The 56,264-nt window shown below is 44.2% G+C and overlaps 1 protein-coding gene across 1 annotated transcript; it reads right to left on the reverse strand.

Moving 5' to 3' along the window:
* Nucleotides 1-1,193: 1,193 nt before the first annotated feature.
* On the reverse strand, nucleotides 1,194-56,056 carry LOC106582109 (protein DOP1B). Its single transcript, XM_014164857.3, has 36 exons — nucleotides 55,828-56,056; nucleotides 49,689-49,863; nucleotides 48,392-48,573; nucleotides 47,969-48,139; nucleotides 47,627-47,816; nucleotides 47,170-47,268; nucleotides 46,844-46,967; nucleotides 45,334-45,437; nucleotides 45,010-45,121; nucleotides 34,828-34,948; nucleotides 32,201-32,320; nucleotides 31,968-32,079; nucleotides 31,632-31,859; nucleotides 30,744-31,087; nucleotides 29,647-30,062; nucleotides 27,596-27,867; nucleotides 27,140-27,292; nucleotides 22,437-22,537; nucleotides 22,027-22,217; nucleotides 20,223-21,910; nucleotides 19,900-20,091; nucleotides 19,630-19,755; nucleotides 18,131-18,265; nucleotides 17,959-18,014; nucleotides 17,393-17,497; nucleotides 15,026-15,092; nucleotides 14,655-14,811; nucleotides 13,714-13,796; nucleotides 13,375-13,634; nucleotides 13,185-13,246; nucleotides 12,962-13,090; nucleotides 4,749-4,885; nucleotides 4,520-4,575; nucleotides 4,226-4,366; nucleotides 3,971-4,103; nucleotides 1,194-2,644 (listed from the first exon to the last, which is right to left on the reverse strand). The coding sequence occupies exons 2-36, from the start codon at nucleotides 49,824-49,826 to the stop codon at nucleotides 2,393-2,395; spliced, it is 6,957 nt and encodes a 2,318-aa protein (XP_014020332.2). The 5' UTR covers nucleotides 49,827-49,863; nucleotides 55,828-56,056; the 3' UTR covers nucleotides 1,194-2,392.
* Nucleotides 56,057-56,264: the final 208 nt, after the last annotated feature.

Consider the following 56,264-nt stretch of genomic DNA (forward strand, 5'->3'; position numbering starts at 1 on the left):
TAGTGTTAAAAAAACATTAATATTGCTTTTTATAAATAATGTTTTGTTGTATTTAACTGACTAAAATGCTATTATCTAGGTCATTTCTTTAGTAGATGTCAGCTTGTGGGACAAGTCAGGGGTGCTTTCAGTTCGATGGAACAATTGCTACGTTGCAGAACAGTTTGTACTGAACTACACGTTTCCCCAAAATGTTCTGGAACAGACTTTGCGGTACGTTTGCTCCATTTGGTGGGTGTAACGGGTGAATCAAACTGAACACTCCTTGGAGTGTTGAAGAATAACTTTATCTGTTTATTCAATTGATTTTAATTTAAAAGAGACGCTGGTATTGACCCAGAACACAAATGCCTGCCTCCCTAGATTCTTTTTTTTTCTCTCCCACCTTTATTTAACCAGGTAGGCTAGTTGAGAACAAGTTCTCATTTGCAACTGCAACCTGGCCAAGATAAAGCAAAGCAGTTCGACACATACAACACAGTTACACATGGAATAAACAAACATACACTCAATAATACAGTAGAAAAAGTCTATATACAGTATGTGTAAATGAGGTAGGGCAATACATAGGCCATGGTGGCGAAGTAATTACAATATAGCAATTAAACACTGGAACGGTAGATGTGCAGAAGATGAATGTGCAAGTAGAGATAGTGGGGTGCAAAGGAGCAAGACAAATTAATAAATACAGTATGGGGATGAAGTAGTTGGATGGGCTATGTACAGGTGCAGTGATCTGTGAGCTGCTCTGACAGCTGGTGTTTAAAGCTAGTGAGGGAGATATGAGTCTCCAGCAGTGTTTTTTTGCAGTTCGTTCCAGTCATTGGCAGCAGAGAACTGGAAGGAAAGGTGGCCAAAGGAAGAATTGGCTTTGATAAACAGTTATAAAACCTGCATACATTATGCTATTGGGATCCTGAGTGGCGCAGCGGTCTAAGGCATTGCATCGTAGTGCTAGAGGCGTCACTACAGACCCGGGTTCGATTCTGGGCTGTATCACAACCGGCCGTGATCGGGAATCCCATAGGTCGGCGCACAATTGGCCCAGAGTCATCCGAGTTAGGGGATACAGGTTAGTTGAGGTAGTTTGTACATGTAAGTAGGGGTAAAGTGACTATACATAGATAATAAACAGCGAGTAGCAGCAGTGTAAAATCAAAGGGGGGGGGTGTCAATGTAAATAGTCTGGGTGGTCAGTTTTAAATGTTTTTATTTGCAGACCATGATATATTAATTTGGATATTAACAAGTAATCATTTTCAGGAGGTCAAACATTTACATAGTTTAGTTAAGCATTCACATTTGAAGAATAAAATTGTGTTGTGGTAATGGTGTATTCATGACAAGTGGTAAACTGAACCTCTGAGTTAATTTACATTTGTTTGCATAGAGCTTCCTATTAGTTGATTCTAGAAACTTGGGCCTCATCATTCTACAACTAGTTTCCAAGTCAAATTTCAGAGATTCTGAGTTGCTTTGAAAGCACCGTATGTCCAAACATTCCACAAAACACCTAAAAATAGACAGACTCCCCATGAACAAATACCACACATGTTATTTTAACTTATATTAGATATCTAGAGGTATTACTGTGTACACAAATCACAAAGAATTTACCCACAAATAAAACTGTGACATGATTGATGACAAGCAGAGCTTTTTAAACATAAAAAAAAAAATCAACCATCCTCTATTAAAAGCCTTCGAGGTCCCATAGTCACTGACCAGCAGATATACTCATCTACTCCTGTCTCATTGGAATATATTACAACATATGCTAATAGGAGGGAGCAGGTTTATGGAGAGCTTTGTAGAGCAATTAGTAGTCAGTACTGCTATCCCTCTCTTTGTTACAGTGGTCCTTCTTTTATGACCAGTTAAAGCTAGCTAGTATCAGTACTACTCTTATTTTAAGTCAGCACATTCAGACTTGTACTCAGAGAGCCTATTTTTTAAAATGTATTTCACCTTTATTTAACTAGGCAAGTCAGTTAAGAACACATTCTTATTTTCAATAACAGCCTTGTTCAGGGGCAGAGCGACAGATTTTTACCTTGTCAGCTCGGTGATTCAATCTTGCAACCTTTCGGTTACAAGTCCAACGCTCTAACCACTAGGCTACCTGCCTCCCCAACTGCCATTCCAGTTTGTGTCAGTTAATTCTAGATTATTTTAGAGTATCTCAAATGTAGAATATCCTATATAGATGTGTTAAATCTCAACCAGGTAAGGTAAACAATTCAAAAGAACATCCCAAAAGATGACCATTTAGCTGGCATATGCCTACAATACAACATCGCTTTCAGTGGTTGTGCCCATTCTACACATTACATTTCTATGGTTCCAGTTCTCATTTCCTCTACGTTCTAAGATCTAGATCATTGGTGGAGTTCTAACTCTCCATGGAGTCTAGGAATTCTTCCTCAGTGATGTGCTCCAGTCTCTTCAGGACTTGGTCGGCACTGACTGCAGGGTAGTCTGTCACAGGGTAATCTGGAGGGCTGCTGGGTGAAGTGCCCTGGAAGGAACAGCAGAGTGTATGGAGGAAGGGAGCAAGCTGGGTGATGGAGGTGAGAAAGCGACGTGAGAGGAGGGGGAACTCCAGACGCTCCGTAGATGACTCCTCGCTCAGCCCGTTCAGCATCTGGAATGAAAAGACGTGCTCATCAGAAAGGGACGATAGGACCGCATGATTGAGTCAGCTCGTTATCATGGTGAATATAAGGACGTGTTCTTTTGCTCGATAACGATGTGTGTTCAAATCAAATCAAATTGTATTTGTCACATGCGCCGAATACAATGGGTGTAGACTTATCCATGAAATGCTTGCTTACAAACCCTTCCCAACGATGCATAGTTAAGAAATAATAATAAAATAGTAACACATGAGGAATAAAATACACAAGAATGGAGGTATATCCAGTGAGTACCAGAACCAGATCAATGTGCAGAGGTGAGAGGTACACTACATGACCAAAAGTATGTTGACACCTGCTCGTTGCTTCCAGACACAGTTTGGAAGTCGGTAGTGAGTGCTGCAACTGAGGAAAAAACTATTTTTACGCGCTTTAGCACCCGGCAGTCCCATTCTGTAAGCTTGTGTGGCCTACCACTTTGCGGCTGAGCTGTTGTTGCTCCTAGACATTTCCACTTCACAATAACAGCACTTAAGAGTTGAGTGGGGCAGCTCTAGCAGGGCAGAAATTTGACAAACTGACTTGTTGGAAAGGTGGCATCCTATGACAGTGCTACGTTGAAAGTCACCTAGCTCTTCAGTAAGGCCATTCTACTGCTAATGTTTGTCTATGGAGATTGTATGGCTGTGTGCTTGACTTCATACACCTGCCAGCAACCGGTGTGGCTGAAATCGCCAAATCCACAAATTTGAAGGGGTGTCCACATAATTTTGTATATATAGTGTTTTTGAGGTAGATTCTGTATGTACATGAAGGCAGGGTAAAGTTACTAGGCATCAGGATAGATAATAAGAGTCAAATGAAGAATAGAGTTGCAGCAGCATATGATGAGTGTAAAAGTGTGTGTGTGTGTGTGTGTATGTGCGTTTGTGTTGTGTTGTGTTGGTATGCGTGTGTGTGTGTGTTTGCGTTGTTGATATGCATGTGTGTGTGAGTTTTGTGTGAGAGTGTCTGTGTGTGTGTGGACATGTTTAACTATACTTGTGGGGATCAGAAGTCCCCACAAGAATAGTAAATTAACAAACATTTCACCGACTGGGGACATTTTGTTGGTCCCCACAAGGTCAAATTCTATTTCTAGGGGGTTAAGTTTAGAATTAGGTTTAGGGTTGTGTTTTAAGGTTAAGGTTAAGGTTGGGGTTAAGGTAAGAGCAATGGTTAGGGGTTAGGAAAAATAGGATTTTGAATGGTACTGAATTGTGTGTCCCCACAAGGTTAGTCGTACAAGACTGTGTGTGGGACTGAGCATAGTGCAAGATAGGGTGTTCCCTTACTCCGTAGCGTTGGTGTAGTGCCTCTAGTACTTTGACAATATGGGGTTTGCACTCCTGCTCCCCCTCCAGGACACTATTCTCTGGGCCACTGTAGCAACTCATATCCACTTCTGGAACAAAGGCCCAGCGATACCTAGACACACACGCACACACCAGACACACACACAAGAGCAGAGAGAATGGAATGCAATTGTAATCATTCTAAGCACACCCTACATAGATGCTAAGCAGATACTAAGCCGGTGAGGCTCTTACATCTGAAAGAGTGGCATCTTCTCTGGGGGGAAGGCCAGGGCGGTGTCCAGGAACTTGCAGGCAGACAGGTACATGTCCAACTCTGGCTGGGGGAAAGCCAATGGCCCATTCCCCACGGCCCCACGTACAACTTTAGTCAACCTGACAGAGAAAGACAGAGTAGAAGGAGAACAGAGAAAAAGTAAGAGACAACACAATAAGTCTGAATGAAACATAGTCAAGATATTCACATGAGATACTGCATGAGATACATTATATATGTAGATAAAATAATGGATCGGTAGACTGACTCACTTTGACACCTCTTTTTCTTCCAACAAGGCTTTTTCCAGCCGAACAAATATTCGGATCTGACAAATGGAGAGAAGAGACACACCATTAGAAGACAGGACTGGAAAACACTAACAAACACTTTCTATTTACATGCCACCTCAACTCTGCTGAAAACAATGCATGTAGGTATACATGTCAGGAAATCAACAGTGACAGGAAGTGATGTCATCAGGGTGGGGCTGTTCCTCACCAGTTCTGTGACCATGATTGGCCAGAGGGAGGTGAGGTGCTGGGGGGAGATCCGCAGCACAAGAACACGGAACGTCAGAAACATCTGAGCAGAGACGGAGGGCGTCTGACCCATACGCAGAGCCTCTGTCAGCCGCTCTGAGTGAGGATGGGAGGAGAGATCATCATTACATTTAGGGATGGGTATGATTATTTGAATATCTGAACGTACATTAGTATTCGATTACTTAAGAGAGTATTCATTTTTTAAATAGGCTTTTTTTTTTTTAAAGGCCTTGTCTGAAATTTAAATAAAATCAGTGGAAGCTACTCAGAGGAGGAAGGGGAGAACCATAAAACATTTTTTTTTTTAAAGTTGAACATTTAAAAAGTTATCCTTTTTAGATAAAACTATTCACGCTACCAAATAATTGATTAAAATATACTGTTTTGCAATGAAGATCTACAGTAGCCTCAACATCACTCTGTAGAGTAGCACCATGGTGTAGCCGGAGGACAGCTAGCTTCCGTCCTCCTCTGGGTACATTGACTTCAATACAAAACCTAGGAGGCTCATGGTTCTCACCCCCTTCCATAGCCTTACACAGTAATTATGACAACTTCCAGAGAACGACCTCCAACCTATCAGAGCTCTTGCAGCATGAACTGACATGTTGTCCACCCAATCAAAGGATCAGAGAATGAATCTAGTACTGAAAGCATAAGGTACAGAGCTAGCACTGCAGAGCATACAATATGGTGAGTAGTTGACTCAGAGAGAAAGAACATAGTTGAACCGTGTTCCAAAATGAAGGAGAAGCCATAGAGAGGGCGAGAGAGATTTCATAAAATAAAAAAATAAAAATCAGTTTCACTCAGTTTCACCTGTCCGGGGGTATTATCGGATGGGGCCACAGTGTCTTCTGATCCCTCCTGTCTCAGCCTCCAGTATTTATGCTGCAGTAGTTTATGTGTCGGGGGGCTAGGGTCAGTCTGTTACATCTGGAGTATTTCTCTTGTCTTATCCGGTGTCCTGTGTGTATTTAAATATGCTCTCTCTAATTCTCTCTTTCTCTCTTTCTGTCTTTCTCTCGGAGGACCTGAGCCCTAGGACCATGCCTCAGGACTACCTGGTATGATGACTCCTTGCTGTCCCCAGTCCACCTGGCCGTGCTGCTGCTCCAGTTACAACTGTTCTGCCTGCGGCTATGGAACCCTGACCTGTTCACCGGACGTGCTTGTTGCACCCTCGACAACTACTATGATTATTATTATTTGACCATGCTGGTCATTTATGAACATTTTAACATTTTAACATTTTGACCATGTTCTGTTATAATATCCACCCTGCACAGCCAGAAGAGGACTGGCCACCCCTCATAGCCTGGTTCCTCTCTAGGTTTCTTCCTAGGTTTTTGGCCTTTCTAGGGAGTTTTTCCTAGGGAGTTTTTCCTAGCCACCGTGCTTCTTTCACATGCTTTGCTTGCTGTTTGGGGTTTTAGGCTGGGTTTCTGTACAGCACTTTGAGAATATCAGCTGATGTACGAAGGGCTATATAAAAATAAATTTGATTTGATTTGATTTGATTTAGCTAGCAAATGCAGCTAGCTAGTTTAGCCTACTCAAACACCCTGCTCAAACAGAGGGATGCTATGATGTCAGTGCTAAACTGGTGTCAGTGCTAAACTGCTTACTGACTGTACACTAACATTACTGCATGATTGTATCGGGTTTACTAAATAAAATAAAATTATATTTGTCACATGAGCCAAATACAACAGGTGTAGACCTTACAGTGAAATGCTTACTTACAAGCCCTTAACTAACAATGCAGTTAAGAAAAAAACCTTAATTTTTTTTTAGTAATAGATAAGAATAACAAATAATTAAAGAGCAGCAGTAAATAACAAGAGTTGGGCTATATAAAGGGGGTACCAGTAAAGAGTCAATGTATGGGTGCACCGGTGTCGAGGTAATATGTACATGTAGGTAATAACAGAGAGTAGCAGCAGCATTCCAGAGGGGGGGGGGGGCAATGCAAATAGTCTGGGTAGGCATTTGCTTAGCTATTCAGGAGTCTTATGGCTTGCGGGTAGAAGCTACTTAGGAGCCTCTTGGACCTAGACTTGGCGCTCCGGTACCACTTGCTGTGCGGTAGCAGAGAGAACAGTCTATGACTAGGGTGGCTGGAGTCTTTGAAATTTTTAGGGCCTTCCTCTGACACCGCCTGGTATAGAGGTCCTGGATGGCAGGAAGCTTGGCCCCGGTGATGTACTGGGCCGTACGCACTACCCTCTGTAGTGCCTTGTGGTTGAAGGCCAAGCAATTGCCATACCAGGCAGTGATGCAACCCGTCAGGATGCTCTCGATGGTGCAGCTGTAAAACCTTTTGAGGATCTGAGGACCCATGCCAAATCTTCTCAGTCTCCTGAGGGTGACTGTCTTGGTGTGCTTGGTCCATGTTAGTTTGTTGGTGATGTGGACGCCAAGGAACTTGAAGCTCTCAACCTGCTCCACTACAGCCCATCGATGAGAATGGGGGCGTGCTCGGTCCTCCTTTTCCTGTAGTCCACAATCATCTCCTTTGTCTTGATCACGTTGAGGGAGAGGTTGTTGTCCTTGCACCACACGGTCAGGTCTCTGACCTCCTCCCTCATCGTTGTTGGTGATCAGGCCTACCATTGTTGTGTCATCAGCAAACTTAATGATGGTGTTGGAGTTGTGCCTGGCCGTGCAGTCAAGAGTGAACAGGGAGTACAGGAGGGGGCTGAGCACGCACCCCTGGGGGGCCCCCGTGTTGAGGATCAGAGTGGCGGATGTGTTGTTATCTACCCTTACCACCTGGGGGCGGCCCGTCAGGAAGTCCAGGATCCAGTTGCAGAGGGAGGTGTTTAGTCCCAGGGTCCTTAGCATAGTGATGAGCTTTGAGGGCACTATGGTGTTGAATTTTGAGCTGTAGTCACTGAATAGCATTCTCACATACAGTTGAAGTCGGAAGTTTACATACACTTAGGTTGAAGTCATTAATATTCATTTTTCAACCACTCCACAAATTTCTTGTTAACAAACTATAGTTCTGTCAAGTCGGTTAGCACATCTACTTTGTACATGACACAAGTAATTTTTCCAACAATTGTTTACAGACAGATTATTTCACTGCATCACAATTCCAGTGGGTCAGAAGTTTACATACACTAAGTTGACTGTGCCTTTAAACAGCTTGGAAAATTACAGAACATGAAGTCATGGCTTTAGAAGCTTCTGATAGGCTAATTGACATCATTTGAGTCAATTGGAGGTGTACCTGAGGATGTATTTCAAGGCCAACCTTCAAACACAGTACCTCTTTGCTTGACATCATGGGAAAATCTAAAGAAATCAGCCTAGACCTCAGAAAAAAAATTGTAGACCTCCACAAGTATGGTTCATCCTTGAGAGCAATTTCCAAACGCCTGAAGGTACCACGTTCATCTGTACAAACAATAGTACGCAAGTATAAACACCATGGGACCATGCAGCTGTCATATCGCTCAGGAAGGAGACGCATTTTGTCTCCTAGAGATGAACGTACTTTGTGTTCGAAAAGAGCAAATCAATCCCAGAACAACAGCAAAGGACCTTGTGAAGATGCTGGAGGAAACAAGTACAAAAGTATCTATATCCACAGTAAAATGAGTCCTATATCGACATTACCTGAAAGGCCGCTCAGCAAGGAAGAAGCCACTGACCCAAAACCGCCATAAAAAAGCCAGACTATGGTTTGCAACTGCACATGGGGACAAAGATCGTACTTTTTGAGAAATATCCTTTGGTCTAATGAAACAATAATAGAACTGTTTGGCCATAATGACCATCCTTATGGTTGGAGGAAAAAGGGGAGGCTTGCAAGCCGAAGAACACCATCCCAACCGTGAAGCACGGGGGTGGCAGTATCATGTTGTGGGGGTGCTTTGCTGCAGGAGGGACTGGTGCACTAAACAAAATAGATGGCATCGTGACAAAGGAAAATTATGTGGATATATTGAAGCAACATCTCAAGATATCAGTCAGGAAGTTAAAGCTTGATCACAAATGGGTCTTCTAAATGGACAAAGTTGTGGCAAAATGGCTTAAGGACAACAAAGTCAAGGTATTGGAGTGGCCATCACAAAGCCCTGACCTCAATCCTTTCGAAGATTTGTGGGCAGAACTGAAAAAGCGTGTGCGAGCAAGGAGGCCTACAAACCTGACTCAGTTACACCAGCTCTGTCAGGAGGAATGGGCCAAAATTCACCCAACTTATTGTGGGAAGCTTGTGGAAGGCTACCCAAAACGTTTGACCCAAGTTAAACAATTTAAAGGCAATGCTACCAAATACTAATTGACTGTATGTAAACTTCTGACCCACTGGGAATGTGATGAAAGAACTAAAAGCTGAAATAAATCATTCTCTCTACTATTATTGACATTTCACATTCTAAAAATAAAGTGGTGATCCTAACTGACCTAAGACAGGGGATTTGTACCAGGGTTGAATGTCAAGATTTGTGAAAAACTGAGTTTAAATGTATTTGGCTAAGGTGTATGTAAACTTCTGACTTCAACTGTAGGTGTTCCTTTTGCCCAGGTGTGAAAGGGCAGTGTGGAGTGTAATAGAGATTGCATCATCTGTGGATCTGTTGGTGCTGTATGCAAATTGTAGTGGGTCTAGGGTTTCTGGGATAATGATGTTGATGTGAGCCATGACCAGCCTTTCAAAGTATTTCATGGCTACAGACGTGAGTGCTACAGGTCGGTAGTCATTTAGGCAGGTTATTTTAGTGTTCTTGGGCACAGGGACTATGGTGGTCTGCTTGAAAGATGTTGGTATTAGACTCAGACAGGGAGGGGTTGAAAATGTCAGTGAAGACACTTGCCAGTTGGTCAGCGCATGCTTGCAGTACACGTCCTGGTAATCCGTCTGGCCCTGCGGCCTTGGGATAATGATGTTGATGTGAGCCATGACCAGTGAATGTTGACCTGTTTGAAGGTCTTACTCACATCGGCGTGATCACACAGTTGTCCAGAACAGCTGATGCTCTTATGCATGTTTCAGTGTTACTTGCCTCGAAGTGAGCATAGAAGTTATTTAGCTCATCTGGTAGGCTCGTGTCACTGGGCAGCTCTCGACTGGGCTTCCCTTTGTAGTCTGTAATAGTTTTCAAGACCTGCCAGATCCGACGAGCGTTGGAGCCAGTGTAGTATCATTCGAACTTAGTTCTGTATTGACGCTTTGCCTGTTTGATGGTTCGTCGGAGGGCATAGCGGGATTTCTTATAAGCTTCCGGGTTAGAGTCCCGCTCCTTGAAAGCGGCAGCTCTACCCTTTAGCTCAGTGCAAATGTTGCCTGTAATCCATGGCTTCTGGTTGGGGTATGTACATACAGTCACTGTGGGGATGACAGCCTTGATGCACTTATTGATAAAGCCAGTGACTGATGTGGTGTGCTCCTCAATGCCATCGGAAGAATCACGGAACATATTCCAGTCTGTGCTAGCAAACGTGTTAGTTCTATTAGCTACAGTATGTTGACGATGACGTTACTTTAGCTAATATGGTGACAATGATGTAGACTGTGTGTAGAAGTTATGATATGGTTTGGCTTGGAAAGATTTTTTTGCCTGGTCACATACAGTGTTGTCCATTGAAGTCCACGAGTGAAGGGAAAAGGTGAGCGGAGGCGAGCGCTGGATGCGAGAAGGAATACAACATGGCTAATATGAAAGTAAACTGTGTTTACGCGTGATCAGGGGTGTATTCATTCCTGACGTTTCTGTTGAAAAACGTTTCTTAAACGGAAGCAAACGGAACGGGGATAAACATACCCTAATTTGTCCAATAGAAACTCTAGCTTGCAACTGTTGGACTAATGATTACATCCTAGATAAGCTCGATGCAGGCAAGAGTGTGCAAGGCGGTATTGAATGTGTCACTGTCTGTCCATGTGTCACTGTCTGCTTAAAATGTTTCTCTCGACCTGTGTGCACCTACATTGTAAACTATCACTCATAGGCTAGGTTGTGGCAACCTCATGATGGGTAGAGGGAAAATATGTATCGTGTTGTAGCCAAAACCTGTCTGTTACAGTACATTGAGCTAGGTGAATGGAATATACATGACAGTCATCCAATTTGCTGTGATAGAAATAAGGCCATGCTCATAAAAAAAACAAAAAAAACATCTTAAAACGGCACTAACCGCCACTGAAATATATTTATCTGTGACATTGCTACATAGCCTACAAGGATAGACCATTACATTCTACAGTTCTTTGAGTGTGTCCCATAAAAAGGAAACATTGGATGGAAAGCGCCGAAAAATAGCCTCAATTAGCCTTGCTACTTTAGCTAGCTAGATGACTTACACTACATGCTCGACGAACATCTCATTCCAAAATCATGGGCATTAATATGGAGTTGGTCCTCCCTTTGCTGCTATAACAGCCTCCACTCTTCTGGGAAGGCTTTTCACTAGCTGTTGGAACATTGCTGCGGGTACTTTCTGCCATTCAGCCACAAGAGTATTAGTGAGGACTGGCACTGATGTTGGGCGATTAGGCCAGGCTCGCAGTCGGAGTTCCAATTCATCCCAAAGGTGTTCGATGGGGTGGAGGTCAGGGCTCTGTGCAGGCCAGTCAAGTTCTTCCTCACCGATCTTGACAAACCATTTCTATATGGACCGCGCTTTGTGCATGAGGGCATTGTCAAGCTGAAACAGGAAAGGTCCTTCCCCAAACTGTTGCCACAAAGTTGGAAGCACAGAATTGTCTAGAATGTCATTGTATGCTGTATTGTTAAGCTTTCCCTTCACTGGAACTAATTGGCCTAGCCCGAACCATGAAAAACAGCCCCAGACCATTATTCCTCCTCCACCAAACTTTACAGTTGGCACTATGCATTGGGGCAGGTAGCGTTCTCCTGGCATCCTCCAAACACAGATTTGTCCGTCGGACTGCCATATGGTGAAGCGTGATTCATCACTCCAGAGAACACGTTTCCACTGCTCCAGAATCCAATGGCGGCGAGCTTTACACCACTCCAACCGATGCTTGGCATTGCGCATGGTGATCTTAGGCTTGTGTGCGGCTGCTGGGCCATGGAAACCCATTTAATGAAGCTCCCGATGAACAGTTCTTGTGCTAATGTTGCTTCCAGGGGCAGTTTGGAACTCTGTAGTGAATGTTAAAACCGAGGACAGACAATTTTTACGTGTGACGCGCTTCAGCGGTCCCGTTTTGTGAGCTTGTGTGGCCTACCACTTAGCGGCTCAGCCGTTGTTGCTCCTAGATGTTTCCACTTTACAATAACAGCACTTATTGTTGACCGGGGCAACTCTAGCAAGGCAGAAATTTAATAAACTGATTTTTTGGAAAGGTTGCATCCTATGACGGTGCCACGTTGAAAGTCACTGAGCTCTTCAGTAAGGCCATTCTACTGACAATGTTTGTCTATGGAGATTGCATGGCTGTGTGTTGATTTTATACACTTGTCAGCAAAGGGTGTGGCTGAAATAGCCGAATCCATTCATTTGAAGCGGTGTCCACATACTTTTGAGTGTATATATAGTGTAGCTGGCTACTGTAGCTAGCTTCGTTACAACGATTTGATGTAGTCAAGACAGGCACTACCAGCTGGTATGATAGATAACCTATGGCAGCAACAAGTTTGTCTAACTAGCGCAAGTTGGTTTGGGGGACACACCCACACTGAAATCTGTCCAAAATAAGCCCAATGTGTTTCTATGGGATTATTTTGGACCTAAGCTTGTCGCCCACCTTTGGGACAACGAGCATGAGCATCTCGTCATTATATACAGATCTCTGCTGTCACACACACTGGCCCCTGCTCCTCTCGCCCCACCCCCAACCTTCTGTTGAAACAAGCAGAGCACAGCGAACCGGCTCTATCGAGTTGCACGAGCAAGTCTGCATTGATTTATGTTTGTAAAGTTAACAAAATTGTACATGTATTTGGACTGTCTGGAAATCAGAAAAAATATAAATTATATTATTAGAATACTGAAATCATTTCAAATGCCCATCCCTAATTACATTATACTGTAAATGAAGGACTCATATTGACCTTATAACATTTCACACACACACATTCTCTATCGCATGTCATTGCCTACACACTCAGACACACAGCAGCAATGTTCATGCAAAGCATTCAGTCACACACACAAAGAAATGCCTAAACACACAAAAAGCGCACCCACCTTGGATGAGGGGCAGGTAGAGGTGGTACTGGTCTAACTCTCCACTGAACATGGCAAAGGCCTGACGCTTCAGTAACATGGGCTTCTGCTCTGCACTGGGAAACAGCTTCAGAGAACTGCTCTGCATGCCTGCAATACACACACAGAGTTAACACGCACGTGCGTACAAACACATGCATGAACACACACACACACACAAAAAGGGTTGGGTGGCTCTACTTACTCATGAGGTCTTTGAACATGGTCTTCTCATGGGTCAGAAGGTGGTCGATGATAGACCTCCAGCTATAGAAAACAGGTCAGGAGGTCAAACAGTCAATTTCTTTTGACATTTTATCTGATGATAATAATGTCAATATTTACATGTAATGAACATGTAATGTACACACGCACACACACAAATCCAATCTTACTGGGGGGTGCAGGAGACATCCATTGTGAAGAAGAGGGGGTCCATGTAGAGTTCGAAGGCCTCTTTCCTCCAGGCCCTCTTGGTGTAGGCGTACCCACTCAGATTGCTCAGAAGCTGGGCACCCGCACCGAAACTGGGCATGTTGTAGGTACTGTGGTTCTTCAGGTAGGGAAAGACGTAGTACATGAGGCGAGAGATGAGAGGGACGGCTTTCTCCTTCTCATCACTGCGATACACCATGTCCAGGAGAGGGGCTAGAACCTGCAGAGGACGAGGGTCTGTCATATACAGAAACACATACATAGGCGTGAAAACCATAGTTGCACACAAACACACTTACCTCTGCCAATAGCACTAGGGCTTGCACACTGTACACAGAAGGGGCTGAGGAAGAGACCATGGTGCTGGCCTGAGCCTCAGAGTCTGGAGAAGAGAAGAAAATTGAGGAGAAAGGGAAAGAAGGAGATGGGGACAGAAGTGAGTTGTTACTCATAAATATTTATGACTTTCTTATTTAGTGCGTGCCCTGAGGACAGACCCAAGGCTTAACCTTCTCAGGATATCAAGAAGGAACTCTATCTCATACTTCAGACCACATCCTGAGTCTACCCATAAAGTACTGATGCCAGTGAAGCTGCAGTGCTTTTACGTCACTGGAGGAACTAGTCTGGTTGCCATGGTAACAGCAGAGGAGAGAAGCACTTCTCCCAATGCACTTTTGGGAGAAGTGTCCTTCTTCCTCCCTCGATCAGTACACTGGGGGACTATGAGGGGAAGTGCTGTATTTCCATGGTTACAGTATGGGTCTGTGGACTCTCTCAGTCCACTCTAATGTAGACCTGAAGAGAGATGAGGAGAGACTAAAGGTTAAAAGGTTAAATAAAAATAAAAAAAATATGAGGAGAGAAGAGAGGAAAGGAGACTGTTGGTTGAGGTGGGCCCTTTCTCAGCTAATGTGGAACGTGCATAAGGGGTCAGGGTTTGGTTGCCATGGTTACAGAGGAGAGTCATGCCCTGAGGGTTTAGGATGTGAGCAGCTCTGAGCCAGTTTGAAGCCTAATTTACACCTTCTGCTTCAATCGAATGTCAATTGAACGTCTGCTCCAGTCCGCACCTTCTTGGAAAAGTGTGGACATATAGAGACAGGAGTGGACATTTGATATTGCATCATTTCTTTAGAGCGGACCTATCAGACCCCAAGGTGTAAACTAGGCTTGAGTCTGTACCTGATAGAAACCAGGGATGTCTACAGGTGAGTGTGTGTGTGGTATCCATGGTTACCATAGAGGTCCAGGTCCAGCTCGTCGGATGGCTCCTCTGTCTCAGGACACACCTGAGGCTGGTTCTTGACCTCCAGGTTACGGCTGAGCCAGCTGGTCTGCTCCAGAGACGACCCCGCCACCCCGCCCACAGCCTCCAGGATCTTCTGGGTCACCTCCTACATGGCATCACCATCATTACCACCATCATCATGCATCTCACACTAAAGCCTAATTTACACCTTTCACTTCAATCAAATGTCCGCTCCCTTTCGCACAGGTCTGCAGAGTGGGGTTTCTGAGTCCGTGAGGACAGACCTATCGGATGGTGCGGAAGAGAAAGGTGTAAATTAGGCTGAAGCCAGGATGGAGATACTGTGACCCATGTCTTACCTGCATATCCCTAGTGTCCTTCTTATTGTCCAGGTTGGGGAGCCGGTTTACAAAGTCATTGAGGATCCTGTGGTAGGATAGAATTAAAATAACAGTACAATTATGGATTGGTAGACCAGAGTGCAATAATATCTTATTGATTATGATACAGTATCAAACCAAAACATCTGAGAGATGTGTGACGTTCTACTTATGTTTGGTAAAAACATATAGGATAAACATTGTTTCAAACAGGGAGTGTTATGCTAGGAACAATATCTATAGTAATAAATCAGTATGACCAGAGATGAATGCCTGATAACCAGTGGTGTACTTCGGTAAAAATAATTTTAGGTACTACTTAAGTAGTTTGTATGGGTATCTGTACATTACTATTACTTCACTACATTCCTAAAGAAAATAATGTACTTTTACTCCATACATTTTCCCTGACACTCAAAAGTACTCGTTACATTTTGAATGCTTAGCAGGACAGGAAAATGGTCAAATTCACAATGTATGAAAAGAATATCACTGGTCATCCCTACTGCCTCTGATCTGGCGGACTCACTAAACACACATGCTTAGTTTGTAAATTATGTCTGAGTGTTTGAGTGTGCCCCTGGCTATCTGTAAAAAATAACAATAAAATAGTGCCGTCTGGTTTGCTTAATATAAGGAATTTGAAATTATTTATACTTTAACTTTTGATACTTAAGTATATTTTAGAAATTACTTTTCCATTTGATACTTAAGTATAAACTCAGCAAAAAAAGAAACGTCCTCTCACTGTCAACTGCGTTTATTTTCAGCAAACTTAACATATGCAAATATTTGTATGAACATAATAAGATTCAACAACTGAGACATACACTGAACAAGTTCCACAGACATGTGACTAACAGAAATGCAATAATATGTCCCTGAACAAAGGGGGGGGGTCAAAATCAAAAGTAACAGTCAGTATCTGGTGTGGCCACCAGCTGCATTAAGTACTGCAGTGCACCTCCTTCTCATGGACTGCACCAGATTTGCCAGTTCATGCTGTGAGATTTTACCCCACTCTTCCACCAAGGCACCTGCAAGTTCCCAGACATTTCTGGGGGGAATGGCCCTAGCCCTCACCCTCCGATCCAACAGCTCCCAGATGTGCTCAATGGGATTGAGATCTGGGCTCTTCGCTGGCCATGGCAGAACACTGGAGGAAATCACACACAGAATGAGCAGTATGGCTGGTGGCATTGTCATGCTGGAGGGTCATGTCAGGATGAGCCTGCAGGAAGGGTACCACGAGGGAGGACGATGTCTTCCCTGTAATGCACAGCGTTGAGATTGCCTGCAATGACAACATGCTCAGTCCGATGATGCCCAGACCATGACGGACCCCCCACCTCCAAATCGACCCCGCTCCAGAGTACAGGCCTCGGTGTAACGCTCATTCCTTCGACGATAAACGAGAATCCGACCATCCCCCCATGAGACAAAACCACAACTCGTCAGTGAAGAGCACTTTTTGCCAGTCCTGTCTGGTCCAGCGATGGTGGGTTTGTGCCCATAGGTGACGTTGTTGCCGGTGATGTCTGGTGAGGACCTGCCTCTCTCAGCCTATTGCGGACAGCCTGAGCACTGATGGAGGGATTGTGCGTTCCTGGTGTAACTCGGCAGTTGTTGTTGCCATCCTGTACCTGTCCCGCAGGTGTGATGTTCGGATGTACCGATCCTGTGCAGTTGTTATTACACGTGGTCTGCCACTGCGAGGACGATCAGCTGTCCGTCTTGTCTCCCTGTAGCGCTGTCTTATGCGTCTCACAGTATGGACATTGCAATTTATTGCCCTGGCTACATCTGCAGTCCTCATGCCTCCTTGCAGCATGCCTAAGGCACGTTCACGCAGATGAGCAGGGACCCTGGGCATTTTTCTTTTGGTGTTTTTCAGAGTCAGTAGAAAGGCCTCTTTAGTGTCCTATGTTTTCATAACTGTGACCTTAATTGCCTACTGTCTGTAAGCTGTTAGTGTCTTAACGACCGTTCCATAGGTACATGTTCATTAATTGTTTATGGGTCATTGAACAAGCATGGGAAACAGTGTTTAAACCCTTTACAATGAAGATCTGTTAAGTTATTTGGATTTTTACGAATTATCTTTGAAAGACAGGGTCCTGAAAAAGGAACATTTCTTTTTTTGCTGAGTTTATTTAACCAAATACTTTTAGACTTTTACTCAAGTAATATTTTACTGAGTGACTTTCACTTTTACTTGAAGGTATCTTTACTTTTACTAAAGTATGAGAGTTGGGTACTTTTTCCACCACTGCTGATAACGGTTTATGGACATTGGACAACAAATGACAGTACATGTGTCAGACAGACAGGAAATTGCTGACTCACCCCAGCAGCAGGAAGTGTCCGGGCGGGGCCAGGTTGAGCTGCACAGACTCTCTGAGAAGAGTGAGGAGGGGCGCCACGTTCTCCTGGAGCGCCTGTGCCGGAATACTACCACACACAGAGAGAGGAGGAAGGTGAAACACTTAAATGCTATCACATATAGGCAAGAACTGAAGTGTATTACTAACTACATGACACTGTGAATCTCGGTGTTGTTGTTGTAGTTTGTTACCTCTGAATGTAGTGTATTACTAACTACATGACACTGTGAATCTCGGTGTTGTTGTTGTAGTTTGTTACCTCTGAATGTAGTGTATTACTAACTACATGACACTGTGAATCTCGGTGTTGTTGTTGTAGTTTGTTACCTCTGAATGTAGTGTATTACTAACTACATGACACTGTGAATCTCGGTGTTGTTGTTGTAGTTTGTTACCTCTGAATGTAGTGTATTACTAACTACATGACACTGTGAATCTCGGTGTTGTTGTAGTTTGTTACCTCTGAATGTAGTGTATTACTAACTACATGACACTGTGAATCTCGGTGTTGTTGTTGTAGTTTGTTACCTCTGAATGTAGGCATAGCTGAACTGTAGCATGGGGATGTCTACCAGGGTGGACTTCTGCCACACAGAGGAAGGAAACAAAAGGGACTTGCATCAACTATGACCTTCAGATTACCACCGTGTCATTTATCTCTGGATTAAACAGTCAAATGTTTAGGTGTAGGTGTGTGTACCTGGTCTCGTTTGATCTGGTGGGGTTTTTTCACCACCTCTTTGACCATCTGCAGGATATTTTCTGTACTGAGCGTGCCCAGGGACTTCACCAGATCCACGATGGTCAGACGAGACTCACTGGCCACAGATAAGATCTAGATTGAGATGGGGGGGGGGGGGGGAGCGGGAGAGAGAGTGAGGGGGAGAGAGAGGGATTACTTTGTGTGTTACCTTCTTGTTGTCATGTAAACAGGGGTGTGTGATGGAAGGTACCCTATATATACAAAAATATGTGGACACCCCTTCAAATTAGTGGATTCTGACATTTCAAATCGAGCACACAGCCATGCAATCTCCTAATAGAAACATTGACAGTAGAATGGCCTTACTGAAAAGCTCAGTGACTTTTAATGTAACGCCGTCATAGGATGCAATCTTTCCAACAAGTCAGTTCGTTCAATTTTTGCCCTAGAGCTGACCTGGTCAACTGTAAGTATTGTTATTGTGAAGTGGAAATGTCTTTGAGCAACAACGGCTCTGCCTAGAAGTCGTAGTCCACACAAGCTCACAAAACGGGACCGCCGAGTGCTGAAGCGGGTAAAAATTGTCTGTCCTCAGTTGCAACACTCCAAGTTGCAACACACTACCAAGTTCCAAACTGCCACTGGAAGCAATGTCAGCACAAGAACTGTTCGGTGGGAGCTTAATTAAATGGGTTTCCATGGCCGAGCAGCCGCACACAAGCCTAAGATCAACATGTGCAATGCAAAGAGTCAGCTTGCTGCCATTGAACTCTGGAGCAGGGGAAATTCATTCTGAGTGATGAATTACGCGTCACCATGTGGCAGTCCAACGGACGAATGTGGGTTTGGCAGATCCAGGAGAACGCTACCTTCCTGAATGCATTGTGCCAACTGTAAAGTTTGGTGGAGGAATAATGGTCTAGGGTGTTTTTTCTTGGTTCTGGCTAGACCCCTTAGTTCCAGTGAAGGGAAATCTTAACGCTACAAAATCCAATTACATTCTAGACAATTCTGTGCTTCCAACTTTGTGGCAGCAGTTTGGGGAAGGCCCTTTTCTGTTTCAGCATGACAATGCCCCTGTGCACAAAGTGAAGTCCATACAGAAATGGTTTGTTGAGATCGGTGTGGAAGAACTTGACTGGCCTGCACAGAGCCCTGACCTCAGCCCCATCGAACACCTTTGGGATGAATTGGAACGCCGACTGCGAGCCAGGCCTAATCGCCCAACATCAGTGACCGACCTCACCAATGCTCTTGTGGCTGAATTGAAGCAAGTCCCCGCAGCAATGTTCCAACATCTAGTGGAAAGCCTTCCCAGAAGAGTGGAGGCTGTTATAGCGGCAAAGGGGGGACCAACTCCATATTAATGCCCATGATTTTGGAATGAGATGTTTGACGAGCAGGTGTCTACATACTTTTGGCCATGTAGTGTATGTGTAGCCTACATGTCCCACCCGCTTATTGCTAAAAAAATAATGATGTTTTAAAGCACTCACTTTGTTTTTGGTGTGTCTCCTCCTGCTCCTCCGGCTGCTCCACACAGCTCCCACTGAGGCCATTAGCTGCACCCCGTACTGCCCCGTCAGAGGAGTCAGGAACTCCAGCACACGCTGTCTCAGGGTCTCACACACACACACACACACACACACACACACACAATGAGTAGTACCATCAGAGAGTGACACACAAATGCACATGCAAAACATATCACAGCACTACTGTCCATAAGAATGCACACACACACACGAACACACACACATAAATACCTTGGAGCTCTTGAAGTAGACAGAAGTAGAGGTGTGTCTGGCGGTCTGGGAATAGTCTGAGCCCCTACTCTGGGACTCCTCCCTCTTGACCACACCCCACAGCAGAGCCATGCTACTGAGCATGTGCGGCAGCTCCTCAATCACAGCGTTGCGGGCGTTCCGGACGTCTGCAGGGTCACAAGCCACCAGGGACTGAGAGGGTGGGAGAGAAACATTTTAAAGTTTTCTGCATTCAACTCTGTGTGTCTAAGTGTGTGGCACAATGATCCACCTACATGTAGCCAAATCAGCACACTGCATGGACGTGTGTAAGTGTGCCTCACCTTCTTGTTATCCAGTAGACAGTGGTGAGTGAGTGTGGTCAGTCCCTCCAGTAGGGTGAGAGGATAATCAGGAGCGATGTTCTCCTTCCTGCCAATCAGACTCTGTGTAGCCTTCCCCCCATCGTGATCGTATTGTTTGACCAGCTCGTCCAGGTTCCTGCACATCTGAGTGATGAGAGGAGCCACGATGATGCCCAGCGAGCGCCCCAGGTAGGGCAGAGACGAGCAAAGCAGCGCCACCCAGTGGGGGTGCATGGCATAGCCGTACTGCGGCTGCAGAGCCCGGGCTGCAGCAGACACAAACATCCCCTGGGCTGTGATGGGCTGGGTTTGGACGTACTGAGCTGCCTTGATGGACTGTTGGAACAGAACCGCTGTCTGCCATTCCCGTGCTAGTGCTGAGGAGGCAGGGGAGTCACGGGGCTCATCGGCGTGCAGGGTCAAACCAGACTCCCCTGGCCACACGTGGTACTCCAGGACGATGAGGGCCTGTAGGAGCTTGAGCAGCTCCATCTGTAAGGGGTACTGCTCTTGTCCCCCTCCCCCTCCCAGATTCACCAGGCTCTCCTCAGACAGACCCACCTGATCATCTAACAGATCTACACCCCCCATGGCAGAACCCTTCTCCTTTCCTCTCTGGCTGATGTACATGGAGGCTGAGAGGGTGAGGAGGGCGTACTGCTGCACCTTACACCTGGCCAGCAGCTTACAGATGGGCTCTGGGCTGACCCCAGCCTCCCCCTGGGTGGAGGTGTCTCCCTGGCCCCGCGCCACGATCCCCAGCTGGGTCACCAGGCGGGTCAGCACCCCCACGCTCTTCACCTGGACCTCCCTGTTCCCCTGCAGCTCTTTGGGGTCCAGAGTGAGGTAGGACGGGTAGTGGGAGCGCAGGAACTTCAGGCACAGGGACACCATCAGCTCGATGAGCAGGGAGAGGGGACTGGAGGGCGAAGAGGTGGGCAAGAGCAGGCGTCCGTAGAAGCCTCTTCCGTCCTGGGCCTGCTGGTGGCGCTGGAGCAGGTTGGAGACCAGATTGAGGTGTGCAGCTGAGCTGGTGTCCAGGGAGGTGGAGGAGAGGGCATTCACTAGAGGCTGCTGGGCACTGCTCCTCAACAGGCTGTCCAGCAGGGCCAGGCCATGGAGCAGACGGGGCCAGCCGCCGGCCACAGAGTACAGCAGAACATGGCGGAACATAGAGTCGATGGCTTCCCGCTTCTCACGCTCCTGTTTGAGGAGACGTGACCGAGCGATGGCTTCAAGCTCCAAGTCCTCCTCCTCGCTCGACAGCGAATCGGACGCCTGCGTGTGTTCCGATTCCACTCTCCTCAGGCCGTTGACCATGCTTCCTTCTTCTACACTACTACTGTAAGGGGCGGAGCCAGAGCTAGAGTTCTCCGTGGAGACCTGGACGCCGCTCGACTCGGTGTGTACACTCTCCTCCTCCTCCTCCTCTTCCTCCGGTTCGTCTTCTTCCTCTGTCGCTTCGCTATCGCTGCTAGACACCCCCGTGAAGTCGGCCGGTGGTTTGGTTGTCTCCGGGTCATGCTCTAGCTCCTCCCACAGGGCCTCCCGGTCCACCAGGATCATGTGACCCAGTGTACCTTCATCTGTTTGGGTGCTGGTTGTCATAGCGTTCGTGTAACCGTTAGTAGTGCTTCGACTTCTGCTCTTTAAATCTTTCAGAATACCTACAGAGAGAGATATTTCTGAGCATATCAAAACACACACAAACAAACACACTAGGAGAGCAACATCCCTAAACACGCCAACAATCACCCCTTCACACACCAAAACCCACACATACCTGCGGTGAGGTTCTGTTTGACACTCTGGATGGTGCAGCGCTGGGTGGAGGGGTGGAGCAGCAGCAGCAGAACAGGCTCCAGGATGCGGACCACGTCCTGCAGGGAGAGAGCCCTGACCAGCCAGCACTGGGCTGCAGCACTCACAGAACCATCTGGGCTATTCAGACAGTCCACCACCACACACAGAGACCTGGGACAGAGATACACAGTCAGTCATAGAGAGCTGAGAGACACACACACATAATCTTAAATGGTGACCAGAGAGAGAGAAAGAGGAGCGAGAGAGAGAGATAAGGAGATAGATACACATCCCATCTCCGCAATCTGAAGAAAAGGAGAACAGGTTCACCATGGTAGGAAAGAGTGATGTTATAGTAAACCACTGACCGCACTCCAGCTCTGTACTCACCGGTCAAATGAGCGGTTCAGAGACATGGTCCGGTTTGACTGGATGTCCCTGGTCAAGTGCCACAGCACTGAGAACCTGTGTAGGGCCTCCAACCGTACAGCCTGAGACAGACAGACACACACACACACACACACACACACACACACACACACGTCATTTACATGTTAGTTAAACACACAGGATAACTTGCTCTTAGTCATATCACATGAGCATGGCTTCATGTATTTGTTCCTAGTCAATGTAAGGTGGATATGTGTAAAACTGGGTTTCTTAGTTACAGGGCCTTGTTTAAATGTGTTAGGGATGCTGTAGGGCAGGGGTAGGCAACTAGATTTCTGTCGGAGTGGATGGTTGGGGGGCCGGAACAAAATTATAAATGATACACTACAAATTGACCACAACAAAGCCCAAAATGAGATTTTATTTGAAAATCTATTCAACCCTAGTTCCCAAAATGAGATTGTATTTCATACCTTGATTACATTGATCACGTCTCTCTTTTTGGGGGAGGGGGGGATGCTTGGGAACTATGGTTGAATAGCGGGAACCGGGTTACCTTTTCAAAGAATAAATAACCGCGAGAAACCGGTAAATTATTAGAAATTACTTAAATGAACAGCATGACATGAAATATAACTTAAGTTATATGCAATATCTAAATCTGACTTATCTATGTCCTTCTCTCTGCTATTTTTAAAAATATTTTCAGTGGTATTGTTAACAAACATGCCCCCGTAAAGAAAATGAGAATTCAAAACAGGTTCAGCCCCTGGGTCGACCTCGATCTTGCAGAGTTACTCCACCTCAAGAATTGCATTTGGTGAGAGGCTCGGCACACGCATAATCAGGCTGACTGGCTCTCGTTCAGGCAAATGAGAAATAAGTGCACTCAGGCTATCCGGAAGGCCAAAGTTAGTTACTTTAAGGAGCAGTTCTCTCTCTGTGGGTCTAACCCCAAGATGTTCTGGAAAATGTTGATGATGTGGTTGTTACTGACAAGGAGCACATGGCTGAGCTCCTTATTCACCATTTCATTAAGTCAGGATTCCTATTTGACTCAGCCATGCCTCCTTGCCCGTCCAACATTTCCTCATCTCCCACCCCTTCTAATGCGACTACCCCCGTTGCTCTTCCCTCTTTTCCCCTGCCCCGCTACAAAGTTTCTCCCTGCAGGCAGTCACTGAGTCCGAGGTGCTAAAGGAGCTCCTTAAACTTGAGCCCCAAAAAACATATGGGTCAGATGGTTTAGACCCTTTCTTCTTTAAGGTTGCTGCCCCTATTATCGCCAAGTCTATCTCTGACCTTTTCAACCTGTCTCTCCTCTCTGGGGAGGTTCCCAATGCTTGGAAGGCAGCCACGGTCCGTCCTTTATTTAAAAGGGGGAGATCAAGCTGATCCTTGCCGTTATAGACTCATTTCTATTTTGCCCTGTTTATCAAAAGTGTTGGAAAAACTTGTCAATAATCAACTGACTGGCTTTCTTGATGTCTATAGTATTCTCTCTGGTATTCAATATGGTTTCTGCTCAGGTTATGGATGTGTCACTGCAACCTTAAAGGTCCTCAATGATGTCACCATTGCCCTTGATTCTAAGCAATGTTGTGCTGCTATTTTTATTGACTTGGCCAAAGTTTTTGATACGGTAGACCATTCTATTCTTGTGGGCCGGCTAAGGAGTATTGGTGTCTCTGAGGGGTCTTTGGCCTACCTCTCTCAAAGAGTGCAGTGTATAAAGTCAGAACATCTGCTGTCTCAGCCACTGCCTGTCACCAAGGGAGGCCCCCACACTCTTCTCAATTTATATCAACAACATAGCTCAGGCAGTAGGAACTGCTCTCATCAATGTATATGCAGATGATAGTCTTATACTCAGCTGGCCCCTCCCCGGATTTTGTGTTAAACGCGCTAAAACAAAGCTTTCTTAGTGTCCAACAAACTTTCTCTGCCCTTAACCTTGTTCTGAACACCTCCAAAACAAAGGTAATGTGGTTTGGTAAGAAAAATGCCCCTCTCCCCACAGTTGTGATTACTACCTCTGAGGGTTTAGAGCTTGAGGTAGTCACCTCATACAAGTACTTGGGAGTACATATTAAAGCTGCAGGCTAAGGTTAAATCTAGACTTGGTTTCCTCTATCGTATATCGCTCCTCTTTCACCCCAGCTGCCAAACTAACCCTGATTCAGATGACCATCCTACCCATGCTAGATTACGGAGAGATAATTTATAGATCGGCAGGTAAGGGTGCTCTCGAGCGACTAGATGTTCTTCACCATTCGGCCATCAGATTTGCCACCAATGCTCCTTAAAGGACACATCACTGCACTCTATACTCCTCTGTAAACTGATCATATCTGTATACTTGTTGCAAGACCCACTGGTTGATGCTTATTTATAAAACACTCTTAGGCCTCACTCCCCCAATCTGAGATACCTACTGCAGCCCTCATCCTCCACATACAACACCCGTTCTGCCAGTCACATTCTGTTAAAGGTCCCCAAAGCACACACATCCCTGGGTCGCTCCTCTTTTCAGTTTGCTGCAGCTAGTGACTGGAACGACCTGCAACAAACACTCAAACTGGACACTTTCACCATCTCTTCATTCAAAGACTCAATCATGTACACTCTTACTGACAGTTGTGGCTGCTTCACATGAAGTATTGTTGTCTCTACCTTCTTGCCCTTTGTGCTGTTGTCTGTGCCCAATAAGGTTTGTACCATCTTTCGTGCTGCTACGATGTTGTGCTGCTGCCATGTTGTGTTGCTACCATGTTGTTGTCATGTGTTGCTGCCTTGCTATGTTGTTGTCTTAGGTCTCTCGTTATGTAGTGTTGTGGTGTCTCTCGTCGTGATGTGTGTTTATGTTCTATATTTTTATTTTATTTTGTATTTTTAATCCCCCATCCCCGCAGGACGCCTTTTGGTAGGCTGTCATTGTAAATAAGAATTTGTTCTTAACTGACTTAAGTTAAATAAATAAAAATAATAATCTGCATTATCAATGATCAACGCTCAGGGTGGGGACAGGCAGTGCATCTCATTAAGCTATGGAGCGCAGTTCACAATACATGTATCATCTTATCATGGTAACTAATTCTCTTGTGACAAGCCTACATTTGCTACAGCAGAGCCTATGCTACAGTATATAATATAAGGACTAATTTACACATCACCAAGGGGTCACCTTTCTTTTTAATTGTAGCCTAAAGAGAATTTTGGGATATTTGCATCTGCAGAGTTTTAAAACAGCCTAACACTCGAATATAATTGCTTTAAATCAGTGCGCACTTGAGCACTCTGTCGTTTTCTCTCTCCATCAATTCCTATCAAAATACAAAATAGATATTCCTGTTCACGATAGATAGATAGATAGATAGATAGATAGATAGATAGATAGATAGATAGATAGATAGATAGATAGATAGATAGATAGATAGATAGATAGATAGATAGATAGATAGATAGATAGATAGATAGATAGATAGATAGATAGATAGATAGATAGATAGATAGATAGATAGATAGATAGATAGATAGATAGATAGATAGATAGATAGATAGATAGATAGATAGATAGATAGATAGATAGATAGATAGATAGATAGATAGATAGATAGATAGATAGATAGATAGATAGATAGATAGATAGATAGATAGATAGATAGATAGATAGATAGATAGATAGATAGATAGATAGATAGATAGATAGATAGATAGATAGATAGATAGATAGATAGATAGATAGATAGATAGATAGATAGATAGATAGATAGATAGGATAGCCTACCTCTTTCAGGTAATAAATTCAATGAAGTATAGCCTTATATTTAGCTCATGAATGAAAGGTTATGCATACAGTTCTAACTTATAGCCACTTGCTCAATATGCACCTGTGCTCTGCTGGCCTCTCTCCTTAAAAAACACTCCTTAGCTCTTGGAGTCCTGGGAAAAGCTAGACTAAGCAGGGAGTCACCATAGGCTATGTATTGGATGACGGCACAATAATTTGGGCTTCTTTGGGTTTGGGCTCATAAAATGTCTGTAGTGTATGACTCATCAGGCTCAGGTAGCATCAGGCTTTAATTTTCATGCTGATCAAAGCTTGAATGAAATCCAGACATATTTATATGCTTTAGAATGACACTTCCGGTTTTGGCGGGAAATACCGGATTACCTGGGAGAAAACTGATTTATTCTCGGGATGGAACATTTGTAAAACACCAGGAAAACTCTATTGGGAACAGATTTCCTAAATTAAAAACATTTTTAGATGAATTCCAGGAGATTTTATAGTATTTTATAGATCGGCCTTCCCTGTAGCTCAGTTGGTAGAGCATGGTGTTTGCAACGCCAGGGTTGTGGGTTCGATTCCCACGGGGGGCCAGCACAGAAAAAACAAAAATGTATAAAATTGTATGAAATGTATGCATTCGCTACTGTAAGTCGCTCTGGATAAGAGCGTCTGCTAAATGACTAAAATGTAAACATTTTACCAAAAACCAACATATATATTATCTGTTTAACAAAAAACTTTGGGGGGCCTAAACAATTCACTGGTGGGCAGGTTTTGGCCCGTGGGCTGCCTTTTGCCGACCCCTGCTATAGTGGTATAGGATGGATCTTTGCTGTAGGCATGTAGTGCACAGTTTGTTTGATAGTACAGTAAAATCTTGTTAGTGTGTATATATGTGTGTGTTCTGTACCTTGTCTCTGTGCAATAAAGCCTGGCAGATGATGTCCTCACAGATGGATGCGGAGGGGGCCAGGCAGTGGAGCCGATAGAAGAGCTCTACACAGGAGGTGTGCTGCTCTCGACGCTCCACGTCCAGCTGACCCCACAGCACCTGGGCCACCCGCTGCATGGGGTCACAGAGGTATAAGGTTAGAGGTGAGGATGATTGGTGTTCATTTGGATCAACTGAAGGCAGCAGCATCATATAACGAACATTCTTGATCTGGTGAGGTAATAGGCAGCGGACATAAAAGGTGATGATGCTGTTGTACAAGTGAGTTTTACAGACGACATCTTCAGTAAGGAAATGGACATATTTCATCATATTATACATTAACACGTCAGACCAGCTAGGCCCCCTTATATGTTCCCTCTTCATGTGCCAGTAACACAAGCCACCTGCCATGGCAGACAATTGTTTCCTGACCTGGTAGAAGTCTGTGCCCTGCTCGATGGTGCTTAGCAGGCCTGGGTAGATGGGGGGCATAGTAACCATCTGCAGCCGCCCACTGAGAGGGTTAGCATCGCTGGCCTGGTAGCACCTGGTCTTGTCCTGAATGACCAGGGCCAGGGACTGGGATTGGTTGATGAGCTCCAGCAGTGACGACATGGCCGTGTGCTGCACGTGGTAGTCCCTCGACAGGCAACACAGAGTCATCAACGACCTCAGCCACACAGGCAGGCTGTCTACGTTACTGCCTGAAAAAAAAAACACATCGAGTTGAAGTCGGAAGTTTACATATACTTAGGTTGGAGTCATTAAAACTCATTTTTCAACCACTCTTCAACCACTTAAACTATAGTTTTGGCAAGTCGGTAGGACATCTACTTTGTGCATGACACAAGTCATTTTTCCAACAATTGTTTACAGACAGATTATTTCACATAATTCACTGTATCACAATTCCAGTGGGTCAGAAGTTTACATACACCAAGTTGAATGTGCCTTTAAACAGCTTGGAAAATTCCAGAAAATGATGTCATGGCTTTAGAAGCTTCTGATAGGCTAAATAACATAATTTGAGTCAATTGGAGGTGTACCTGTGGATGTATTTCAAGGCCTACCTTCAAGCTCAGTGACTTTTTGCTTGATATCATGGTGAAATCAGCCACGACCTCCGAAAAAAAATTGTAGACCTCCACAAGTCTGGTTCATCCTTGGGAGCAATTTCCAAACGCCTGAAGGTACCATATTCATCTGTACAAACAATAGTACGCAAGTATAAACACCATCGGACCACGCAGCCGTCATACCGCTCAGGATTGAGACGCGTTCTGTCTCCTAGAGATGAACGTACTTTGGTGAGAAAAGTGCAAATCAATCCCAGAACAACAGCAAAGGACCTTGTGAAGATGCTGGAGGAAACCGGTACAAAAGTATCTATATCCACAGTAATTCGCGTCCTATATCGACATAACCTGAGAGGCCGCTCAGCAAGGAAGAAGCCACTGCTTCAAAACCGCCATAAAAAAGCCAGACTATGGTTTGCAACTGCACATGGGGACAAAGATCGTACTTTTTGGAGAAATGTCCTCTGGTCTGATGAAACAAAAATAGAACTGTTTGGCCATAATGACCATTGTTATGTTCGGAGGAAAAAGGGGGAGGCTTGCAAGCCGAAGAACACCATCCCAACCGTGAAGTACGGGGGTGGCAGCATCATGTTGTGGGGGTGCTTTGCTGCAGGAGGGACTGGTGCACTAAACAAAATAGATGGCATCATGAGAAAGTCAAATTATGTGGATATATTGAAGCAACATCTCAAGACATCAGTCAGGAAGTTAACAATGACCCCAAGCATACCTCCAAAGTCGTGGCAAAATGGCTTAAGAACAACAAAGTCAAGGTATTGGAGTGGCCATCACAGCCCTGACCTCAATCCTATAGGAAATGTGTGGGCAGAACTGAAAAAGCGTGTGTGAGCAAGGAGGCCTACAAACCTGACTCAGTTACACCAGCTCTGTCAGGAGGAATGGGCCAAAATTCACCCAACTTATTGTGGGAAAGTTATGGAAGGCTACCCGAAACGTTTGACCCAAGTTAAACAATTTAAAGGCAATGCTACCAAATACTAATTGAGTGTATGTAAACTTCTGACCCACTGGGAATGTGATGAAAGAAATAAAAGCTGAAATAAATCACTCTCTACTATTATTCTGACATTTCACATTCTTAAAATAAAGTGGTGATCCTAACTGACCTAAGACAGGGAATTTTTACTAGGATTAAATGTCAGGAATTGTGAAAAACAGAGTTTAAATGTATTTGGCTCAGGTGTATGTAAACTTCAGATTTCAACTGTAAGATAAAAAAAAACATGTTGGCGACTTCACATTCAATATGTTCAACGATTAGGAAAGTATATCAGGGTGCTGACTTTAAGCATCATAAAGTAGTCAAATCAACCCTGTTAGTAAGCCGTATTAGGGTATGGGTAAACAACTATTATTGGGTAAAAGTTCATACAGTGACCTCACCTGTATCGTTGAACATGTCATTATAGAGCCCATGGCTCTCCCCCTCACTCAGGTACAGGGGGAAGGTGGTAGACTCCAACAGAAGGTGGCACGCTGCTGTGAATGCCTGTCGACACTCCTCCGAAATCTCCGCCCTGCTCCGGGGCATGTACCCTGCCCCCCAGTCCACCCCTCCTCCCGCACACCTTCGCCCCTTCTTCCTCTCTGTAGGGGGGTCTGGGACAGGGGGGTCTGAGGTGGCACGTGGTTTGTGTTTGTTGGGGGTGAAGAGCTCGGCTAGCTTGTCTTTGATCTGGGTGGTGGTGATCTGAGGGCCCTCCCGGAACGAGGACTTCCGACCAGGGGAGAGGGCAGTTGGGTCGGGTTGTACAGCCTCCTCCTGCCCCCTGTCATCCTCCACCTGAACCAGCAGGTACCTGGGAGGGGAGAGAAGGAGGGAGAGGGGAGAGAGAAAGAGTTGGAGAGAGAGTGAGGTAGACAGAGAGATAGTGAGTGTTCTGGACCTGTTAGTTGTTTAGCACCCCCTAGTGGCAGTTTAAGTTCAGCATTCTAGAATTTACCTGTTTGTGTCATGTGACAGAAAGCAGTTTCAGAAGTGAAGCAATGTGTAAGATGTGCAAGTGTGAGTAGTTACAATCCTTATTTATAAGCTTTGTATGTTTGTAAGTACATTTGTTTATTAACACAAGGTAAATGTTTATCACATAATTTTCATGTTTCTGTAAAAGATGAATAATTGAGTTAGCTGTTAGTTACTTTGCATTAGCTTCAATGCTATTTCTCCCTAGGGATACCTAGCTGAGTAATATTAAGCATACAATTGCATTCTAGTAACTTTATTTTATATTTGGCTCTAGATTGAGTACTCTTATTCCTTATTTCATACATTTAGTGCAGTTATTGTGTTAGACATTCTGTGCTCTATACTACTGTAACTGAAAACATGCACTTTTGTGTTTGTTGCAGTTAGTGTTTAGCTAACTGGATAGCTGGATAAGGGCTACTGTACATTTAGCGAATCCAGTATAGCGAGAGAAAGAGACAGATAAAGTTTGTTAGAGTTGATTATGTTTCCCTGATGTGATACTGTTCTCTACCTGCTGGTGATGAAGGCCAGGATATCCTGCAGATACTGGGTTATGGTCTCCACACTGCCCCCCTTCCTCCACACGCCCTCGCCCTCTTTCACAATCCCTGCCTCCTCAGGGCCCAGGCCCGCCCCTGGTAGGAGGTGCAGCTCTGACGGCGAGGCGCTGATGCCCAATCCGCTGTCTTCAGACCGAAGGGGCAGGAAGGGGCTTTCTCCCTCTCCTGGACCAGTCTCGTGCTCCATGTCCCCATACAGTTTAGGTTCTTCCTCTGGTTCTGTGTTGTCATGGTTACCGTTGACCTTACCACTATCTTCATCATTATCCTCCTCATCCCTTTTCTTGTCCACGTCCTGTAGGGTAGAAAATGTATGATCCAACCAGATTATCACCATTGAGGGAGAGTGTAGTATGACCTAAAAGGACTGTTAAAGAACCATCTCCTTGTCCTTAAACTTCTCAAATATAATTTTCAAGGAAAAATCCCATCACGGTCCAGTCAGTGACTGAACAAAGCTAGAGATTAGTGGGAGCTGTGTCTATGTGACAGACAGACAGGTCAATGTTACAGCTGGACTCCAGACCTTGGCAAAAAAAAACTATTACATCTGAATGGACAGTGAAATGTGAAGCATGTGATTGGCCGGCCTGTGTAGTCAGGATCTAAGATCAAGACAAGAGTAGTACAGTACCCTACCAGAAGTGTTATCCCTCGGTCAGACAGATCACCTCCCAGACAGTATCCTGACCTAAGGGCACAGCATCCTGACCTAAAGGCATGTCCTTTCTGAAGTACTTCTGTAATGCTGCATCCTTAACTCCCATTTTTCTTCTACTCTCAATACGTCATCGCTTATCTGAACCACTGCACGCACGCACACACGCACACACACTGACCTGAACATATTCAAAGCTCTCCTCCTGTGCCTCCACTTCCTGTGTCTGTGACTCCTCCATGTCCATATAAGCCACGGGCATCTGGATCTTACTGAGCACCTTGAAGCAGGCGTGCAGGCCTTGCGTGAGCTCCAATAAGTCCAGGGAAGTCATGTGGGTGCAGAGCGCGTGCAACATGCGACACAACATCTGGGGCAGGAACTGAGACTGGATGTCAACATGGAGCTCCTATTGGACCAGACACAGAGAAACGGACCAATCAAAGAGAGACACAGAGAAACGGACCAATCAGAGAGAGAGACACAGAGAAACCAACCAATGAGAGAGAGAGTGTACCAGAGGGATAACATCCATTAGAAATATGATAAGGGTGGAGATCTCTGTGACAGAGGGAGCAGAAGAGGCACTCTGATACTGCAGAGTGGGTAGCGGCAGGTCAGCTAGATCACTATGGAGACAGGAAGAGAGAGAGAGAACAGTTAAACAATGTTTGAGAAATATGCTTTATAACATCAAAGCTACTATGACTATTCCAGAGGAGGTACAGTAAGGGTTAGTAGAGGTGTTACCTGAGGCAGGTGCAGAAGTGGCAGGTCATGTAATCCCACAGGAAATCACTGTTCATGGAGCTCACCAGCATGTTCACTGTCTTTATGATCTCTGACGCGTTCTTGTTTTCTTTTATTTTACTGCACAGACAACACAATACATCCTCGAAGTCACTATCATGTCACTCTCTTTTTAGAAAAATCTTAGGATATAATGACAACCATTCCCAATAAATAACATTCACTTATATATCAGTTTATTCTCCACTTACAGTGCCTTCATAAAGTATTCACACCCCTTGACTTTTTCCAACTGTTGTTGCGTTACAGCCTGAATTTAAAATGGATTACATTGAGATTGCGTCACTGGCCTACACAATACCCCATAATGTCAAAGTGGAATAATGTTTTTTGAATTTTTTACAAATTATACTGATCAAAAATGTAAACGGAACAATGTCTAATAGTTTACTGAGTTACAGTTCATATAAAGAAGTCAGTCAATTGAAATAAATTCATTAGGCCCTAATCTATGGATTTCACTTGTCTGGGCAGGGGTGCATTAATGGGTGGGCCTTGGAGGTCATAGGCCCACCCACTGGGGAGCCAGGCCCAGCCAATCAGAATGTCCATCAGTTGAAGAAGCCGGATGTGGAGGATCTGGGCTGGCATGGTTACACGTGATCTGCGGTTGTGAGGCCGTTTGGAAGTTCTGCCATATTCTCTTAAACGACGTTGGAGGCAGCTTATGGTAGAGAAATTAACATCCAATTCTCTGGCAACAGCTCTGGTGGACATTCCTGCAGTCAGCATGCCAATTGCACACTCCCTCAAAACTTAAGACATCTGTGGCATTGTGCTGTGTGACAAAACTGCACATTTTAAAGTGGCCGTTTATTGTCCCCAGCACAAGGTGCACCTGTGTAATGATCCTGCTGTTTAATCGGCTTCTGAATATTCCACCCCTGTCAGGTGGATGGATTATCTTGGCAAAGGAGAAATGCTTACTAATGGGGATGTAAACAAATTTGTGCACACAATTTGAGCAAAATACGCTTTTTGTGCATACTATATGGAAAAGTTATGTTATTTTTTATTTCAGCTCATGAAACATGGGACTAACATGTAAAATGTTGCGTTTATATTTTTGTTCAGTGTATTTCAAATCAAAGTTTATTCGTCACATGCGCCGAATACAGCAGGTGAAATGCTTACTTACAAGCCCTAACCAACAGTGCAATTTTTAAGTAAAAAATAGGTATTAGGTAAACAATAGATAAGTAAAGAAACAGTAAAATGACAGTGAAAATAACAGTAGTGAGGCTATATACAGGTGGTACCGGTACAGAGTCAACGTGCGGGGGCAACGGTTAGTCGGGATAATTAAATATGAAAAGCTGAAATGTCTTGAGTCAATAAGTTTTCAAACCCTTTATTATGACAAGCCTAAATAAGTTCACTTTGGATGGTGTATCAATACACCCAGTCACTACAAAGATGCAGGCGTCCCCTTACTAATTCAGTTGCCGGAGAGGAAGGAAAACGCTCAGATTTCACCATGAGGCCAATGGTGACTTTCAAACAGTTACAGAGTTTAATGGCTGTGATAGGAGAAAACTGAGGACAGATCAACAACATTGTAGTTACTCAACAATACTAACCTAAATGACAGAGTGAAAAGAAGGAAGCCTGTACAGAATAAAAAATATTCCAAAACATGCATCCTGTTTGCAACATGGCACTAAAGCAATACTGAAAAATGTGGCAAAGCAATTCATTTTTTGACCTGAATACAAAGTGTTGTATTATGTTTGGGGCAAATCCAATACATTACTGAGTACCACTTTCCATATTTCCAAGCATAGTGGTGGCAGCATCATGTTATAGGTATGCTTGTAATCGTTAATTAATCAAATGTATTTGTAAAGCCCTTTTTACATCAGCAGATGTCACAAAGTGCTTATACAGAAACCCATCCTAAAACCCCAAACAGCAAGCAATACAGATGTAGAAGCAAGGGGAGTTTTTCCAGGGTAAAAAATAAATGGAATGGAGCTAAGCACTGGCAAAATCCTAGAGGAAAATTTGGTTCAGTCTGCTTTCCACCAGATACTAGGAGATGAATTCACCTTTCAGCAGGACAATAACCTAAAACACAAGGTCAAATATACACTGGAGTTGCTTACCAAGAAAGTGAATGTTCCTGAGTGGCCGAGTTAGAGTTCTGACATAAATTTGCTTGACAATCTATGGTAAGACCGGAAAATGGTTGTCTAGCTATGATCAAGAACAAATTTGACAGAGCTTAAAGAATTCTGAAAAGAATAATGGGCAAATGTTGCACAATTCAAAAGCTCTTAGAGAGTTACCCATTAAAATTCAGATGTAATTGCTGCCAAAGGTATTGACTCAGGGGGTTGATACTTCTCTAATCAAGACATAGTGTTTTATTTTTCATAAATGTTTTACCAATGTTATCATTTTTCTTCCACTTTGACATTAGAGTATTGTGTAGATCGTTTACAAAAAAAAAAATCACAATTAAATCCATTTGAATCCCACTTTGTAACACAACAAAATGTGGAAAACGTCAAGGTGTGTGAATACTTTCTGAAGGCACTGTATCTCTTCCGCACCGGTCTTCTCACCTGGTTAGTTGGTTGCCCGTCAGGCCAGTGCTGGTGATAGACTCCTCTCCCAGCATCTCTCTGCAGTAACTGTAGAACGCTCTCACCGCCTCCAATAACACACTGTCCACCACCAGAGGACCTGTTAGAGACCACCATCATCACTACACACTGCCCACCACCAGAGGACCTGATAGCGACCACCATCACTACACACTGTCCACCACCAGAGGACCTGTTAGAGACCACCATCATCACTACACACTGCCCACCACCAGAGGACCTGATAGCGACCACCATCATCATCATCACTACACACTTTCCACCACCAGAGGACCTGTTAGAGACCACCATCCTCACTACACACTGTCCACCACCAGAGGACCTGTTAGAGACCACCATCATCACTACACACTGCCCACCACCAGAGGACCTGATAGAGACCACCATCATTATCATCACTACACACCAGAGGTCCTGAGTGGGACTACCATCATCATCACTACACACTACCAGAGGTCCTGAGAGGGAGCACCATCATCATCTTCATCACCACTACACTATCTACGAGTAGAGGGATTGAGACATTAGGGAGACAGATGAAGAGAGATAGAAGGGAAGGTAAGGCCTGAGGAAGGGGAGGTGTGTGTGTTTAGGCCTGAAGGTGTCTGCATGCTTCCAATCCGAAACAGTTTGTGCATACAGTGCATTCGGAAAGTATTCAGACCCCTTCCCTATTTCCACATATTCTTACATTGAAACCTCATTCTAAAACAGATAAAATATTTATTTTTCCCTCATCAATCTACACACAAAACCCCATATTGACAAAGCAAAAACAAGTTCAGACAATTTTGCAAATGTATTAAAAACTAAAAACATATACCTTATTTACATAAGTATTCAGACCCTTTGCTATGAGACTCGAAATTGAGCTCAGGTGCATCCTGTTTCCATTGATCATCCTTGAGATGTTTCTACAACTTGATTAGAGTCCATCTGTGGTAAATTCAATTGATTGGACATGATTTGGAAAGGCACACACCTGTCTATATAAGGTCCCACAGTTGACAGTGCATGTCAGAGCAAAAACCAAGCCATGAGGTCGAAGGAATTGTCCGTAGAGCTCCGAGAAAGGATTGTATCGAGGCACTGATGTGGGGAAGGGTAACAAAAAAATTATGCAGGATTGAAGGTCCCCAAGAACACAGTGGCCATCATTCTTAAATGGAAGTTTAGACCCACAAAGACTCTCCAAAGAGATGGCCGCCGGGCCAAACTGAGCAATCGGGGGAGTAGGGCCTTGGTCAAGGAGGTGACCAAGAACTCAATGGTCACTCTGACAGACCTCCACGTTCCTCTGTGGAGATGGGAGAACTTTCCAGAAGGACAACCATTTCTGCAGCACTCCACCAATAAGCCCTTTGTGGTAGAGTGGCCAGACGGAAGCCACTCCTCAGTAAAAGGCACATGACAGCCCGCTTGGAGTTTGCCAAAAGGCACCTAAATACTCTCATACCATGAGAAACAAGATTGAACTCCTTGGCCTGAATGCCAAGCGTCACGTCTGGAGGAAACCTGGCACCATCCCTACAGTGAAGTGTCGTGGCAGCATCATGCTGTGGGGAAGTTTTTCAGCGGCAGGGACTGGGAGACTAGTCAGGATTGAGGGGAAGATGAACGGAGCAAAGTACAGCGAGATCCTTGATGAAAACCTGCTCAGGACCTCAGACTGGGGCGAAGGTTCACCTTCCAACAGAACAACGCCCCTAAGCACACAGCCAAGACAGAGCCCGGACTTGAACCCGATCGAACATCTCTGGAGAGACCTAAGAGTGGCTGTGCAGCGACGCTCCCCATCCAACCTGACAGAGCTTGAGGATCTGCATATAAGAATGAGAGAAACTCCCCAAATACAGGTGTGCCAAGCTTATAGCATCATACCCAAGAAGACTCGTGGTGTAATGCCAAAGGTTCTTCAACAAAGTACTGAGTAAAGGGTCTGAGTACTTATGTAAATGCGACATTTACATTTTTTAAATAAATTTGCAAAAATGTATAAAAACTTGTTTTTGCTTAGTCATTATGGGGTATTGTGTGAGGATGATGAGGGGGGAAAAAACGATTTAATCCATTTTAGAATAAGGCTTTAACGTCAAGGGATCTGAATACATTAGGAATGCACTGTATATTATGACGACATTTTGTGACGTTTTTTATTCGTTTTGGTCTTCGGAAAGTGTTTTTTCCGCTGTTTGTGCACACAATTCTTTTTTTTAAGGCTACCTGAAGTCTACTCGCCTTCGTCGGTGGTTGGTCAACAGTAGGAATTCTTCAATTCTTCAATGTTGTCATTCAACGAGAGACAAATATTTTTCACTTGTACTGCAACAAACATCTTAGTTAGATGTAAGATCTCCTCAGAAAAAACTCAAGAAATGTCATTAAAGTTATCTATTTTTAGTAAATACTATTGCCACTTTTTTCTCGTTTTTCAAGCGGTCTTTTAAGGGAGGTGAGGTATGTGTGTTTGGACCTGTGGGATGGGAGGTGTGTGTGTTTGGGCCTGTGGGATGGGAGGTGTGTGTGTTTGGGCCTGTGGGATGGGAGGTGTGTGTGTTTGGGCCTGTGGGATGGGAGGTGTGTGTGTTTGGGCCTGTGGGATGGGAGGTGTGTGTGTTTGGGCCTGTGGGATGGGAGGTGTGTGTGTTTGGGCCTGTGGGTGGGGAGGTGTGTGTGTTTGGGCCTGTAGGATGGGAGGTGTGTGTGTTTGGGCCTGTGGGATGGGAGGTGTGTGTGTTTGGGCCTGTGGGAGGGGAGGTGTGTGTGTTTGGGCCTAAGGGTGTGCTTCATTCTATAGCTAGAGGACTCCTGATATCTCCAGGAGGGATGAGTATAATATTTTTCTTTATCTGTTGTTGTCTAGTACTGTGTTTTTGCTAGCTAGGGCCATCTACTTTAAGTGCTGCCTGTCTTCCGAGTAGCTTACTTGGTGTGTGAATTGCTGACTGCTCATAACTTGCAGATGATTGTTGACACATAAACCAGGATTAAGGGGCAGGGCAATATGTGACTCTTGTTGTTTTCATAATCAGTGGCTGTATTGGAGGGGGGGTGGTTTCTCCTCTCATAGGCAGTCAGAAATTAGTACCGGGATGTGTGCTCTTTACCTTTGCAAGCAATTAGTATTAGTACTTCAGACTCCCCTGATTTCTAAGCGGCGGTCTAGTCGCAAAATGAAGATTGTCACCGAAACAAAAACGGTTCTGCTGAGTTGTTCGAGGAAGGAAAGAGAGGAAGGCTCCATCCACACCACTATCTCACTTAAGTATCTTACCTAGTTATTTTCAGATCTCATTTAGCTCTTTTGTAGCTTTGACAACTACAATATGTGTGTTTTCTATACCTGTTCGCTCCTCTTCCTGTAGGCTTTACAGATGCTCCCCACCCCTTGGCTACAACCCATCTAATTTGGTGTACCCTGCACACACAACCCTGGTCTCTGGCAGCGTTTGGAACTACCAGAGCCTATGCTGCCCTTCAGTCCTTTTACTTTTTGGCCCTGACAGAGACATGGATCCCCCCAGAGAACACTGCTACTCCAGCTCCTCTCTCTTCATAGTTCGAGAGCATCTGGTTGTCACACAAGACTACTAATTTCTCCTAAGTGGAGACTCTATCATTTCAATTCCATGCGGTCACTGTCACTTGTCCACTCAAGCTTAACAATGATGTCACCCATTGCCCACCAGGTGTCCTTAACCTCTTTTGGGTAGGGGGCAGAATTTTCACAGCCGGATGAAAAACGTACCCAAATTAAACTGCCTACTACTCGGGCCCAGAAACTAGAATATGCATATTATTAGTAGATTTGGATAGAAAACACTGAAGTTTCTAAAACTGTTTGAATGATGTCTGTGAGTATAACAGAACTCATATGGCAGGCAAAAACCTGAGAAAAATCCAACCAGGAAGTTGAAAATCTGAGGCTGTAGTTTTTTTTAAAATTAATTCCCTTTCCAAACTACAGTGACTTAGGGATCATTTTGCACTTCCTAAGGCTTCCACTAGATGTCAACAGTCTTTAGAAAGTTGTTTGAGGCTTCTATGGTGGATTTTGAGGGAATAACAGCCGGTTCAAGCAGTGGACAGTCTGAGGTCATGTAGTTAGTTCATGCGCATTCACGCATGGCTAGCATTTTTTATTTTTCTTCTGTAATGAATACGCTATTGTCTGGTTGGAATATTATCGATTATTATGTTAAAAGCACCCTAAGGTTTGATTGTAAACATCGTTTGACATGTTTCTACAAACGGTAATGGAACTTTTGAGCTTTTCGTCTATTGATTTGCGCCCCCGCCTCGTGCCTCTGGAATAGTGTTCTGGACGCGCCAACAAAACGGAGGTATTTGGACATAAATGATGGACTTTATCGAACAAATGAACATTTCTTGTGGAAGTGGGAGTCCTGCGAATGCATTCCGCCGAGGATCAGCAAAGGTAAGGAAAGATTTATAACACTAATTTAATTTAGAGTTTTGTTGATGCCAGAACTTGGCGGGTAACTGTATAGCTTGCATTGATGGCTGAGTTCTGTACTCAGAATATTGAACAATGTGCTTTCTCCGTAAAGTTATTTTGAAATCTGACACAGCAGGTTGCATTAAAAGTAGTATATCTATAATTCTTTAAATAATTGTTATATATTTTGTCAACGTTTATGATGAGTATTTCTCTAAATTAATGTAAACATTCAAAAGTTTTGGGAGGCAAACATTTTCTGAACATCACGCGCCAATGTAAAATGCTGTTTTTGGATATAAATATGAACTTTATCGAACAAAACATACATGTATTGTGTAACATGATGTCCTATGAGTGTCATCTGATGAAGATCGTCAAAGGTTAGTGGTTAATTTTAGCTGTATTTCTGTTTTTTGTGAAGCCTCTCCATGCTAGGAAAATGGCTGTGAGGCTTTTCTTGTTTAGGTGGTGTCCTAACATAATCTAATGTTTTGCTTTCGCTGTAAAGCCTTTTTGAAATCGGACAATGTGGTTGCATTAAGGAGAAGTATATCTTTAAAATGGTGTAAAATAGTCGTATGTTTGAGAAATTTGAATTATGAGATTTTGGTCGTTTTGAATTTGCCGCCCTGCTATTTCACTGGCTGTTGGGAGTGTGTCCCGCAGGTGGGACGGTCACGTCCCACATACCCAAGAGAGGTTAGAGGTTAAAGAGCTCCTCAATGAGCTTGACACCTTGATTAAGCCAATTTCCTGACGATGGGTCACCGCTCTTCGTACTTGGCGACTTCAACCTAATTTCTTTCCAACTCTCTCTTTCCCCTCCTTGCCTCTTTTGACCTCACCCTTTCCCAGTCCCCTCCCACTCACAAGTCAGACAATATGCTTGACCTTGTCTTTACTAGAGGCCGTTTGCCTACTAATCTCACTGCAATCCCCCTCCAGGTCTCTGATCCCTACTTAGTTTCCTTTTCTGTCTCCCTTTCCTCCAACCCTAGCCAACCAGCCCCTACCCAGATGATCATGCGCCATCGCAATCTTTTCACTCTCTCATCTTTCCCTTCTGCTAAATCCTTCTCCCTCCTGTCTCCTGATTCTGCCTCTTCAACCCAACTCTCCTCCCTTTCCGCATCCTATGACTTGCACTAGAAGTCGACCGATTTATCGGCATGGCCGATTAATTAGGGCCGATTTCAAGTTTTCATAACAATCGGTAATCGGCCTTTTTGGATGCCAATTATGGCCGATTACATTGCAATCCACGAGGAGACTGCGTGGCAGGCTGACCACCTGTTACACGAGTGCAGCATCAAAAGGACCTGTGGCTGCAAGGAGCCAAGGTAAGTTGCTTGCTAGCATTAACTTATCTTATAAAAAACAATCAATCTTAACAATCACTAGTTAACTACACATGGTTAATGATATTACTAGGTTAACAAGCTTGTTCTGCGTTGCATATAATCAATGCGGTGCCTGTTAATTTATCATCGAATCACAGCCTACTTCAATTTCGCCAAACGGGTGGTGATTTAACAAAAGCGCATTCGCGAAAAAAGCACAATCGTTGCACAAATGTACCTAACCATAAACATCAATACACAGAAGTATATATTTTTTAAACCTGCATATTTAGTTAAACGAAATGCATGTTAGCAGGCAGTATTAACTAGAGAAATTGTCACTTTTCTTGCATTCAGTGCAAGCAGAGTCAGGGTATATGCAGCAGTTTGGGCCGCCTGGCTCGTTGTGAACTGTGTGAAGACCATTTCTTCCTAACAAAGACTGTAATTAATTTGCCAGAATTTGACATAATTATGATATAACATTGAAGGTTGTGCAATGTAACAGCAATATTTAGACTTAGGGTTGCCACACGTTCAACAAAATACGGAACGGTTCCGTATTTCACTGAAAAAAATAAGCATTTTGTTTTCGAAATGTTAATTTCCGGATTTAACCTGTTGGGTCTAGGGGGCAGCATTTGCACGTCTGGATAAAAAAAATGTACCCGATTTAATCTGGTTACTAATCCTACCCAGTAACTAGAATATGCATACACTTATTATATATGGATAGAAAACACTCTAAAGTTTCCAAAACTGTTTGAATGGTGTCTGTGAGTATAACAGAACTCATTTGGCAGGCAAAACCCTGAGACATTTTCTGACAGGAAGTGGATACCTGATGTGTTGTATTGACTTTAAACCTATCCCATTGAAAAACACAGGGGTTTAGGAATATTTTGGCACTTCCTATTGCTTCCACTAGATGTCACCAGCCTTTACAAAGTGTTTTGAGTCTTCTGGAGGGAGATCTGACCGAACAAGAGCCATGGAACGATGATGTCCCATTAGACACCTGGCACGCGAGTTCATGTTGGGTACCCTCGTTCCAATACGTTATAAAAGAGTATGCATTTGTCCACCTTGAATATTATTCATGTTCTGGTTAAAAAAGGCCCTAATGATTTATGCTATACAACGTTTGACATGTTTGAACGAACGGAAATATATTTTTTCCCCTCGTTCATGACGAGAAGTCCGGCTGGCTTACATCATGTGCTAACGAGACGGAGATTTTTGGACATAAATGATGAGCTTTTTTGAACAAAACTACATTCGTTATGGACCTGTGATACCTGGAAGTGACATCTGATGAAGAGAATCAAAGGTAATGGATTATTTACATAGTATTTTCGATTTTAGATCTCCCCAACATGACGTCTAGTCTGTATCGCAACGCGTATTTTTCTGGGCGCAGTGCTCAGATTATTGCAAAGTGTGATTTCCCAGTAAGGTTATTTTTAAATCTGGCAAGTTGATTGCGTTCAAGAGATGTAAATCTATAATTCTTTAAATGACAATATAATATTTTACCAATGTTTTCTAATTTTAATTATTTAATTTGTTACGCTGACTTGACTGCCGGTTATTGGAGGGAAACGATTTCCTCAACATCAATGCCATAGTAAAACGCTGTTTTTGGATATAAATATGAACTTGATAGAACTAAAAATGCATGCATTGTCTAACATAATGTCCTAGGAGTGTCATCTGATGGAGATTGTAAAAGGTTAGTGCATCATTTTAGCTGGTTTTATGGTTTTGGTGACCCTGTCTTTGACTTGACAAAACATTACACACAACTCTTGTAAATGTACTGTCCTAACATACTCTAAATTTATGCTTTCGCCGTAAAACCTTTTTGAAATCGTAAAACGTGGTTAGATTAAGGAGATGTTTATCTTTCAAATGGTGTAAAATAGTTGTATTTTTGAAAAATTTGAATTTTGACATTTATTTGGATTCAAATTTGCCGCTCTTGAAATGCACCTGCTGTTGATGGAGTGCACCACGGGTGGCACGCTAGCGTCCCACCTAGCCCCAAGAGGTTAACCATATTAATGACCAAAGGCTCGTATTTCTGTGTGTTTATTATATTATAGTTAAGTATATGATTTGATATTTGATAGAGCAGTCTGACTGAGCGGTGGTAGGCAGCAGCAGGCTCGTAAGAATTCATTCAAACAGCACTTTACTGCGTTTGCCAGCAGCTCTTAGCAATGCTTGAAGCACAGCGCTGTTTATGACTTCAAGCCTATCAACTCCCAAGATTAGGCTGGCAATATTAAAGTGCCTATAAGAACATCCAATGATTAAAGGTATATGAAATACAAATGGTATAGAGAGAAGTAGTCGACGCGTCATAATTCCTATAATAACGACAACCTAAAACTTCTTAACTGGGAATATTGAAGACTCATGTTAAAACAAACCATGTTAAAAGGAAGCTTTCATATGTTCTCATGTTCTGAGCAAGGAACTTAAACGTTAGCTTTTTTACATGGCACATATTGCACTTTTACTTTCTTCTCCAACACTGCGTTTTTGCATTATTTAAACCAAATTGAACATGTTTCATTATTTATTTGAGACTAAATAGATTTTATTTATGTATTTTATTAAGTTAAAATAAAAGTGTTGATTGTTCATTCAGTAGTGTTGTAATTGTCATTATTACACACATACATATTATAAAATCAGACGATTAATCGGTATGGGCTTTTTTTTGGTCCTCCAATAATCGGTATGGGTCAACCTCTAACTTGCACAGTACCCTTTCCTCCCGGTCGGCTTGGGAGGAAAGGGGACTAAACTTCCGGACGACCTATCAGCCTTTCACTCCCTCCTCTCTACCTTTGCTTCCTCTGTATCCACTGCTAACTCCACTCTAAATGTCAAGCTTCTGCCTCTAACCCGAGGAAACTCTTTTCAACCTTCTCCTCCCTCCCTAATCCTTCACCCACTCCCCCTACGTGGATGACTTTGTCAAACACTTTAAAAAGAAGGTTGATGACATCCGCTCCTCATTCACTCAGCCTATTGAGTCCACTGGTCCCACTCACACATAATTACCCTACGCCTTGACCTCTTTATCCCCTCTCTCTCCTGATGAAATCCTGCGACTAGTGAGGTCCGGCCGCCAGACAACTTGCCCACTCAACCCCATCCCCTCTCCATATCTCTTGAGACCTTCTCCCATTCCTCATCAACTTATCCCTGACCACTGGCTGCGTCCCACCGGACGTCAAAATGGCCTGAGTCGCTCCCCTCCTCAAAGCAACACTCAACTCCTCTGATGGCAAAAACTACAGACCGGTATTCTTTATTTTATTTTCAAAACATTGAGTGTGCGGTCTCTGACAATGCCATCTCTCTCAGAATGATCTTCTTGACCTTAACCAGTCAGGCTTCAAGATGGGTAACTAAACCGAGACTGCTCCTCTGTGTCACAGAGGCTCTCTGCACTGCCAAAGCTGACTCTCTCTCCTCTCTCATCCTCCTAGATCTATCCACTGCCTTTGACACCATGAACCATCAGACCTCCTCTTCACTTTCTCAGGCTAGGCGTCTCAGGCTCTGCACACTTTTGGATTGCATCCTACCTGGCAGGCTACTTCTACCAGGTGACGTGGAGAGGATCTGTGTCTGCACCAGGTGCAACACATCTCTGCGTGCCTGGCAGATACACCCCCCCCGTTGACACCATGGTGTCCCCCTACCAGAGTGCAAAGAACCTTGGCGTGACCCTGGACAACATCAAAGCAGTGACTCGCATCCTGCAGGTTCATGCTCTACAACATCCATAGTGTATGAGCCTATCACACATAGGAAGCGCCGCAAGTCCTTATCCAGGCACTTGTCATCTCCCGTTTGGACTACTGTAACTCGCTGTTGGCTGGGCTCCTCGCTTGTGCCATCAAACCCCTGTAAATTATCCAGAACGCTGCTGCCCACCTGGTGTTCAACCTTCCAAAGTTCTCCCATGTCACCCCGCTCTTCCGCACAATCCACTTGCTTCCAGTCGAAGCTCGCATCCACTACAAGACCATGGTACTTTCCTACGAAGCAGCAAGAGGAACTGCCCCTCCATACCTTTAGGCTATGCTCAAACCCTACACCCCAACCCGAGCACTCTGTTCTGCCACCTCTGGTCTCTTGGCCCTCCAAACTATGACTGTGATATGTGGTTGTCTCACCTAGCCATCTGAAGATGAATGCACTAAAATGTAAGTCGCTCTTGATAAGAGGGTCTGCTAAATTACTAAAAAGTAAAATGTAAGGAAGGGGAGGTGTGTGTGTGTTTAGGCCTGAAGGAGGGGAGGTGTGTGTGACTACCTATCTCTGGCTTATCCATGAGGCTGATGATGATGCGGAAGGGTCGGAGATAACCAATCACGCTCTCCGGGTCTGCCTCCACATCCTTCTGATTCAGGATGTTGATCAAAGCCTAAGTACAGAGAGACAGAGTACACACATACACAAGGTTACACCACCGGGTATTGACTGAATCCAAGGTCACATTGTTTCTATGTTTTCGTATTTGAATGAGTGACTTGCATTTAAAGGGCAGGTGTTTTTCGAGAAGTCCTTCGTGAGGTTTAATCATCTGTAACAGTATGATTTATATAACTGCTCAACAGTAGTGTTAGTGTGTCTGACCTGCACTAGGAGTTCTCTGGAGTGGGTGTTGAAGTAGAAGGCTGTTTGTTCCTCCATGGAGATGTCAGGGTCTGCAGCAATCATACCCCCCTTAATGTCTGTGCCTGGCGAACATCAACACACAGAGTAATTTACAGTGCCTTCAGAAAGTATTCACACCCTTTGACTTTTTCAACATTTGGTTGTTACAGCCTAAATAGAAAATTGATTTAAAAAATATATATATTTTACACTGACCAACACACAACACCCCATAAAGTGGAATTATGCTTTTCAAAATGTTTACTAATTAACTATTAATAACACTGGACGGTGTATCAATACACCCAGTCACTACAAAGATACAGGCGTCCTTCCTAATTCAGTTGCCAGAGAGGAAGGAAACTGCTCAGGGATTTCACCATGATGCCAAGGGTGAGGATGGATCAACAACATTGTAGTTACGCCTCAATACTAAACTAATTGACTAAACTAATTCCAAAACATGTATCCTGTTTGTAACAAGGCACTAAATCAATACTGCAAAAAATGTGGCAAAGCAATACATTTTTGGTCCTTAATACAAAGTGTTATGTTTGGGGCAAATCCAATACAACACATTACTGAGTACAATTCTCCATATTTTCAAGCAAAGTGGTGGCTGTATCATGTTATGGGTATGCTTGCAACCGTCACGGACAGGGGAGTTTTTCAGGATAAAAAAATACATGGAATGGAGCTAAGCACAGGCAAATCCTATCAGAAAACCTGGTTCAGTCTGCTTTCCACCAGACACTGGGAGATGAATCCACCTTTCAGCAGGATAATAACCTAAAACACAAGGCCAAATCTACACTAGTTGCTTGCCAAGAAGACAGTGAATGTTCTGGAGTGGCCGAGTTACAGTTTTGACTTAAATCTACTTGAAAATCTATGGCAAGATCTGAAAATGTTAATCTAGCAATGATCAACAACCAATTTGAAAGAGCTTGAAGAATTTTTAAAAGAATAATGGGCAAATGTTGCCCAATCCAGGTGTGGAAAGCTCTAAGAGACTTGCCCAGAAAGACAGCTGTAGTCGCTGCCAAAAGTGCTTCTACAAAGTATTGACTCAAGGGTGTGAATACTTATGTAAACGAGATCTCTCTGTATTTCATTTTCAATACATTTGTAAACATTTCTAAAAACATGTTTTGAGTGTAGAAAAAAATAAATATATATTTAATACATTTTGAATTCAGGCTGTAACACAACAAAATATTGAATAAGTCAAGGGGTATGAATACTTTTTGAAGACACTATAATAACAAGGCATAAATGTTTGTCTCTGAAAGGCAAGGAGCAAAGAATTGAAGCTATATGGATAAATGTATTACCTAGACTTTAACGACATTAGCTACTAAAGCAACTAAAGCTATTATTAGCTACACAGTGAACTATATTCAGGCCTATTACTAGACTAGGACTCAAAGCCATAACTTCATTGCATGTGTGTGTGTGTGTGTGGTGCATGTCTATCCACAGTAGTTACCTAGCAGCCAGGCGTAGAGGCGTCTGTTGAGGGACATGTCTCTGCGGAGCAGAGTGAGGGAAGCAGCAGACACCACTGTGATCGTGTCCTCCCTGGTCATAGGAATACTGCCTTCTGTTGGGTCCTGAGAGAACAACAGGTACAGAGGGGGCACAGGGAGGAGGAAGAAGGAGTTAATGAAGAGGGAGAAGGAAACAGTAGCGGATGAAGATAATAGAGAGGCAGAGAAGGAAGAGTTGGAGGAGGAGCGAGGGGAAGTGGAGGAGCAGGACAGGGTGGATAAGCTGAAAAAGGTGAGGTGGTGAAGAGGAGGAAAAGTTACTCACCAGGCAGGTGGCCAAGGAGAAGAAGTATAGCAGGATCTCCAACATGTTCCTCTGCACCAGAACATTAGAGTCCTGCAGAGAAAGACACAACGCCTTCATCTGGAAGAGGGAGGAAAGGAAAGGGAGAAACCTAGTCAGGTGTACAACTGAATGCCTTCAACTGAAATGTGTCTTCTGCATTTAACCCAACCCCTCTGAATCAGAGAGGTGCTGGGGGCTGCCTTAATCGACATCCACGTCTTCGGCGCCCGGGGAACAATGGGTTAACTGCCTTGCTCAGGGGCAGAACGACAGATTTTTACCTTGTCAGCTCGGGATTCGATCCAGCAACCTTTCAGTTAGTGGCCCAACGCTCTAACCACTAGAGGGAGAGAGAGGTTCTACAACATATCCAACATGGCAGACACATCCTGACACTCATACTCATATTAACATGTGGAAACACACATCAACTCACCACCAAGCGGTTGTTATAGCCCAGCATGCATCTCTGCTGGCGCGGTGGAGTGAAGCGGTCGAAGTGTGTGACGATGAAGAGAGAGGCGGGTAGCCGGACCAGAGGGCTGACCAACACACTGCCCCACAGAGCCCCATAGAACACTTGCTGGCCCACTAACAGAGACAGCCTCAGTAGCAACGCATCCGTCCTGGACAGAGAAGGGAGAGAGATCAAAGTTTAAGATAGTGGGAAAAGGAAGAGGATATGTTATATTATGCAAATATTTATGGAAGAGCTATTTTAGCTCTGTTTAGATACACAGGTACGTGTGTGTGTGTGTGTGTGTGTGTGTGTGTGTACCTGTCGTAGACATCAGCCCCCTCCTCCAGGCCAGGCAGTAGTCCAGTGATGAAGGCCTGTAGGCTGGGCAGTAAGGCCCTCTGTAGAGGGAGGTAGTAGCGCTCATACAGCGTCAACAGGGCTGGCTTCACCGCCATCGCAGCATGGCCCAGCAACGGGAACAGTCCCGAGCTAAAACACACACGACCGAGATCAATACAACACACTAACTCATACAGTACAGGAGAACAACACACAAATCCCCCCAAAACACACTAACATTGTTCAATAGGCCTTCAAACAAATCAGGACAATAGACAGGCACACACACACACACACACACACACACACACACACACACACACACACACACACACACACACACACACACACACACACACACACACACAAAATGGGTTAGACTGGTTCGCACAAGTCCCACACCTGTAGATGAAGAGATCCTTGGCCAGCCATTTGGTGCCGATGATCTTGAAGATGATCTCATAGGTCTCTAAGGCCTTGAGGTGCACTCCACTGGGCAGGGCCGGGTGCAGACACTGGGCCAGACGCTTCCCAATGATCAGCCTCTGGGGCAGCAGAGAGTAGCGCAGGTTACTCTGCAGGGCCTAGAGGGACGGAGAGTGAGAGATTTGCCAGTGGTGCGTGTTAGTGGTATGTATTTTAATGAATATCAAAGAAATACGTAATTCATTGGTAATTATTGTATAATTACCATGCTACTTTGTAATTTGCTTTGTTTACTTGACAGATTAATGCTAAAGTGGCCTGAAAGAATCCTCATTCATTCACACATCGCACCTAGACACACACAGATCAACACACGGCCATTCTACCATAACACTCCTTAGCAAACATCCTTCTTCCTAAATGTGTCACAAGCAGGGACCTACTAGTGTCCAAAGTCCCACTTGGGTGGAGCAGGGGACAGAGAGTCAGGCCATGTATTCTGTAGCTACTGAAGTAGAACAATTTACGAGAAACTTGAAACGGAGTGCCTGCAAAAGCAATCTATACACACTATATGATAGGTCAATAAGAGTTTGAATAATGTGTTTGGTAAATACATTATTCAGTGAAAGGGATAGTCTATCATCCTCTCCATTGAATGATTGGGGGATAAGTGAATGAACACTGATGTAGGATAATTTTTAGAAACTCAATTGATAGATTGGGAATGTTTTCCATCTCCCAGTCCACTGATCCTGGAGCCAGATCCAGATGCAACCATGGCAACGCCAGCAAGGCCCGATAAGTGACTGCAGGTAGTGACTGGGCTCAGAGCCAGAGAGTCACTCACACACAGACACACGCCCATGAACTCTTACACACATATAATATGCATGTTGTTGAGTTAAAAATTGCCGAAAGTAGCAAAAACAATTTCCTGCTTTGTTTACAGAACTGTTAAACTGACACTTCCACATGCAAATGCTCTCAATGCAAACCAACATACACAAAATAACTAATAAAACACTAATGGCAATACACTGATCAAGAGACCAATGGCCTGTCTAACTCGTCAATGCAAAAGAATAAGCAGTGCTCTTCTATTCTGACAGGACACGAACACACTGAGGAAATGCAAACCAGGATGGAAATACAACTGAATGCACCACTGGGTAATTTCATCTGTCACACCATGGGTGCAACTCAATAGTATAGAGTGTCTGGATGTCTGACCTCCAGACTCAATATATTGTACCAGCCTTGCCATCCATACCTTGTTGAGTTTGCCCAGAGAGGAGATGAGGTCAGCCCACTCGCTGGACGACTCAAAGTTCCGCAGGGCTTTCTCGATGACCGCCGCGTAGCTACGGTAACGGTAGTCATTCTGCAGCTCCTGCTCCTCGGGATCCATGATGCCTCACTCACGCCCCAGCATGCTCAGCCTGTGTCTGGGGAAAGGGGGAGGAAGGGGAGCAGAGAAGGATAGGGAGAGAGAGAACAGAGAATTGTTGTCAGACATTAATCCCTGCACCAAAATCATGTCCAATAGGCTACATGTACTTGAAATGTTTTGATACGGTGTAACCTAATGAACACAACCCTGAACCCAGATCTCTGTTTGCAGCATGTTGCAGAGGGGTTTCTCTTGCAAAAGTGGTTTGATATGCTCACAGTCACACGTGCACACACACACACACACATGCAGGAATCACAATGTGCTCAATCATGATTGGGTCTGTTCTGTGCTGGTCTGCCTGGCCTGGCTTGAATTCTGAGAAAGATGGGAGAGGGAGGAGTGTGTACAATAGACAACTGGTATTTATTAGGACACAAGGCGAATAATTCCTGTTTACCTCATTTACACGTGCTCCCAGAGGAATAAACATCAGGGCCCATATTCACAAAGTGTCTCAAGATAGAAGTGCTGATCTAGGAGTAGTTTAGCCTTTTAAATTTACATTTAAGTCATTTAGCAGACCCTCTTATCCAGAGCGACTTACAAATTGGTGCATTCACCTTATGATATCCAGTGGAACAACCACTTTACAATAGTGCATCTAAATCTTTTAAGGGGGGGGGGGGGGGGGGGGGGTAGAAGGATTACTTTATCCTATCCCAGGTATTCCTTAAAGAGGTGGGGTTTCAGGTGTCTACGGAAGGTGGTGATTGACTCCGCTGTCCTGGCGTCGTGAGGGAGCTGGTTCCACCATTGGGGTGCCAGAGCAGCGAACAGTTTTGACTGGGCTGAGCGGGAACTGTGCTTCCTCAGAGGTAGGGGGGCCAGCAGGCCAGAGGTGGATGAACTCAGTGCCCTTGTTTGGGTGTAGGGCCTGATCAGAGCCTGAAGGTATGGAGGTGCCGTTCCCTTCACAGCTCCGTAGGCAATCACCATGGTCTTGTAGCGGATGCGAGCTTCAACTGGAAGCCAGTGGAGAGAGCGGAGGAGCGGGGTGATGTGAGAGAACTTGGGAAGGTTGAACACCAGACGGGCTGCGGCGTTCTGGATGAGTTGAGATAAATCATGATGAATAAGATGGGAGCACTCTTACTCTTGAGATGATTTGTGAATACTAGAGCAAGTAATGCCCACAGACGCTTGCTATGACAACCAGTGGGATAATGAGTCCTTTGAAAGATCTCAAATGGAAACCTCATCCTCGATATGCAATAAACAGGCTTAAAGTCAATAAAACCATTTATTCAGCTAGCAAAAATATTTGGTTTAACTGTATTATGATCAGATGGCTCTTCTGCAGTGACATAGTTGTTTTGTGTGTGTGTGTGTGTGTGTGTGTGTGTGTGTGTGTGTGTGTGTGTGTGTGTGTGTGTACTATGCCAATGTAATAGAGCAGAGAGAGAGGGACTAACAGAGACAGGACAGGATTAGAGCAATAGAGACATCTGGACTCACTTTGGGGGAGAGAGAGAGGCTTTAACATGGGCAAGCCTGCCCAGCACGTGCCTGACAACACACACACACAATATTATGCTTATAAAAACACAATATCATGAGCTCCCTGGTTGTTTCGTTAAAGACACGAGCACTGCCACATGGGAGGAATCTCATTCTGGTCACTCCATGTCAGTACAGTAGCAGGTCAGCTTACCTCTGGAAATAATTCCTCCATTAACAGAATAACAGTGAGGAAGCACTATAAAACTCAATGCCTTGAGCCATGGAAACAGGAGAGAACATGGTGCTGCTGAGCAACAATAACATGGCAGCCAGTAACCAAGTCAGAGTAAATGTCAACGACAAAGTGGTCTACCTATACATGCTCTACCCTAATCACTCTGTCTGGGGTATACCTGCGCACACTCCAAGCTCAGAACCCATATCCTTCCCCTCTATATGTGTAATAACCTAGCTCTCTGTGTCTGTGTGTTAGAGGCTGTGTGTGGATAGTGAGATCACAGGCACACTCAGTCGGTTGATTAAATTAGGGCCATCTCAGATCAACATCTCTAGTCTGGGTTCTAATGGACAGGAGCTAGCAAGGGGCTGCTTTTGTTCGTTTGCCAGCCTTAGCATTCTTTATCTGTCTGTCTCCTCCACAACATTGATCTTCAATGTGTTTCCTGGAAACAAAATGAGCAGACACACTGACACACACATGGATTGACTTGAACATTGACTAGGACTATCTCCTTTAAATCTAGGCATATTTCTGTCTCTGTTTCTCTCTAAACCTTTATCTCAGACAAGCTTGGGGATTTGTTGACAGAAAGGTTGACAAAGCGACAGACGGGAAAGTTTGCCGATGGCACGACGGTGTTAGGCCTGATAACCGACGATGATGAAACAGCATATAGGGAGGAGGTCAGAGACCTGGCAGTGTGGTGCCAGGGCAACAACCTGTTCCTCAAAGTCAGCACGACAAAGGAGCTGATGGTGGACTACATGAAACAAAGGGCCGAGCACTCCCCATTCACATGGACGGGGCTGTAGTGGAGCAGGTTGAGAGCTTCAAGTTCCTCAAGTTCCTCTGTGTCCACTCTGTGTCCACATCCCTAAGGATCTATCGTGGACCAAACACACAGTCATGAAGATGGCATGACAATGCCTCTTCCCCCACGATAACACCTTAAGATCCTCAAAATGTTCTACAGCTGCACCATTGACAGAATCTTGACTGGTCTAGTCCATCACTGGGGCCGAGCTCCCTGCCATCCAGGACCTCTACACCAGGCGGTGTCAGATGAAGGCCCTTAAAAATTGTCAAAGACTCCAGCCACCCAAGTCATACTGTTCTCTCTGCTACCGCAAGGCAAGTGGTAACGATGCACCAAGTTTGGAACTAACAGGACCCTGAACAGCTTCTACCCATAAGCTAGAAAACTGCTAAATAGTTAGTTAAATAGTTAAAGTTACACTATGCAGAAATTGTGCCGCCATTTCGTGCTTGCTAAAACTTTAATAGTTTGCCTAATTTCAGTTTATGTGACAAAATAAGCTAGTATAGTGTAAAGAATCATTGTACCATCTAAACCACTGAAATATATTTTCCATAACCAAAAATATTGTTGTTTCATCTGGTGTACAAAACGGAAAAGACACAAAAACAAAACTTAAGGGGAAGCACAGTAACATAACATATAGCCAAGATCATCATTACTCATCGTCTATCCATTATTACTTTTATTATGGGTTTTACGTTTCAATTATTATTCCTCGATTTTCTTTCTCTCTGTATTGTTGGGAAAGGCCCGTAAGTAAGCATTTCACTGTTAGTCCACACCTGTTGTTTACAAACCATGTGACAAATAAAATTAGATTTAATTTGAGAGAGAGAGCGAGAGAGCGAGAGAGCGAGAGAGCTATAAGGAGGAGTATTATATCACTGAGAGGGGAATCCTGGCTGGAGTAAGAAGAAGTGGCGTCGACAGAAACTTACACATCATGTCCTCATCTCCTGACCGACCTTGACTAACACACCCTCAGCCACTAAATCCTGCAAATCACTCCCAAACTCAACGCATTACACAGATTAACTGACTTACTACTTTGGTACATACACCTACACACACCATGACTTTAGCCTGTACGTGAACTGACTGACTATAGTCTGTCTAGCTCTGGTCAGATAACAAAACAGATAAGATGTGAATTGACCATTCTCTATCACAGCTGTAGCCATTGGACTAGGGCCGACCCCAATTAGTCGACTGGTTGAGCTCTACTTTAATACAGGTTCTGGATCAGAACCTCTCCTTTAAGAGGCTGGGTCAGTACTATCCCCAAACTTACTGAAAAGGCCAGTCTCATTACAGCTGCTGACACTTCCACACATCTTCAGTCAGGTTCATTTTCTTTCTTTCCTTTCTGTCTCACTCTCCCACCTTCTGCTAATGTGGTATGTTCTCTCCTGACAGACAAGTAAACAAGAAAAGGGGATACCTAGTCAGTTGTACAATTGAATGCATTCAATTGAAATGTGTCTTCCACATTTAACCTAACCCCTCTGAATGAGAGAGGTGCGGGGGGCTGCCTTAATCAACATTGGCGCCTGGGGAACAGTGGGTTAACTGCCTTGCTCAGGGGCATAACTACAGATTTTTATCTTGTCAGCTCGGGGATTTGATCCACTGGCCCAACACTCCTACCTGCCAGGCTACCTGATTTTTGTGCAATGTGAACACGTCAGGTGCAGAAATACAGGCTGCCCTGCATAGCACAACCTCAAGCCTGTCAAGTGACCTACTAAAACCCTCTGCAAACACATTACCCTGTGGATACAAATATCTTTCACAAAACTGATTGTGTTAGCTTCCTGGAATATTTATCTAGTCATAAACTAATGTTTGAATTCAAACAAGGAAATGTAGATATTTAGGCCTACATCGTGTAAATACTCAAATGCATTGCTGTGTAGCCCAAAGTTGCACTTCAACACAGAATAATACCTGGAGCGGCCCATCAGACACTCATTCTCCATCTTATGAACATGCTGATAGGGAGCTGGGAGTGCTCGTGGTAGGCCTGCAACGTTTGCTCCTGAAGGGGAAAGGAGACTGTGTGTTTAGAGGGTGGACTCACTACCAGCTGATTTAGGGACACAAACCCAATAGGAAATGCAAAGAGAAATCAGTCACCTGATTGTGACACCATGAAACTGACTACCATATAGCATATGACTATGCCTTGTGAGACTAGGCCTATAAAATGAATAGGAAAGGCTAAAAATGCTAGGATGGGACAGACACTGCTGTTAAAGACTGAATCATGGCAGTGCTATGGCTCTGAATGTGACTCTATAGACCTGACTGCATTATGTAAGATGGCCTTGTCAAAGAGCAAATCAGGGATTTCCATCTGTCTGTGTGTGAGAAAGAGAATGAGAGAATGAGAAACAATTTCATCCAATTAGATGTTGTTGGCAATGTATACTGAACAAAAATATAAATGCAACGTGTAAAGTGTTGGTCCCATGTTTCATGAGTTGAATAAAAGATCCCAGAAATTTTCCATACACACAAAAAGCATATTTTTTTGCACAAATTTCTTTATATTCCTATTAGTGAGCATTTCTCCTTTGCCAAGATAATCCATCCACCTGACAGGTGTGGCATATCAAGAAGCTGATTAAACAGCATGATCATTACACAGGTGCACCTTATACTGGTTACAATAAAAGGCTACTCTAAAATGTCATACAACACAATTCCACAGGTCTTAAGTTTAAAGGGAGTGTGCAATTGGCATGCTGACTGCAGGAATGTCCATGAGAGTTGTTGCCAGATAACTGAAAGTTCATTTCTCTACCATAAGCTGCCTCCAACGTCGTTTTAGAGAAATTTGCAGTGCATCCAACAGGCCTCACAACCGCAGACCATGTGTAACAATGTCAGCTTCTTCACCTGCGGTATGGTCTGAGACCAGCCACCTGGACAGCTGATGATACTGACGAGTATTTCCACCTGTAATAAAGCCCTTTTGTGGGGAAAAACTAATTCTGATTGGCTGGGTCTGGCTTCCCAGTGGGTGGCCTATGCCCTCCCAGGCCCAGCCCAAATTCTGCTGCTTCTTCATCTTTCTAATGTTGTTTATAAAGCTCCAGACTCAGTGCAACAATGTTGCAATAACTGAGATTGAATGGTTGTTGATGTTGCTGAGAAATAATTAAAATTGCGTGAACGCGGCACTGCATCATGTCTCGGTTGTCCACCGAGTCAAAATAATTAGGGTAGCACTATATTTAGATAATACTGATTCACAACGGGAAAACGTGAACTGGGGAGAAAACACCGCCAATTAAAATGGAAATATGGTGATTTCAATGTGCTATATCCAGTGACTTACAGGCCTATATTTTAGCTACAACCCGTCAATTTCTATTCTCACCAAACCGGCACCTAATGTTGCGGTAAACAAAAAACACAAGGTGCATCATATGGGTGCATCAATGACTCACCAACTGCAAAACAAGCTCGGGTTTGAGCTGACCATTCGCGTGCTTCCAACAAATTTCACTAAATCCCGGGAAACCGGCGAATGTTAACGGTTCTGGGTGTAGCGTCCGTTCTGCAACTGAAGCTTTGAGAAACCGTCAACCAACCGTTATGTGGGGGGTGCGTGTCAAACTCTCTCGAGCAGATCACGCTAAACGCAACAGGGTGGAATGCCCAAACTCAGCTGATTCACAGAGAGTGATTGGAGCACGGAGAGCGCACTTCCTGATCTTCGGAGGGGTGGGGTGTGGAGCTCCTTGACAGTTTAGGTGCAGTATTTATCTTAACAAGCTAAAAGCCCCTCACAATGTCAGTTAAAAGTATTCACAATTCATGAATAAGCGATTCAGCCGTGTTAGGTAAACCTGTTTCTAGAGTTCGGCGTTCAAATCAGAAAGGA

This window comes from Salmo salar, chromosome 21, assembly GCF_965601325.2.
Source record: "Salmo salar chromosome 21, fSalSal1, whole genome shotgun sequence".
Lineage (NCBI taxonomy): Eukaryota > Metazoa > Chordata > Actinopteri > Salmoniformes > Salmonidae > Salmo > Salmo salar.

Excerpts from the sequence above, each read along its gene's own strand:
- LOC106582109 (XM_014164857.3), bottom strand. The coding sequence starts at position 49,826 with ATGGATCCCGAGGAGCAGGAGCTGCAGAATGACTACCGTTACCGTAGC. Across the intron at positions 15,093-17,392 it reads GGACACTTCCTGCTGCTGGG|GATCCTCAATGACTTTGTAA; the intron begins GTGAGTCAGCAA and ends ATCCTACCACAG. Across the intron at positions 2,645-3,970 it reads CACTACACCAACGCTACGGA|ATGCTGAACGGGCTGAGCGA; the intron begins GTAAGGGAACAC and ends TTTTCATTCCAG.